The sequence below is a fragment of the Diadema setosum genome, chromosome 18 (assembly GCF_964275005.1).
Source record: "Diadema setosum chromosome 18, eeDiaSeto1, whole genome shotgun sequence".
Lineage (NCBI taxonomy): Eukaryota > Metazoa > Echinodermata > Echinoidea > Diadematoida > Diadematidae > Diadema > Diadema setosum.
Window position 1 is genome coordinate 8,496,101 of NC_092702.1, and position 72,089 is coordinate 8,568,189.

The 72,089-nt window shown below is 38.9% G+C and overlaps 3 protein-coding genes across 3 annotated transcripts; 2 read left to right on the top strand and 1 right to left on the bottom strand.

Moving 5' to 3' along the window:
* Positions 1 to 322: 322 nt before the first annotated feature.
* On the top strand, positions 323 to 10,976 carry LOC140241553 (DENN domain-containing protein 10-like). Its single transcript, XM_072321288.1, has 7 exons — positions 323 to 415; positions 6,180 to 6,376; positions 7,056 to 7,284; positions 8,384 to 8,495; positions 9,025 to 9,233; positions 9,438 to 9,532; positions 10,650 to 10,976. The coding sequence occupies exons 1-7, from the start codon at positions 376 to 378 to the stop codon at positions 10,815 to 10,817; spliced, it is 1,050 nt and encodes a 349-aa protein (XP_072177389.1). The 5' UTR covers positions 323 to 375; the 3' UTR covers positions 10,818 to 10,976.
* Positions 10,977 to 15,524: 4,548 nt separating this feature from the next.
* Positions 15,525 to 31,931, bottom strand: LOC140241879 (uncharacterized). Its single transcript, XM_072321633.1, has 8 exons — positions 31,771 to 31,931; positions 28,296 to 28,454; positions 25,257 to 26,758; positions 23,755 to 23,801; positions 22,744 to 22,987; positions 21,920 to 22,081; positions 20,525 to 20,670; positions 15,525 to 18,959 (listed from the first exon to the last, which is right to left on the bottom strand). The coding sequence occupies exons 2-8, from the start codon at positions 28,435 to 28,437 to the stop codon at positions 18,713 to 18,715; spliced, it is 2,490 nt and encodes an 829-aa protein (XP_072177734.1). The 5' UTR covers positions 28,438 to 28,454; positions 31,771 to 31,931; the 3' UTR covers positions 15,525 to 18,712.
* Positions 31,932 to 68,388: 36,457 nt separating this feature from the next.
* Positions 68,389 to 70,916, top strand: LOC140241967 (uncharacterized). The gene is made up of 2 exons (XM_072321711.1): positions 68,389 to 69,888; positions 70,896 to 70,916. Exons 1-2 carry the CDS (start codon positions 68,389 to 68,391, stop codon positions 70,914 to 70,916), a joined length of 1,521 nt encoding a protein of 506 aa, XP_072177812.1.
* The last annotated feature ends 1,173 nt before the right edge of the window (positions 70,917 to 72,089 follow it).

Here is a 72,089-nt window from a genome sequence, read left to right on the forward strand (position 1 = left end):
AATCAGTACAGATACAGAAGGTGATCCGAGAGGATACTCGGATCACCTAAAAATGAATCCTTTTCCCCTTATCTAGTGTAGACCTATTATAGTTGCGATGTGTTAGGTCTCTGTGCCTTGTTGAAACGTAGTCGACCCAAAGTAGCCGAGACGGGCGGATCGGAGCTCAAACGCTGGATGGGGCTAGGGGGCGGGTGCAACGCATCATCAGTCATGTGAATGTGATACATGGCCGTACGTACTGGGTACGTGCATAGCATGCATCCGTGGTCCAGGTGCAGTGCACGTCCACGCATGCATGCAGTGTGCGGTATGAAACGGTACCGTGTAGATGTATCTGCGGAGCTGTTGAGGCAAGCCACTGGAAGTTTGAAAATGGCAGCGCTCATCTCTCTTTCTGCTGCTGGGCTAATAGGTACACTTTGATGAGTATTCCTCTCTTCTTGTCTCCTCTCATTTTAGTTTAAGACATGATTGTGATGTACTACTAAAAAGGCATTCTGACTTGCTTCACTTCGGGAACTAAGAGCAAATCATGTGTCCCACATATTGATTTATATGTTAGTGTGCGAATGATAGCAAATTAGAGCGAATTAAATACTAAACAACAGTAGGCCTAATGAATGTGTCCCACGTGACATTACTAGAAGTACTTGTATTAAGGCGTAAATTATATGCATTAACTGTTGGTGTGGCAGGGCCCAAGTAAGTGATATGACAAAAAAGAAAAAGATTATTGTCTCTTCCTTGCACCTGGCCTGGTGCCGGGTTGCACATGCATTTGGCCATTTTTACAATCAGTGGTGTAAAACACGGTTTTGACACTAATTGGTGTATAACTTTCTTATACACTGACAGATATGCATTATTTTTTCTCATAAACTTACCACCCACAGTGTCTACCTTGGGTACCTTAATGAACTTTCCTCTCTTTTTCTTTCAGATGTGGCATGCACTTACATGCTTGAAATCCAACACTTTTGGTGTATGCACTCTGACATGGTTTTTTTGTCAGACCTAGCATATTAAATTGTTTATTCCTTTTCATTATTTTTGTTGTTGTGGTGATAGACAGGTATCCAAACTTAAGAACTATTATGTTTACCAGGTTCTGCTTTGTCTTCTTTAAAGACTGAAATTGTCCAAACTTTATGTTTCGGAGGTGACATTTTCCGTTAACAATTAACCCCTCTTTTGAGTTAGCTCTTGCTCACAATTATAAAATTCAACTTTGCTAATTTCCATCAAAACAGAATAGTAATCAATCTGACTTAACTTCGATCCAAAGATTATTTGATTCAAATAGCTTATCATTTTTTGGTGAGTGTTTATAAATTTATGCAACTTTTCCGTTAACTTTTCTGTCACCTCCGAGACAACAGATTTATGTATTTGATTTTTTTATTCTTGACATCAGTTATACATTACATTTACAAAAATGTAACATATCCCCTCACATTATCTCTGAAGGAAGGTAGTAGAAATATAGCCTGTTGTTTTCATTTCGGAGCAATTTACAATTTTCCGTTAACACTTGTCACCTCCGAAACAATCGTCACCTCCGAAACAACAAGCATATTATATTTGATAATTTCTCGAAGACAAAGCAATTTTGTTTGATTTTGTCCAATTGACAGGAATCTCTTTTGGATGAAAATAGTAATATGGCAACAGGAAGTGAGAATTTTCTAGAGATTAATAAAAGATCTAATAAAAACTAAGAATTACTGTTTCGGAGGTGACAAAACACTGTTAACAAGAGTTTTTGCTCATTTCTATTGAAGAGAAACCATATCATGTACACTAATGGTTTCATTTATTTTAGTAACATAAGTCTCAAAGTGGAGAAATCAACTAACACACTCTCACTCTTATTTTTATTACTATACTGTACGTTTTAGGGCAAATTTACATTTTTTTTCACTTTTTTAACAAAGAGAATGCACAAAATACACCCATCTGTTGTATATATGATATTGTAATCAAGATCAATTCTCCTGCTTTAATTACGTAGTGTCAGTAAACATATAGATGCTTTCATCTTAGAAGCTTGATTTCCAATTTAAGCAATTTAGTTGTGAAGATTTACCACTCACAGCTTTCCATGTAGGTTGCTTTTTCTTGTGTTTCGGAGGTGACATTGTTTGTTAACACCATATTGTTAATATGTGATAGTGAAAGGCAAGACTTCAGTTCCTTTTCACTATCTATTAACATTTTCAAATACATTTAATATCTACAAAATCATCACAATAGAAGTAACTTTTGTATACCTAGCTCACCAGAATTCCCTTGATACCAAAGTGATACATGTGGCAGTTCATGCATGCCCTAGTCCACAATCTTAAAAAAATCATAAAATAATCAAACTCCACAAAAAGTCCACATGCCTATAGCTGGTGCACAACTTGTTCTTGAATTCTTAGTTGTTGTTTTTCCATGTACAACGTGGTAATCATAAACAAAATTATGTGATTTTTTTTTTTTTAATATGACAATAATTATTACATTTTCCAAGTTGAACCAACTGTTTATGACATTGTATTTTTTAAGATTATTGAAGTTATCTGACAACTAAAGTGAACAGAGGAACAAGTCCCCAGGACTGGAAAGGGAAAGATCCAAAAACAAGATTTGTAGTTCTATCTCAATATAATTTTGATGACGTGTTTACCTTGTTTTGTTATTATGTTTTATCTTAGAATTTGGCTTTAAGTACTGGAATTTCAAGGAAAAGAAAATGGTTTCTTGAAGGACAAGTCCACCTTCATATATACATGTGGATTGAGTGAATGCAACAACATTAGTAAAACACATCATTGAAAGTTTGGGGAAATTGGACAATCCATTCAAAAGTTATGTTTTTTTTTTGTAAATATCTATGCAATCACTGCTGGATGAGACGACTACGACAATGTATGATGTCACATGCATACAACGATATAAAGAAAATATAAGTGAATTTCACAAAACTTTACTTTTTGAAAAAAGTGCACATTTCTTCAGCTTGCTACTGGTGTATGTTAGGGCAATATTATTCACCCTGCCTTCCAAAAGAGAGAAGTCAAGTGCTCTTTTGTTATGCAAGAAAAGTGAAAATATGTTGAATTTTCTTGATACTTTCTCTATATCCTTGTACATGTGTGACACCACAAGCTATAGAAGTCTTCTCATTCAGCTTTGACTGAGCAGAAACTTCAAAAATTCATAACTCTGGAACGGATTGCCTTATTTTTCCTTAAACTCTCACTGATGTGTTTTACTAATATTGCTGTATTTACTCAACCCTTGTGTCTATTGAGGTGAAATTGTCCTTTTTTGGTCCCTTATAGGGTTATTTGAGACCAGTTTGTGTCCGGGACCTTCTGTGAAGTTGATGGGTAAAATTACTGAACTAAAAAAAATTTTCCCCATAAGTTCACACGAAAGCATTATGCTGCTCTCTTCAGCTCCGAAACACAAACTGTTGTCTTAACCAAACTGTAAAAACTTGCTAAAAATTAGTATGAATTACAATCCAAAACAAAATATGAGCTGGTATCCACTATCATGAAAGAGAATAACTAAACAAAATAACAAGTAAGAACTGAAAGAAAGAGCTTATATTTGAAAATTAAAGCCATGAGGAAAGACATGAATGTTCACAATTGTATTAGTTAACACCTGAGAAGTTGGGTTGTCTCTGTGTTGTGTCACCTCCAAAACAATAAAATGATTTTTTCTTATCTTATACTTTTTACTCTCAAAAGTGACTATGATTTGCTGGTAATTTTCAAGCAATTCAGAAAGATACATAAAATATATTTTAGTAATGTCAACAGTTTAAATGAATCTGGTATATAGAAAATTTATCCCAGATGAACCAAACACCTTTCACCAGTATTATAACATTTGTATGGTGGCTATCAAGAATGATGAAGAATTCATGAACATCCTTGAATTAATCTATTTATAATACTATGGGCAAACAAAAACATAATACAAGTCAAATAAGAATTTTTGCTTTTGGCATTCATAACCTATGTCCCCACCAAAAAATTACAATGGTACCCTCCGCAATGATAACTTTAAAGATAGTGAATCAATCTAAAATACAATTTGAGGGATTGAAACTATAACTCATTGCCCACACCTTACAGAAAACCCCATTCAATTTGTTTCAGAGGTCAAAGACAAATGAGGATTTTTGTAGAGCATGTCAGGAATCCCTTCCCTCCAAGTTCTGTATATTGTGTTTACACATTAATATGCAGTTCCAAGAGCATCCAAGTGCTAAACTTGGAAGAATCAGACTCCTGACATCCTTTATAACAATCCACATTTCTTTGAGACCACTTAACCAAATTGACTGGGGCTTTCTGCAAAATAGAGCTAAGATGTTATAATTTAAGACCCCAAAGTAGATTTTAGCTGATTTAATCATATTGGGTGCTATCAATGCAAAAGTCCGATTGGTATTTGTAATTTTTTTTTTTTTTTTCTGGGGGGGGGGGGGGGACATACTATATGAATACTTGAACACAATATTAACATTGAATGTCACCTCCGAAACAAAGTTATTCTTCCCTGGTGTTGTGGAAAAAAATGTTCTGAGAGCAAAGAAACATTACTAAAATGATCTTACACACTCATTTCAATTTAAGGTAGAAAATGGAATGCCATGTTTCTTCAGATTACAATATCTAGCTTTAAATATGTTCATCATATTCTTACTGTAAATGAATATTTCAACACAATGTTAACATTGAATGTCACCTCCGAAACGAAGTGATTCTTCCCTGGTGTTGTGGAATAAAATGTTCTGAGAGCAAAGAAACATTACTAAAATGATCTCACACCCTCATCTCAATTTAAGGTAGAAAATGGAATGCCACGTTTCTTCAGATTACAATATTTAGCTTACAGGCTTCGTCCAAATGGAAAGCAAACTACCGGTGCCCATGCTAATTAATGAAGTGTAAAAAAAACACTTGTTCTGTGTAGTTTATCTGCTTGAAACAGGAGTTAATTTCTTGTTCTCGAGTTATAATTACTAAAAACATTGATAAAAAGAAGAAGTTTTGTGTTATTGTCACTTATTCTCAAAAAAACTGAGTGTCAATATTAATGTCACCTCCGAAACATTCTATTATGTTAACTGTCACCTCCGAAACATCCATGTGTGAAAAATCCAAGATTTAAAGAAATGATTGGAATTTCATTTAACCTACATAGGAAGGTAGCCCTTCTTAAAGACTTGTTATAATATAGAGTTTGACCTGGCTTGCCCTCCATTAAATAGTTAAAATCTTAAAAATTGCATGTCAATTGGTATTTTTACCAAAAATTTATAAATCTCATGTATTTTTTTTTAATTCACTTTATATTCAACCCCCAAATAGTTTTGATTCACAAACTATATACTGTTGTTAACCATATAAATTTTGCATGGTGAAGTTTGACTACAGAGTTTTGTCATTATGGTGCAATTCATGAAAACAAAATTTTGCTTAAATTTACTCCAGGTGCCAGGGTTTTCCTTAAATTACACCAATAACTCTTCAGCTTTAAGGTCTGAAATGTTATTTTTTCAAAAATTTGAATACTTTCCAACAGGAATCAAACAGAATAATGAAAAAATATTTTGTTTGAAATTTTGACCCTCTGAGTACAAAAGTTACACCACTGATCGTAAAAAAGGCCATTTACATTAACTTGAATAGTTGAATAGATTGATCTAGTACAAGTAGGCCTACAAGAAGTTAACGTAATTTGCAGTTTAAAAATGGAGTAAATTTACTGGAGTGTGGGGTGATTGGTGAGCTGCTGTGTTTTTAAGTCAGGATACATGTTATTCCACTTTCTATGCTACTGAGTGCTGTTGCTGATCTTTATTTACAGTAGTGAGAAGGCAGGAAAATGAAAAATACAAAGCTTCTTTCAATCAAATCTAGTCTACTCTAAGTCTAGTCTACACATATGATTATGAATGAATAGAACAATTTTCTCACATTGCATTTGTAAGCTGAAAATGATAAAGACATAATTTTATGTTATAAAGATTTAGATAGATTTGCAATATTTGTTATTCACTCTCAGTGGAGGGTACAACAAAAAGGAAGTCTTCCCAAGAACTGTTCTATTCATGCTTCAGCACAGAGTATAAACTACCTCCGTCGCTCTTTCCAAATGCATTTCAGAGAAAGACAGAAATGGAGATGTGCTGTGGACCTGGTCGTACCCAGCTGTGTCAAGTGCCCAAAGGAAGCTGCTGACAAGAAAGTGTTGTCTGTCCCAGGAAAATGGCATTGTTGTGCCATTCGTGTATGGCCAGTTCCGCAGAGAGTGGTTTTATATCGCCACCGTGCCGGTGGAAAATGGCACAGTTCTTAAAAAGGTAGAGTGTATTGAGGGACATATCCCTTTCCGGCAACAAATAACCATGTGTTGAAGTTAAAACATTTATGTAATATTGTTATCTTTAAGGTGTAGCTGAAAAAACAAAAACAAAAACAAACACACACAAACGGAGGGGGGGGGGGGGGCATTTCATGAAGCATTTTGATGTGTTATGATGAGTTAAAGTCTAACATGATGAACATTTTTGTCACAGGAGCAAGTAGAAACCTACTTCATCCTTCTAACACAGGATGAACACTTTTGATTTGTTATGATGTAATAAAGTTTCATTTTAAAAAAATTATGTCGATGTAGATGAAATCTAATCCGTGTACGTCCTCTATGGGATACAATTTTTCATCACAGATTGTGTGGCTGTACAAATTTAAGTACCGGTAAAAATATAAGAGTATAGCGAATATGTAACATGTTAGTAGTGTTATTATATTGTCTTAACCAATTTTTGACAGGTACTACTTGATATTAGCTGGAGAAGGCAACAAAAAGCAGCATAAAGTATTGAAATATATTGTGAAGACTGTGTCGGCTGGTGCAATTCCTGTAACCCTATCATCGTTTATCATCACTCTTTACCAGAACATTTGTGCCACACATTCTAAAAACATCAATTCAAGCTCTCTCTAAATCATTTTCATATTTTGTTCTTTATTTCACAGGTCAAGCACTTCTCTCTCATTCTTCTTGCCAAAGACTTCAACCCTGAGAAGTACCAGACCCTGGGCAAGATTTTGTGCCGGATCTACGCAAGCACAGGAAACGCCGCAGTCATCCTTCAAAGCTACCTTGCTGTCGTCACCAAGGGCATGTGTCCCAGTGAAGATAACGGGACCTTTGTTGTCCAAGACTTTGAGGCGAAGAAGGCATATGCAGCTGGTTCTGTTAAAGGTAATCATCATTTTAAGTTGTGGGCTCAATGTTTTGCACACCTTTGAGTATGATTACTGCATAACTTCAGATGTCGATGAGATACAGTCTTAAATGCACCTGGTCATCATAGTGCCTTGAGTTTGTTTAAATGTAAATCACAGGTGAGCTGAAGAAATTAAAGGGGGCAGATTAACAATACAATTTGAACTGCATCATGTGACTCTGTAGAAATGGAACTGGAGAATGTTTTAGGTCACCTTTATAAACTTGTAATAGCTAATTTCTCCAAAATTGAATTGTTGCTGGAATCATTTATTGCTTGAGGTCATCATGAACATACTTGATACTTACAACATGAGCAGACAAAGTAAGAAGCAAATAGTGTGTGTAATGGCTATATAAATGACAAAGTTTTTTGATAATACAATTAAAGATCTAGCTTGCACACATTAGAAAAAGAACCTAAGTACAGATTGTGGAACATAGACTTCAGGTAATCATTGCCAAAACTCTTCGGGAATGGAACAAAGGTAGGTGTTGTCAATTTCTGTTCATCATAAAAAGACATATCGTTGATGCGATGGCAAGACCTTGTATCTCAAATTTTTATGAAAACTTTTTTTTTTATTTGTTTGTCAGAAAATCAGTTAAAAGGATGGTAAGGTTTTGGTTGAGACCTGGCTTCAGGTTTCAAACATTTTTGGTGAGATAATGAAAATCTTTCCCCTTATAATGAAATATGAAAGAACATGTGATTCCAAGAGGAATTCAACGTTTAGGCGATAAAAATTGGTTTTGGAATGGTTGAGATACCAAAAAAAAAAAACAATACTGATAAAAGGTGAGACCCACCTTTTATTATGATCTCTTTATTTTACTTTGTTTTTGGATTTATGTCAGCCATTTCAAAACTGATTTTCATCAAAAAGACTTTGAATACCTATTTGAATGGTATGCTCTGTAACATTTCATAAGTGGTTTCTTAGTATCTTTTTTTTTTTTACACTCTTGAACATTTTGACATTTTTGAGAAACAAGGTTTTGTTGCCCCTACTTGGTTATATTTTCTTTGGAGAAACTCTTACTTTTAACTGTCCCGCTGTGTCCACACTTTCAGATGTCATCAATATGTTTGGGTTGCAAGCGATCCTCATCTACACAGCCTTGGTACTAAAGAAGAAAGTGGTGGTGTTTCATTCCAGAGTTGAAGAGGTCATAAAGTTCACAAGGTTTGTCATTCTTTTCTCTTAGATCATTTATATTGACTACTGTTTCACTCTAAAAGAACGCATGCTAAATACTTTCCTGTCAGAAGCGAGGAAGTGACTGGGATATTGTGAAATGAAATTACAGTTCCTCAAAATGAATGCCATCAAAGGAAAGTGTGCACAGTGCACTCCCATTACAACAAATGTGGTTACTTGGGTTTAACAAAATTTCATTACAATGAAGGTCCAAAAATTATCATCTATATATCTTTGTATACTTTGTTTGGTCGGCTATAGCTGAATTTTACTACAACAACAACAATAACAACAACAACAAAGCTATAAGTCCCGAGGGCTTTGTTATAATGGGAGTCACCTGTAGTCCCAAGGCGAGTGTAAAGTAATAGGTGTTTTTTGATATGTTGCAAATATAGACCGACACGTTGAAAGATTAGTGTGTGATAAAAAGTGCAAGAATGTATTACAACATCCCACGAGAAAAATATTCTTTTACAGTAAATTGACTGGCTCCTCCTTTTCTTCCCATCAGAGCTTTGCCAAGTTTTGTCTGGCATCGGCAGAACTGGTCAATTGTCCACCCCTTTGTCCACCTGGAGGAGGAGGAGCTGGAAGATCTGCGGTCTGGCCCCGCTTACGTGGCAGGATTCGTTGATGCTGCTGTCGAGAGCAAGACTGATCTGTACGATGTGTTTGTCAACTTGTCAACTGAAGAAATTACTGTTGGAACTCATGCAAAAGGTAAATGTATATGATACATTACTCACATAATATAATGTGCAGTGTAAAGGTGTTATATTTTTGTAGAATGCATAGTATGTGTGTGTGTGTGTGTTTGGGCATGTGATAGCGGGCAAGATGTAACATTCATTTACATTATGTAATATCATGAATTTCTTGTGTTTACATCTTCATTGTCAAAGTGATCTTTCCTTCATCCTACAGAAACATTCGCAATGAGCAGACTTCATAAAGACATAGCACAGCTGATGGTCAAGTGTGCTGCCGACGATGACCTCTCAAATCAGCAAGTCATCAAGGTGAGAACTGACCATTCTCCGCCTTTCCTTTCAACTTCACTTGTCACAAGTAGCTTTTCAACTGTATAAAAACACTTAGGAGTACACAACAATCATCACCATCAGTTCCCATGTTGACAGAGATGTCATGGTTTCATGGGTTTGTATATCTATTGGACTGGTGGTACATGTACATTTGTTCAGAGTTTTTGTGTCATATGCTCGACTGCCATCCCTACACTAGCATGTGCATGGATATTTGAGTGAAAATGGGATTCAATCTTCTGGGGAAGGATTCTCACCCAACCCATGCTAGCCGAGATGAATCAGTTGCCTTCACTTGGATGGGATCTGAGGCTCATGAGTACACTATGCAAGCTGGCAATGTACACTATCATATAATTTCTGATCCTTAGAGGTGTCTCTAAGGGGATGGGGGTGGAGGGGGACCCACAATAAACAAATCCCTCTTTTTCTTCTTTTGTGCTGCATGAATGACTTCTGACATCTGGAGTGGCTTTACTTCAAAAGAAATGGAGTTCTGTAAAGCAAGATATTTTTGCAGCATGAAAGTTTTCAGAGCTGCCAGTTACATTTAGTGCATATAGTTTAGACAAGAACTTTTGCATGAATTTTAATTTTGCAAATCTTGGCTCTCGTGAAATTAAAATGCATGCAAACTGTTCTGGTTTCACAGTATGGATGCAGTCTGAACTGTCTTACAGCAAAACTGGAAACACTCTCACAATTTCTTTTTGGCTTTTTTTTTTGGGGGGGGGGCACACTGGGCCAATGTCAGTGAAAAATGCAAGCATGTTTCACAGAATAGAGTACCTTTGTACAAAATGTGTTAATGATAAAAGAATAATCACTTGGCATCATTTTAGTACCAGCTTGGTCAAGAGTGGCATTCATGAAAATGTCCACACTGTTGAATATTCACAGTCATGAATATACAGCACATTGTAGTTTTTAAATAAGGTGTCATACATTGTCCATATTTTGCAAATGATAGTGTTCGTGTGTACAGTGCAACATCCATTCTTTGTAATGTATTCTATGATTAGAATGTAATGTATAAGTTCCGATATGGTGTCGTGCAAATATCCATCTTTTCTTTACTCTGTCTTCCATCTAGGAAATTTCCAAGAAAACTACTGAGCTGCTGAATAATCTGAAATCGCTGGCGGGAGACGAGGATGACCCCAAGATCACGCTGGAGATGCTGCAGGAACGGAAGATGCCTCCCGCCACCGAAAGATTCCTCTTCGGTGTCGCCACAGCAGAAGGACTGGTCCAAATGTAGTCCGAGGGGACTTTCCAACCACAAGAACTTCCAAAAATATCCATTGCCGCAAGATTATTACTTACATATTAGAATACTGCTATATTCATGTGTAACTGCACTGATGCAATTGCTTTTATTTTTGTTTTTACTTTGTACTGATGTTGTTGTTTTGTTTTGTTTTGTTTTGTTTTGTTTTTGTATGTGGTGATTACTTTTCTTTCCACAGCCAAAGATACACAATATGAAAAATTTTATTGTCTATAAAATCAGATACCTACCTGTAACCTTTGGTCTATAACAATTAATTACTCATCCCAGACCAGACATTTACTGGCAGACCATGAAGTATAATGCATGGATCATAATTTTTGTCTTACATTGTATACATTTAAAATTAACAACTAGCAGATTTTTTTTTTTTTCACATTACGCATTTTGTTCTTGTCTTGGCTCACACCACTGGCAGCAATGTAGATAGAATGCTCATCCCATATGTTGCCATGACAATGGTTCCACCTGCTTTGGGAATGTATTGCATTTGCAGCCATATTAGTGTGTGTTACTGTATTTTGACAATTGCATCTATGATGTGAGCTGTTGGCAGATAGGTATAAGAAACTACAATCTTTACAATATGGGCTGCACTTATCAAGTCTTTGTGTGGAAACAAAGGCAGTGTATCAGGACAATTACCCAGGCTAAATACCAGTTAGTGATAGGGTTAGAGTAAAGATTAGCACTAGAGTTGGGTTTAGGAGTAGATGTTTGGTCAGGGTTAGGATTAGGTTCAGGATTAGGAATAGGGTCAGGAGAAGGGTCTGGGGTAATTGTCCAAGAACCAATGGCAGCATTTTTCGTACATAAAGGCAGTGTTTTGAGACTCCTACGCAGCAAGCATGTTTATCTAAACATTCATAACCTTAAGTTCTCCGTTACCAGTAGTATGGATCTTCTTGTTTGTAGAAGTGTTCCAATTCAGCATTTTATTTTCTGCTGTGTCACTTGCTTCTTGTCTAAGTTACGTGATTGTGGAGAGATGCAAAGAATTGAAATACATTTTACTTGGTCACTTCATGTGGATGCCTCGGCTTGCATACAAAAGGATTAACAGTAAGTTGATCCTTTTGTGTATTGCAGTATAACAGAAGCCATTCTTTCAAAAGGATTTCAGACATTTCAGCAATTCATATGCTGTAAAAGTGGAAATTTCGTGCATTTCGCGCAACTAGAAACTATCGCGAAAATAAAAGCATGCAAATACTCCTGCTTGCCATATAATCCAATAGTTGATGTCGTGATTCTGCGGAATTAAAAACACACAAAACTCTTCTTACCCGGCCTGGCGTGAAAAATTAGTCACACGAAAATATCCACCTTTGCAGTACACAAATATTCTGTACATCATAATCTGCAGTGAACATACGGAATGGTGGATACTGATACACTTTGATTTGCAACTGACTGAAAAGTTACGATTTTACGTGACCCATAGCTGGGTTTAATACATAACTGTTACTTTCTCGGATTGTTGCTGGGTCTCTACCTCTATCTGTACATGTATGTCATGTCTGTGGGGTTTTTTTTTTCCTCTCTCTCTCTAACTCTTTCTCACTCACTCTCTCTCTCTCTCTCTCTCTCTATCTATCTTACACACACACACACACACACACACAGTCACAGTAGGTCATCAACATCCAATGTGTACTTGAAATACAACTTACAGTTGAACCTCTCGTATCCGGACAAGTCGGGACCGGGGCTCATCCGGATAAGGGATTTGGCCGGATACGGGAGACTCAATGCTTTATACATGTACATATACATACACATGTACTGATGTAGCCCATTGTAGTACCACATGTAGTAATGTGTATACTGCAACCTTTTCATTGTTACACTCAGTAACAGACCCCAAAATAGAGGTGTATGTTAATGTTGGAAGTAATGTGTAATTCATGTGTGTTTGTGTAGGAGTTCTCAAGGAGTTGGGAATCCCCCTTTCCTCCCGTAATTATTAAAAAAAAAAAAAAAAAAAAAAAAAAAAATCACTGCGAGATTGCGTCAGTATAATAGAGAGATCCGGATAAAGGGAGGCCGGATAAGAGAGGTTCAACTGTAGTTGAAAACAAAAGGTCTGCCAAGTAGTTCAGTGATGCTAGAGGATTTCTACCTAAATGTTTTGCATTTGTGTTACACACTCAATTGAAATGCAGTCAACTCTGTGAGAGTGAAAAGCAGGCTTGCACAAGTGCAATTATAGATTTTTAACATTTTATTTATCTATTTTTGTACTTTCAGCATCAGCTTGATCTAAGATCGCTAAATTATAGAGGTGACTGTATTGTGTGCCCAAAATCCAGTTCACTGTATTAGTACAATAAGAATGTAGAAATTAAGCATTCTCCATAATATAACGACTATACGATTACCGAGTACACCCTGACAAGGAAAGATGTGACAGATACACCTGCATAATATAAACTGTATTTTCAATATACAAATCAAAGGAGAGTATGATTGTTACCAGTATTTGGGACTTCTTCCAGATCTTGTGACAAGCAAAATAGCAATGTAAACACCCGTGAACTACAGTATCAGAATGAAAAAGTCTAAATTCAGCCAATTGAGTTGCAGATATAGAGCCAAAATGGACTTTTCCCTCCATTCACGGTAGCAGAATCAGGGAAAGATGTTTGATGCATAATCATTGTACACACAGTTGTCATAGTGATATAGAATTATACCTTGATATAAACACACACAACACACACACACACACACACACACAACAGAGGCATTGAAATATAAGGAAATGCAGCTTCTGGCCGTTTTTGGATGTGTATTGTACATTCCTTTTCGTTACTTATGAGACAGCACTATATGTACATGCTTTCTTCTCTTTGTGTGTGTGTGTGTGTGTGCTGTAACATGTACTTTTTATTATGAAGCTATCATTTATGTCCTTTTAATTCTATAATGGCAGCTAAAACATCAAATTGTAAGAAGTAATCCCAAGACTTCTATATCAGCACAGGATAAGTTTATGAGATAGGCAGATATATCAAGACCCAGTTAAGGATGTGGCAGTACAATTCTAATAACTTGTGCAATTTCTTCTTTCATAATAATTTCAAAGTGATTGACTTTGTGTCTGAGACCGATGTGTGAAGCAAGAGGTCAAAAGTCAGGCCTGTACCATAACTTTTATGAGATTATTTCAGGTGACAAACAACTGATCAGGCCAACACTTGAAGGACAAGTTCACCTTCATGAACATAAGGATTGAGAGAATGCAGCAATATTAGTAGAACACATCAGTGAAAGTTTGAGGGGACAATCGATGCAAAAGTGATGAATTTTGAAATTTTTGTGTTGGAACCGCTGGATGAGGAGACTACTAAGGCTCGTGATGTCATATGAGTACAAGAGTATAAGAAAATGTAAAGAAAATTCAACATATTTTCACTTTTTTCGCATAATAAAAGAGCACTTGACTTGCCTCTTTCTAAAGGCAATGGGAATAATATTACCCATGACATATGTCAGTAACGAGTCAAGGGAATGTGTACTTTTTTCAAAAGATGAAATTTTGTGAAATTCTCTTTATATTTTCCTTATATTGTTGTACGCATGTGACATCATACACTGCAGTAGTCTTCTCATCCAGTGGTGACTGCACAAAAACTTCAAAAATTCATAACTTTTGAACGGATTGTCAGATTTTCCTCAAACTTTCAATGATGTGTTCTACTAATATTGCTACATTCTCTCAATCCTTATGTTAATGAAGGTAAACTTGTCCTTTAAGGACAGAAGGTAGCATGAGAAGCAAGTAAGTACACTTTATGCCCCAGTCACATATAAACACGGATGCTCAAGGATCTACACGGTGATCCGGGGACGTCCGGGGAGATCCGGGGAGATCCGGGATTTTGGTATGACTGTACACACGGTATCAACACGGCAGCTACACGGATAAGGCCGGAAGAGCGCGGCGTCTACACGGACAAACACGGCATCTACAGTACACGGATCAACACGGCAGCTACACGGCAGCCACACGGACCACCCCGGATTGCTCTGCCAACACGGCAATCCCCGGATGACGCCGGATGTTTCTGACCTCTAAAAGTTGCCGTGTTGGCCTCCCGGCGTCAACACGGATCTCTCCCCGGATCAGATCCTGGGTGGTCCGGGGTGATCCGGGATGTCTATGTGACTGGGGCATTAGACTTTAGTGTCTACAAGGTCAGAATCAGGCAGTGGACAAGAATTTGCTCTGGCTATTATATGGCAAAAACTGCACATTATTTCAGACAGGTAAACTGTGTGAACTCAAAAGATGACTGTGGAGAGGTGTGTCTGACCATGCACAGATGTCAAATTTCCCTGTGATCATATTTGTTTTATACACAGTAGTGACCCCTGACCCAATGTCAAGCTCTCTCAGTATCAGTGGCAACCTATGTGCGAAGTCAATTGGACTGCTTGAGGTAATAGGCCAGGAAAGTTTATGTGTAGGAAAGGACACACCCTGCACACAAAGCTGTTAAGTGTAAGGGCAGCGATGCTACAGCGACAGATCAGTGAGACTGATAATCGCCGCACAAATAATCACAGAAAATAGTTATCACCATGTCTCAAACATTTTATGTGGAAATGATTACAGTCTACTTGTTGATCCATACACAATGTGAAAAGACCTCTCGTAAATTACAGGGGTGTGACAATATCAGCAATCAAAGATTTATTTCAGTTTGTTCATTGTGTGTATACAGATGTTGAAGAAAGTTTCATACATCATTGTATGTATTAATCAGTGTTTCTAACAAAGAGCAACTGTCTTAAATGAAAAATAAACAACTCATGAAATCACCATTTATACAGTCACATTATGCATACAGACATATAATTTCTATACTATGTAGCCCTAAAGAAGTACTCTTGTATGTATGACCAAACCACACTATTCACTTTTATAATGTTGGTATCTATATTTATTCCATTTCTATTATGGGGGGGGGGGGGGGAGGAGTTAGCAACATTTGTTTCATATGTTGACATATTCTTGGTATCGGATATTTCTATTCTTCATATGGTTGTAGAACTAGTACTTCAGCTGTTTCATGATGTACATTATTGTAACATAGTAAATAACCCAACAAAGTGGATGATTCAAAGACGTACCTGTTTTGCCGACATACTTTGTTCATTGCATACTTAATGTACACGAGCAAGGAATTCATTTAGTGCAAGGTGCATTCTCTAGAATTTTTCAAGTCATACAAATTTCATAAGTCTGTTGAAGTTATACCACAAGCTTCCAAATTGCCTCTTTTTTTTTGGGGGGGGGGGGATGGTGGTTTAGGAATTAAAAGACTGTTGTCATGGTGTCAAATAATACCCATTCATTTGACCACTTCTTGTCATTGAGTAGCAGTTACTTAGTCTGACTGAAAGAAAATTAGACATGTATATAATTTAGTGTTCTCTATGCCTTCCAACACAACCCAAATTAATTATGTCTATCCATTTAAGTCAATCTGTCCAAGCTCTTTCTTTCTCTCGTAATGTTAATTAGAACTGTACGTCTCACCATATTTATTCATTTACTCCAAGGGACAAGTTTGTTGTCACATCTCTGTAAGCAATGTAAAGTTTCTTCTGATGTACTGTACATATCAAATTTATACAACAGTATGTAAATAAAATAGATTTCATATGAAAACAGTAAAAACACTATGTAAATTATATTTGTCTCCAGCAGTTGCATTGCTTTCTTTTCAAACTGTATGTGTGTTGATGAAGTGAAGAGGAAACTTAGTGTGATCAGTTATTGTATATTTGTTTCCTTCAATGCATTGCAGTTATCAATTTCTTTTCAGAAATAGCATTTCTCCTCTCCAATTGTTCTTTGAAAGACCATTCAGCCACTAAAACATTCTTTTCCAAAAACACTCCCAATTCGTCAATTGAATTACTGGAGACACTGTATACCTACTGCCTACTTGGGCATACATGTATATCAAATTGCTTCACTGTACATTCAACCCGTCAAATTCCAATAGCTTTTACACACATATCAGACTATGAATTATTTTGATCAACCAATGTAAACATGTTATGATAGTTATCAGCAAAGGTTCTGTTACTGGTCAATTGAGGTACATGTAATGGCAATTCCTGAATACATCATTGGGAAAAACGAATGGACTCTTTCTTTTGGAGAAGGGGAAAAACCCTCCACAAAATTAGCCATGGAAAACTGACTGGTTGTGGACTTTCTGAAATACTTACATGTACTTGTACTGGCTATATACACTTGGGATTTAAAACAGACAGAATGTGTGATTGATCTGAAATGAATTTAATGGAATTTCCATCTGTGCGATTATCAGTGTTAATTTCCAAGGCCCATCTGATTTCTACACATGCAGCTAATTGCAATCTTTAGGTTTTGTTCTTGTTTTGTTTTGTTTCTTTGACATGATCCTACAGCAAAAAAAAAAAAAAAATGAAGTTCTCTTACTACAAGACACATACAGTGAAGTACATCAAGTTTGATGGGCATGTGATGACACTTTACACATGTTCATAAACAAGGGGAAAGTACACTTATCAAGAAGAAAAGAGGTCCACATTTGCTATCACTCGGGAAGACATTATACATGTACATGTACATGAATTACACCTGAGTACATGTATTGGTAAAATTCTTCAATGTACCAGCTCTTCTCTGTAAATAATGATAATGATCAGCTGTTTGGGATATCTGAACATTAAAAGTTTCTATGTGCCACATAAAGACATTCTTAAGTAATAGATTAAAAAGAATACATTGCATTGTGTGACCACATAAGAGGTTTTACATATGAAATATTTACATCAAACTATTGTTCTTGAATGAATGAATATCACAGTGACTGATAGAACATCTATTGCACTATTAGAAGTTGGCTAGTTTGCATATACACACAGACACAGATAAGCACACTGTCAGCACTAAAAAGTTAACATGCAGAAAGATCATTTCATATACAACTAGAGAAGCACTCTAAGAGCGCAGACCTCCGCCAAGTGTGCAGCTCATTTCCACCACTGATCTTGTTCTTCCATAGAGATATCAGTGATTTCCACCCATACTTACAGCATTGTGTGCTGAAAGTCGCCCGATTTCCCAATATAGAAGCCTTTGTTACATCATAAACCCTCAGCTGCACGGCGCGCCTCGCCCTAGCAGAAACTAGAGCACGCACTTTAGTGTGCGCATGCAAACCTCAAATACGCGCAGCCTGAACTCCCAAGTTCATTGACCCTACCTGCCAAAAAATAAAAAATCCTTCATAAATTCCCCCAAAATTCTCGGCTCACTACCAAAATTTAATCATCTGTTACTTGTATCATTCTGAACCTTTCCTGCAAGTTTCATCCAAAGCCACTGACTACTTTTTGAATTATTTTGCACACGGACAAACTAACAAACAAACAAACCAACGGTAACAAAAACATAACCTCCTCCCTTGGCGGAGGTAATTACACAAGAATACCCTGAATTTGCTTAAAGGAACAGTTTACAATGTATCTTTAATGCCATCATGGGATATAGAAGTCTACACAGGAAATCGAGTAGGTGAAATTGGAGATGAAGACTTTAGTCTTCTAATAACCAGCATGGCATATCGTCCTCTAGGCTGGTAAGTATCATATAGTATTTCCTTTTCTTGTCTTTTTTTCATTTCTCACACAAAACAAAGACTTACGGACAGAATTTCCCATATTTGCATTTCAACTCTACCGTAACAGGATGCTTTCATTGAAATGAAGCTGCTGCATTGTAGATTTAATTAGGACAGTCCATCTCTTTTCAAAAATCAAAGTTCTTAACTAAAGTGAGAGCTCTGATTCACTGTCCATCACCTACCAGCTGGTATGGTTCTACCACAAGGCTTGAAGGGCGTGGTCGAGATGGGCTGGGAGTTCCTCATCCTCCTCTTCTCCCTCTCTCTCCTCCTCTGCAGGTTTTCCTCCCAATTGTCGTACGCCGTCAGACTCTCCCGCTCCTTTTCTCTCTTCTCCCTCTGCTCGATCTCCTTCTGGAGTTTCTCATCTCTCCTCTTCCTTCTCACCTCGTCTTTCAACTTGTCATCTTTGACAGATTTCCTGTGATAGGAATAATCAGAATGCATCAAACTAGAGGTAAAACTATCCACTCCTCAGAGTGCTATATGATATGAGATAATGACCCTATGATTTGAGCAGAACAATCAACATCATACAAGTCAGAATGCACAAAGAAATCGATGAAAATGCAGCGACACCCATTTTTTCCTACAGACAGAATGATTATGCTTGCCAAGAAACTAGTTTCATATATAACACGAATCAGACAGATTTATGGTTGGGATGTATAAACATCGACAATGGTGACACACAAATTATCTATTGAACTAAGCAGACCAGATATTAATTCAGGCTTTCAAGTGGGATGATGTAAAAAAGTAGGAACTAGAAAAGCACTCTGAGAGCGCAGACCTCTGCCAGGCAGCTACTTCCACCGATGATCTTGCTCTTCCCAAAGAGATTTTTCTCCTTTCCACAACTGGAGAAACGTTCTTTGGGCTCTTCCATAGAGATCAGTGATTTCCACCCATAGGTATACATGCTGAAAAATCGCCCGATTTCCCAATATAGAAGCCTTTGTTACGTCATAAGCCCTCAGCTGCGCGACGCGCCTCGCCCTAGCAGAAAGTGGAGCATGTACTTTAGTGCGCGCATGCAAACCTCAAATACGCGCAGCCTGAACTCCTAAGTTCATTAACCCTGCCTGCCAAATATCAAAAATCCTTCATAAATTCCCCAAAAATTCTCGGATCACTACCAAAATTCAATCATCTGTTACTTGTATCATTCTAAACCTTTCCTGCAAGTTTCATCCAAATCCATTCACTACTTTTTGAGTTATTTTGCACACGGACAAACTAACTAGCGAACAAACCAACGGTAACAAAAACATAACCTCCTCCCTTGGCGGAGGTAAATAAAGTAGGAACAGAATCTCTAAAAGTAGGACATGAGAGGGAAAAAATATGACATGAGAGAAAAAAAGTAGGAATGAATTAGGATATGCCTCCTAATACGGAAAATGCAGAAAATCAAAGTTGGGCAAGTGTTTAGGAATAATGGGAAAAAGACGACTCTCTTTTTGGGCAAGTAAAATTCATATTCCACCAAGTGTTCTGGAACAATTTGAAAATCTGCTTGCCCGACCGGGCAAGTGGTGAAAAAAAAAAAGAAGTTATGTAGCACACTACAGTGACACAGAAGTCAAGAAAAACAGTGAATGAACGACAGAGCATTACATTGTACTTTGGCACTAACATACAGTGTAAGCCCCATATCATCATAGTACAAGTATCTCAGACCACTAGCAAATTAATCTCTTAGGTTTCCTGTAATTATAACTCTGCCCAGATATAAGCATGACAAGAGTGAGGAGAACAGAATAAGGATATTATTGACTTGTCACTTGTCTCTGTTCCAGTTTCAATACTGTTTAACACTGCATGTGTTTGTGAGGATATGTATGATAATATTCATGTCTGTATTTGTGTTTGAGTATCTATCAGTATGTGGGTGTGTGTGCGTTCATGTGTGTGCTTGTGTATGTCTGAGTTTTGATGTCTATACGTGTCTTTCTGTCCCATGTCTGTTTGTGTATGTCTTACCATTTCTTGTATGCACTGCTGGCTTCGTCCTGTTGCTGCTCCTTCTCGTAAACTGAGGTCTCCTCAAGTTTCTTCTTCTCCTTCCTCTCCTTTCGATATTTCTCCACCAGTTTCTCATCCTTATCAGCCTTCCATAACTCGAATGCCTGAGAGAAACCCCAACAAAAATTCAGAGGTAAAATCTGTCAAATGTGTTGAATGGTTTTAAGACAAATCTTGCTCAGTGTGCTAAAACAATGTTGAATATTAATCTTTATAGTTCAGTAAGTGATTTGAAATACACTTACATATGGCATTTGAATGAAATTTGTCAAGAAAGGCAAGAGCCCTCATAGACACACAAGAAATCAAATGGTTACTGCCCTTGACCCTATAAAAGGCGAAATATTGAGGGCAGCGTCACCGAAAGTTATAAAGGTTCAGATTTGTCTGTGATAAACTTCTGTACAAAAATGTTGCGAGAGCCAAGATGTGTGAAATTAAAATGCATGCAAAAGTTCTTGTCCATACTACATGCATTGAATGCCAGTGGCTTTTCATGAAAATTTCACATCGGGAAAGAGGCCACTGGTTGCTATAATGCAAAAATGTCAATTCTCGGTACATACAATGTAGGTGCCGTGGCAACAGCAGCGTTTTAGATGCATTATGGGATATCTCGGGACAAACGTGCCACGGTTTTGGCTGCATATGCACTCGGGTCATATTCCGCTTTTATTGAGGGGTATTTTTTGTTAAAGATTTCTTTGCTTTCCATCATGTGACCAGCACACTGAAGCCTACCAGTACTGAATCATGATTCTCGTGACCAAAAAATCAATAAAATTTTAAAACTATAAATTCTAAGCAAAGAAAATAGCAGCCATGAAAGAAAATGAGATGAAAATCGCATTGAATCGCAAGGGAACTAAGACATGCACAAGACAACCGGGAGCAACAGTAGCACCTAGGAATCCCACAGTGTATCAGTGACTGGGCTTTTTAGTGTGCGCAGAAGTTTTCTGCGCATTGGCGAAACCGAGAATTATTTTACAGTACACGATGACAGAGGTCCCTTTGTTGTAGTTTTGAGTTTGTGTTATTAAGTCTTCTGATCATACATGATCTCTCGTCCTGGAATGGGTATGTTGCTGGAAGAAATCTGGGATATGCAAATCGTCTAGACCATAAATGATCTTGAATCTAGTATCAACTATATTGAAAGTATTTGATCATGGACTCACACTAAAGGCTTGAAAATCTATAAAATGAGAGAAAGTTTTCACATTAATTTGTACAGGCAAGGCAACACATAATTGGAATATATACAACTTGCAGATATGAACAATTTGCTTTGAGATTCTTGAAAATGCACTCAGCATCCTGGTTTGAATTCTTCCATCAATTTGAACTCACCTTCTTGGCATCGTACTTCTTGGACTCCTCTTCCTCCTTCTTCTCTCGCTCCTTCTGCTGCTTCTGGAGTGCTTCCTTCCTCTGCTTTGTGAGATGTGGTTTCTTGGACTCCTCCCATGCCTTGAATGAAGCCATGTTATCCAGCTTCTTTTCCTCTAGCTCCTGGATAAGTGAAAAGAAAAGGGGGAAAAAAAACCACAACATCATTAAACACATACAAGTACTACTGCTTCACTAGGAGCAGGTTATACAGATTCAATGACTGAACTACACAATCTTTTATAGTCATTATACCATTTAGGTACCCCATGCAGCATTACTTAACAACAACAAAAAGACAATGTTATTTGTCAGCAATTTTGATGGTTGACAAATTTCCTGATTTCCATCAATACCCTAACTGCAAGATCACCCACACACCCAAATGCAGAGATATCTGAATGAATTTTGGCCAAAGAGTATTTTGTAGTTAGACAATTGCTGTTGGGAATTGAAAGAATACATGTCACTGAGCCTGTAAATGCTTCCCACGCTGTTTACCATGCATAACAAATTCATAACTTGATTAAGTATTGATGTAAAAAAGCTATCATACAAGGAACTGCTCTGAGAGCAAAATGGTGACACACATGTAAGGATGTACTGTATACTCCAGAATCTGGCACATGAAGAATGCCCTTGTGGTTTGCTTCATTTCTAAGATGGATAAGTCTAAAACTAATTTACTTGAAGACTGCATCCATATTTCAAAATCTGAATGACATAATGTCTACCTATCTGATGTACACTGGTAATCTATTTGATCTCAGCTGATGGTATCCTACCTTCGCCTTCTTTTCCTCCTCTTCCTTCTCCTTTCTCTTGGCCTCTCGCTTTTGTTTCTTCAGTCTCTCTGTTTTCTCCGCCCTCCACTGGGCATAGATTGCCTCCCGCATCGTGGAGGAGTCTTGCAGACCTCCAGGGGACTTGAGCGACGCCATCAGGTCTGCCGTGGAGCTCAGGCTTGAGTTGAGGGAGCCTGGTGTGGAAGACTTGGGTCTCGTTGGAGTTGGCTTGATGACATTTGACCTGAATGAATTAGAACACAGCAAAGGAGATTAACGGACATACCATAACGAGTGCTGATGGGTAAATTTACGGGAAATTGGATGAAAAGAAATTACAGTCATCGAAAGGAAATGAGCTCAATGTATCAGTAAAACCAAGCATAGAGTTGAACAGTTTGATGGCTGGAGAGTTACTGAAGCAAATATATCTAAGACAACAGTGACATACTTTTGAGAACTGCAAAAACTGGTCCTGGACATATCATGTAGTAACATTAGGTCTTAATACTGTATAGAATTTGAACATGCCTCACATACGTACAACCATAAATATTGCTAAAACCTGGAGTAAGAAAACTTCTAATTGTAAAGGATGTTAAAAATAACAAGAAACTATTGTTGCTTAGGCTGTTGGGTATAAACTCAAAGCATGTGACAATTAGACCCTCTTGAAAATTTCTTAAACAAAGATCTTGAATCAACCCTTCTTCAAACCTTAACAAGTGCTTTGATTTTTACATCAAGGCTCTGTGGGTGAAGCATTTCACTTAACGCCTCAATGAGATGGTATGTATTTGCTGCTAAAAAAGGGCATTATTTATGGGCTGGAAAATCAAAAATGTGTATTCTAAATCTCCAAATTAATGTAAGAATATGGCATTGCTGGCTGAAAAAAAAAAGTGACTTGACAAAAAAAAATTGTTGCCAAAAACTATTGACTAACTCAGAATACATTTAATAGGTTTGACTTCATACGCATGATTAATAGCGCAAATGATCATGATTTACTTTCTCTTCTTCTCTTCCTCATCTGATCCTTCACTATGGTAGCCCTCCTGAAATAAAGAGTGAGACAAATAAAAACAACCTAAAATAACAAACCACACACAGATCTTGGCAGAGATTCATCTGATTAGTAAATCTCTATTGGAATCGAATTTTCTTAGTTCACAATCAGAGTTTGATTTCATCTTCTCGACTTCTTAAGATCGGCATCAACTTACTGTTGATGGGGTGTTGGCAGTCTTGCAGTCCGATTGGGAAGTAAGATCTTGTCCGAAGACAGCAACAGATTTACAAGATAGATCAGGGACTCAGGGAGGCCATTCACAACCAGCTAGGGAGAGAGCGCTACATGAATCACTACATGGGGCAATACAAATGATCTCCCACATACATTCCCATTCTCTCGGAATGCAAGACTGCCAAAACCCCATCTATGATGAGTCAACGCTCCTGCTATACAATCATCTTTTTCTGCAAATAATACAATGTCCCATACAAACAAAGGCAAACATGCAAATTCTAAGTAAAATACCCAAGCATCCACTGCCTACGAGGTATTTCATTAAAATGTGTGCAATATTTGCAATGATGACCTCAACAACTCAAATGATCAAAGTTTATCAATTCTTGCAACTTGCAATAATTGAGTACCTTTTAAAAAAAACTAGATATATCGCTACGGCGACTGATATGCCTCTGCCATAATGCATGGTTCTCCTAATAGGTCTATAGTACAATGTCTTGACAATGTGTGATGACAGTTTCACACAATTGGCAAAATATTAAAATGACAGGTTTGCCACAAATGTGCTGAATGTTCACTTTCCTAGAACTAGGTTCAATTGGATGAATTATTCAAATGTCAGAGTGCAGGTATTTGGGGAACTGATGATTTTTACTTGACTTTTGACCCTTTTATAAGTTTATGCATTGAGTAATTTTCAAGGTACTGAGAAAAAGTATAATTTCAGTATCAAATGGGAAAATAGCATTATCTAAACCTGGTCTTTGAACTTTGACCTCACAGTTCCACAGAGAATCACTGTTAGGGAAAGTAGTGATATTTTGAGGAGTTGACCTTGACCTTTGACCCTCCTGACCTTTGACCCATGACCCCCAACTTCCCTAGATAATCACTGCCCATCGGTACAAGCATATATACTAAGTTCCATGAAGATACCTTGAACCATTTGCGAGACATGGAGAAAAACATGAAATTTCATTTTTTTTTTCACAAAATAACCTGTGACCTTTGACCTTTGACCCTGTGACCCTAAAATCCACACAAAGTATTATCCCCCAAGGATATACCCGCATACCAAGTTTGATGTAAAACCACCACATGGTTCTTGAGATATCGACAAAAACAAAACAAGACGGACGGACGGACGGACGGACGGACGACCCAAAAACATAATGCCTCCGACCACTTCGTTGCGGAGGCATAAAAATGCTAGTTCCAGCTTTCATCCACACCACACACTACAAATGAACTTAGCCCTTACCTTTGGTCTCCTGTTGGTAAGTTTTGGAGGCTTACTGACTTCATCACTGTCATCATCATCACTATCTCCCAGGAGTGTCCTGGACTTTTTCTTGTCTTTCTTCTTCTTCTGTGAGTCTGCTGGTTTGTCGTCCATGATATCGAGAAGTGACTGCTTTTGCTTGCCTTTGCTCTTGGCACCGGACCCAAGTAAGCCAACGACCCCATCATCGTCTGACTCGTCATCAGAGTCTGAATTGAGACCTGGCACCAAGTTTTTCCTCGACTTGGTCTTCTTCTCCTCTGTGCTCTGAGGAGCTGCCTTGCTGGCATCCTTGTCCTTAGATGTCTGTGGTGCCCTTGGTTTGGGCTTTGGCGGAAGTCCACTAGGTGAGGGAGACCTTCTTCTACTCTCGGCAGTTTCTTTCTTTACCTTACTTGTATTTTCTACATCATCATCAGGATCTGCCAAGGCATCAAGTAGACCTCTGGGCTTTGGAGACGGAGATTTCTGCTTACGTCCAACAGGACTCGCACTGTCTTTTTTATTCTGACTGAGCTTCATGGCACCAAGTCTCCTGTTGACCTTGGCTACTTCCTCGTCTTCGTCGTCAGATGAGGAAGAATCCAGCAAGCCTTTTTTCTTTTTTGACTTTGCCACGTCTTTCCCACCTTTCCCTTCAAGGAGGTCATCGAGTTCAGACCGACGCCCCCTCCCATTCCCTCTCTCTGGTGAAGGGCTGTGGTCCTTCCTGCTCTTGATTCCCAACAGGTCATCCACATCTGGTGACTTTCCTCGCTTCCCCTGTCCTTCCTGGGATCGACTGGCCTTCCTCTCTGGAGACGGGTTCCTACTGTTTGGCTTTGTTCTTGGCTGTGGTGCCTCTCTGACAGGCTTCTTCTTGGTGAGGCCCAACAAATCATCAAGGTCGGGAGACTTTCTCTCCGGTAAGTTGCTCCTAGGTTTCGGCTTCTTACCAGGCCCAGACAAGTCCATGAGTGGAGATTTGGATCTCTGCTTGGGCTCAGGTGATCTCTTGCCACCCTGTTTTTTCTCCTTTTCTGCATAATCATCTAAGAGTGATGACTTCTTTCTCCTCTCTGGCTCTGGTGATGAGGCAATCCCGAGGAGCTTGTCAATGTCTGACTGGCCACCTTTGTTCCGCGGCCTTGGCTGAGGCCTCGGCGAGTCGTCCTCAGATCTTGGAGACGAGTCGAGTGTTCCTGACCTTAGCCTTGGACTGGGCTTTGGTGGGGATTTCCCCTTGTCACTTTTCTGGTCATCACCACCCTTCAAGAGGGCCATGATAGGGTCTGGTGAACCCATAGATGTCCTTGATTTGGGGCTCTCTCTGCCAACTTGGGATCTTCCTCTAGGTGCTGGATTTGGAAAGCCGCCGCTGGTCTGGGACAAGGATTCTGGAGATGGAGAGGGTGATGATCTTGGCTTAGCAGAGGGTGGCTCCCATTGTTTAGATGAAGAAGGTTGACTCTTCTTATTCGATGAAAACTGTGCCAGGAAGTCTGTAAGATCACAAGATTAATGGATATAATGTCAAAACTTTTGTGCAGGAGCAAATAACGTATTATACCTTTACCAGTATACTGGTTTTATTGACAGTGCAATTTCTTCCCCAGGCAGGTAGTAACTATGTTACATTGATGGGGTGTTAAATATTCTGTCTGCAACTTAATAAACAACCAGTTTTAACTTGATTCCAAAACTGCCAGGTCCTGTTAACAAACTATAGGACTAAACTCAAAATTCTGACATTAAATATGAATCAAAATGGATGAATGGTTTTACATTAAACCGAGTGGTGTGAAGTACTGACAACTCTACAGATTTCCTATTTTACACACTACCAGCAGGGAATAATTTTCCTGGTATTGCATTGCAATTTGCTATGCATTTTTACACTGCTGCTACACAAACTAACCTTTGTGTAGCAGTTTTCTTCCATAGAAGTGTACAGGATACCATTTGAAATATTGTTCATCAGCCAAAACTGCTCATCAAATTTGAGTTGGAAAATTATTCCCTGACCAGTAATATCGTGCTTATAGCATCTTTGATGCAGTGTAAAATTTTCGTAGTTACCTCACCAAAGGGGCAGACTCTAATTGAGTGGAGGTGTCGTGGCCGAGTGGATAAAAGCACTCGTCTGTGAACGACATGAGCGTGGTATGGTTCATGGGTTCGAGCCCATGCCAAGCCCGACACGTTTGCCCTTCAGCAAGGCACTTTGTCCACATTGCTGCTCTCCACCCAGGAGTATAAATGGGTACCCGGTAGGATGAGAAAGCTTATGTTGGTTGATCAGCATGTGCGCGCCTGTAAAATGGCTGCGACTGGCTGGAATGCTCCTCAGGGAGTGGAGAGTGAGCACTGTTAGTGCTGGTTGGAAATAATGTATCCAGTGACCGGGGTAATAATAGTCTGTAAAGCGCATTGAGATATACTCAATAAGTATGAAATGCGCTATATAAAAACCAGCTATTATTATTATTATTATTATTAATCACTGCACTGTTTGACAATGTTTGACACCTGGGGCAAAATTGTACATTTCACATAAACTACTCTGGGTGTCTCATCAGCTTGCATGTGTAGGCTATCAGATATGAACATGCACCAGTCATTTTGTATAATCATTGCACAGAATCCATCTGACAACATATCCTAGTTCTGTTGCTCATGTCTTATTCTTTTCAAAAGAAGCAGAGAACATCTTTTCATCTAATTTCTTTCTCTAGAGGATTGTGGAAAGTTCTTTCTTCGTCTGATATGAAACTTGATCAAAATAAAAGCAAAGATATGACTTTGATAATACCATCATGCCCTAATCCTTCAAGATCATCATCAACTTTTACAATTTATACTTTTTGGAGTTTTTCATATTTGTTTTGTTTTGTTTTGTTTGTTTGTTGTTGTTGTTGTTGTTTTTTTTTTTTTTTTAGGAGAGACTACTTCTTCCAATCCCTTTTGTGGCAGCTGTCTTTTCTATCTAACTGTATCATTCTTGGATAATCACACAAATGTGAATTTGATATCGATTACCATCATCCCCCAGTCCTCCTAGATCATCATCATCGCTGTCTTCAGATGATGATGTGAATCCTGTACTCAGGCCACGCCTCTTCCTGTCCTTCAGTTTGGAGGTCAGCTCCTCTTGGAAGGATGGGTTGCGCTTCAGTGCCATTCTAGAGTGTCGTCAATCTGTCAAACAGAAAACTGTCAGTTTTTATAGGGTGATTGCTCATGGTCCGAGTATTGCAATGAATGTGGTATGCAAGGCAAAAGATAGACAAAACTGTCTGCCCAGAGGACTTTTTTTTATCATCTTTTAACTTTTACAGCTCTCCTCCATAAAGGGGATTCCGTGAAGCCAGACGCAGTTTCTGTGGAACATATCCCCGACAAGATTCCATCGATCTTTCGGTCAACAAGCAAGGCAGATGCATAATAAAATTCAAATTTTGTGTCTCATTATTTGCCATTGGTCCTACCTTCAGGTAAACTAATGAATGTACCCATACCGTACTGACAATGAAACAATACTTGGGCTGCAGAGCCAGGGTCAGAGGGGAAGGTAACTATACACAGCCCAGTCGCTGTATAAATAGTGACAGGGCTGTGCCGGAATGGCCCACAACACAAAGAGAACTCAGCGATCGCTTTACGATCACAAGTTTGAGTTTTGATACTTGACATCATTTTTTGTCACCTCAAACTCATTAAATGTAGTCTTCATTAATGACGCTATATAGCTATGTTATCGATATTGACACACACATTTCACAACTTACCGAAAATGAAGATTATATGCAGCATGTGCGAACGGTACATCTGATAATCGGGAGTTCACGCGATCGGACCGTGCATGCGTGCTGCAACCAAAGAGCACGCAGGCAGTAGATCGCTGCACTTCCAGCCACACACGCGCACGCATAATATGCATTTGCTGAGTGCATCGAGTGCTAGTGGTCTACGCGCCATTTTGAATTCTGCAATGATGAACCCTGACGGTCGGGGTTGCACTAAAAAGTGCCATTTTTTTGTTCAATGGGGGGGAAATTACAGTTTACCGGTTTTACGTCATATAAATTAGCATATTGGTGCGTACAAGAGCTGCCTCTGGCGGCTCTTCCTTAATGAAAATTTCAGCCCAAAGGGCTGAAATTCATCTTTCCCGTCATCTGGGGCCCCCAAAAAGACCAGAAACGGAACGGCTGTCAAAAAGTAGGTTGACCACACAATTTTTAGGAAAATTGAGTGGTTTCAGCGGAAAACTGCTCTAAATCAAGATAACTCGCGTAAATCGACGATAAAGAAAATCGAGCCAATTTTGACGGAACTATTTCAATCGTGATGACGTCATCACAGCCGACATCCTTCTTGCTTCATCTCTTTTCGACACAAGTCATTCACAAGCCATACCAGTCACACTAGCTTGGCAAGGCAGCGCGTATACGCGTATTGCCAAGCCACATTGCGCGCACATCTACTATGTACATATGTACTGTAACACTGTATACTAGTAAACATGCGCGCGTTCTGCAGACTCAATACGCACTACCATTGCCATATGTACACATTTATAAGCTGTTACGTTATGTGTGTGTGGGTTGACTAGACTGCATAGAGTCAACATGGTGGGCTGTCAAGCGCACCAACACAGTGCGTAAGCTAGCAGTAGCACCAGCAATTAGATAAGTGATCGTTTTCTGGTCTCACCTAAATTTCTTTTTTTTTTTTTTTCTAGTTGTCTACACGGATACGGACTATCCTCAACCCCTAAAAATGTGAGTATACGTCGTAAATTTGGGTAAATGTTAACGGCTAGTCTAGACTAGCATCGTCAGGATCTAGAACTACATTATTATCGCTACCGGGGGACACCCCCGAAACCCCCGAAAACCACGTATGAATAACCACACTCACCGCACAGACCAAAGAAAACACACGTAAACAAATGCAATCGTCGACAGCCGAATCAAGGACCGTATCGCAAACCGGATTAACATTTTTGATGGTTGCTATCGGCAAGGGTAATTACGCTCTTTTCAGAGCGATTTGCGCTCTCCGTGATTGGCTACCGGTAAACTGTAATTTACCCTTCAATGGACTTATCGTGAGGGCTCTCTATGGACTTATGACGATATGTACCTTCTGTAATATAAGCATGCACTTTAAGCGAGTAACATACAAATGTCTATAAGTAATGTATAAATTGTTATACATTTTGTAGTTGTGTTAACTTGTGGTTCCCCACCAAATGGATGGTGAGGCCCCGTCTGTCTGACACTGTGCACTGGTCGGGCTAAGGTAAGGGGAAGGGGATGGGGGGGGGGGACACCCTTTTGAATTTTGGCTCAAAACAAAGCAAACAATCAAAATAGTAAATACTAAATATCTATTGCCGAAAAAAAAAATGCATTCTGGTCACTACATAGAAAATCAATTCAGGGAGAGAATAAACCATGGGCATGGTGTTATGACTTTTTAACACCCTTTTGAATTTTGGCTCAAAACAAAGCAAACAATCAAAATAGTAAATACTAAATATCTATTGCCGAAAAAAAAAAATGCATTCTGGTCACTACATAGAAAATCAATTCAGGGAGAGAATAAACCATGGGCCTTAGTGTTATGACTTTTTAACTGTGGGGGTAAGGGAGCGCCCCGGGGTTACTGGCCACCTGACCGGACTGGGCCTCGGACGGACGGGGCCTCGCCATCCATTTAGTGGGGAACCACAAGTTAAAGGGACTGTACAGTACTTGTTGAGGTGGCGATTCATGTTTTGAACATTCCTAAGTGAGATAATGAAAAGCCTCTTATGAAATATGAAAGAGCATGTAATTTTAAGAAGGATTCAACGTTTATTTGATGAAAATTGGTTTTCAAATGGCTGAGATATCCCAAAAAGTGCTAATAATAAAAGGCGACATGCCACCACTTTGTTAGTATCTCTTTGTTTCACCTTGTTTTTGGATATCTCAGCCATTTCAGAACCGATTTTCATCGAATAAACTTTTGATACCCCTTAGAACGGCATGCTCATTGACATCTCATAGAGGGGTTTCTGAATATCTCGCAAAACGTTAAAAGCTAAATCCTCACCTCGACCAGAACTGTACACACCCTTTAACACAACTACACCATGCTCTAGAGAAGTTAAGTGCTGTAGAAAGGGACCAATATTTTTACTTGCACTGACACTCTCGCTTTTATTGTACATAATAAGAGAGACATGCACAATTCACAACCTTGTCACTTTGGCACCTCCATTGGCACACGACACGATTTGCATCCCGGTATAGCTTCCTTGGAGCTGCGAATGGGATTACTGCAACAAGTAAACAAGTAACAAGTAACTACATACCGCGCCGTTACCGTTCGGCGTTTGCATGCATTCGGACGTATTAAAACGTTAAGACTGAAGAGAGTTATTGCACACGTAGGCCTACAGTATTAATTGCTTTTTACGTGTGTAAACTGTATGCTTCCCTACGCTACGTACCACCCTCACCGCGGACGATTTATGACGAAAGTCTGGTAGGTATGGCTGATATTTTCCCGTCCGCACCTATTCCACCTCTAGCTGGGAGAAGCTGTTTTGACGAAAGTGTTCTCCGTTTCCAAATAAACGGGTAGATTATGCAAAAAGCACAGGCAGGAAAGGAATTTTCACCGTCGTCGTGGAACTCACCGTGCCGTGGTTTTCAAGTTGTATACACTGGCAACGCTCAATGAACCGACGTAGCGAGCTACGCGTTGTGCTATTGGTCCACTGCCTGTTGGTAGTCATCTATTTGTAAGATAATTGTCACCAATCATATTCCATGTCTTAAGCAGTAATTGTGGAAAGCTCACACGCTTGCTTGAGTCAACTGGCCGTTCCATTTAGTATATAAATTGAAAAATAACAGGGGTTGACTCATCCATTTATTCATTCATTCATTGAACCATATGTGCAGCGTTTATTGTTGTTTATTCATTCATATCAGCATCGGCTTCAAAAACAGATTACTAGTACAAGTTTGTGTAAATTGCAAGTCCTATGAAGAAGATCGTATCAGCCAAGGATTTACAGTCGTGTACTTAGAATGGCAAGTCCAAAGATATTGAAAAGATCGTCCTATCATATACACTGTAATATAACAGCCAAGGATAAAGGCAATTTTGCTACAAAATCTGGAGGGTGGTATAGGGGGCTAACATTCAACCTTCTTATTCTAATGTCGCTAAAAAGACGTGAAAAGGGGAAGAAAATTAACATAATTGAAGCTTGAATATGCGTACCGCCTTGGTTAGGTACACTACCTGGTAACTTCCATTATCTCTGCTAGATTGTGACAGTTTCATTTTTGTAAATATAAAACAGAATGCTGTTGAAAAAGCAGGGATGTCCTATCATTTCTTTTTTTCTTACCTTTTTATATTGTGCAAAAGCAAACAAAAGGAGACTTAGTTGTCCATGCACAGCAGAGTTCCAAATTAATTTAATCAAATGGTTTGCTGCTGCTCGGACAAATAAATTCCAGAAAAGTACATGCAGGGCATAGGCTACCCTTTGTTGGGATCGAGATTGCAATTGTTTCGTCGAAGATTTGGCTTGCGCCATAGTGAATTTAAGAAGAGTTTTATAATTTAATGGAAACTTCTTGTAATAAACTAAAGTGTAATGGCACGTGAGGTCTACGTGCATGGAAAGTATTTTTTCTTTGACATGGAGAGAGTACTGTAATTGATCTATAGCCCTCCAGAAAGCATGTATAATATAGGAAAATAACAAGTGGAGGGTATATGTTTAATGTGTTTATGTTTCTTATAAGAATAAACGGTTGCCAATCGTTTCTAACTTAAACAAAATGTTACAGTGTTATTCTGACAGAACAAATTAATTTAGACTTTCGGTATTTGGGAATGGTAGGATTCATTTACCAAAACTTTATGACATCTATAGCTTTTGAACAGCGCTAGTGGATTTTCCTCAAACTTTCACTGCGGAGTGTTTCACTAATCTTCCTGTCTCTACTGAATCCACATAATTATGATATTTAATTGCAGGTTTCTCTTATCGTTCTCATTTGAAATAGCCGGTTTTCATCAGAGATCAAGTGAAAATGAACACCCCATTAAAAGTTCGGACGAAAGATATAATCAGCGGGCATTTGAGAAATCAACAGATATCCTAGAGAAGCTTCATTCATTCATTCATTCATTCATCCATTTATTTATTTATTTATTTATTTATTTTCAATCTCCAAGAAAACATGTAAATGCGATTTTTTTTCAAAAGATAAGTGCATAATATATCAACATTACAAAATATAATAGGTGAAATTTCTGAATATGCCATTAATAAGGTGAAGAAAAAACATTGAAACTATTGAAATGGAGATGGGGAGGAATGCTAAAAAAAGAAAAAAAAAAATGCTCACGGTGCATGTAGAGTGCATTCCCCCGAACAGAGTAAAACAATTATACATAATTGACCTTCTATTTTTGTACATGAAAAGGATACATAATACATAAAGATACAATGATACATATTGTTATTCTGGCGTGAATCGGATATATCTGCAGTTTACATTGTGAATTTTCACTGCTAAAAGATAAAAAGGAGTCACAACTCACAGTCAGCCCATAGGCCTACATTTCACTTGAATGTTTTAAATTTACATGCAATACTTTTCCGACATAATACTGTGGGCAGGACGTAACATTACACCCAGCAAATATCGACTTAGGCATATTTTTGTGTGTGTGTGTGTGTGTGTGTGTGAAAAACCGAGTTATAGGATCAGAGCAACAACATGAAGTCAAGACTAGTATTGGTAAATCAGGTCTATTATCATAGTTCAACGCATTATGACAATATCACATTCGTAGGTCACTCACGAAGAAAAAAAAAATTAATGAGGATTAAATTGAAAGGTCATTGTTGTCACAATGTGACCAGTTTTACCCCCCCCCCCTCTTCCTCTCATTTGCATTAGGATCAGGTATGATCACATCTTAGTTTTATTTTGAACACATTAGCTAGGGACTATTATAAGGAACGGGATAAGTCACCAGTCTGTTTATCAATACAACAACACATAGCCCAAGATTTTAGCATAGTTCAGACAGGTGGGTTTAATTGGGTAGGATGCAAAATCTTTTGTGTTTGTGTATGCAAGTGAGGATGAGAGTGCCAAGGTATGAGAGAGAGTGTGTGAGAGTAGGTAGAAGATACCAAGAGCTCCTTGCAGAAGGATGAAAAGCTGAGGAGCTGCAACCCATGCTCCTATAATGTGTGTGTAGCTATAGGGAATTGGGAAGGCACTGAGGCTGAGGCGCGCCCTATAATTTGCAAGGTGGTTTTAGCATGGCTGGCAAAACCACAGATTTGCAGGCAGTGTGACTTCTGGCAGCACAGGCCAGGAGAAGCCCCCAACTTCCCCCCAGCTCGACTCACCCCTTTCAGGAACTGTAAGTAGTATATTACATTGTAATTGCATTTTGTTAAGTATTTTTGTATCTCCTACTCAAAGTAGAGGAAAATTTTAATTGCCTGCATTATTTGAGTAAAAGTAATTTTCTGCTTCTGGAAAGTCTGAAGAATTGTAATATCCAGAAAGCAGAAGCGTAATTAATTTTCACATAGATCTATATTTTACATAGAAATCGAATTCCAAGAAGGAAGATATTTATAATGTAAAGAAGATAACTGTTGTAATATGAGAAAGATGTGCGTTGCTTATTGCAGCCCAATTACTGATAAGGTTTTGTTTCAAGCTATAGTGAGGCAAAAGGAATGTACATTATGGTGAACGAATGCTACTGACTTTGTTTATAAGCAACTACTGTGACGTGTTGAGAAGCACAAGAATGATTGTTTTCAGTGATTTTGAGGTGCATTTCTGAGTAAGACTAATAAAAGTAAGAGGTGGTTTGAATGTGAGGATATTATTGTTTTAACCGAGTAATTATATGTTGGCTTATGAAGCTGCAATGTATAAAAGTTATGATATGACGGTGGTTTGAGATGAGAATGTATTTGAATAGAGAGGCACATACCTTTTGGTAATAAGATGAAGATGGTAGGCAAGTGGCAGACAAATGGCAGAGGGAATTTTAAAGGTATGAATGATAGGATTGCCCCTTATTTGCTTAACCCGATATTTTGATTATTTCAGGGATGAGCTGGGCTCATGACAACGCTCATGACAACGCTCACGACAAAGCTCACGACAAAGCTCACGACAAAGTTTCAGTCCGTCTCGCTATATAACGCAACATCCTGCAGGATCAACCCTCAGCTGCTATTCAGCACGCAACTCTATACTGCACTCAGCATTGCGCCACTCGTCAAACACTCGTCATTATTCGGCATCGTTCGCCGTCGGTCGGACTTCGGAGTCCCGCCATCAGAACTGCTCGCCGTCCTGTCTGCCCGTCGTTCATCCGCGCGTACGACCCGGGGACACATGCAGCAATGTTGTGGACGTCACGAGCGTGAACTGAAGGACTCGATAGAGCGATCTGCACCCCCCCCCCCCCTTTTCAAGGTGCTACTTATCCATTTAAAGTCCTTGCTTATATGGTTACGTCTGCCACAATGTAAAATTGGTAGGATAACATTTTTTGCAGCGACACTGTTTATGTAATTCCTTGAAGTGTCAATTTTTGTACCATTTGATTTTTATTTCATTTTGACGAGCCGGAAAGCACCGAGCTTCGTCAACAATTTATTTCACGGTATACATTTGTGCAACGCCGCCTTTCTTTGTAGTTCATAAGTTATACCATTATACCACTGTAACAGGACTTAATCTATCGTCAGCCAGACTACTCAGAGCCAAGAGCTGACAATTGTAAAGAGAAAGAAAGAGAGTGTGTCACCGCTCAACTTCACTGCTATAAGCAAGTCGAAGAGGGGGAGGTGGCTGCAGCCCCCCCCCCCCCCCCACACACACACACACAGTGACATGCAAAACACACACCTGATCTGGCTCTTTGAGGAAGAACGGAATATAAACGAAAAGAAAAGTTTAGAAAATAAAACTGGAAATATGCACAGAACACGAAAAGGCATGACTTTTATACCCCATGATTCTTACCATTGGAGATTAGGGGGGGGGGGGATCACATTGCCATGAATGGACCGTATGGGGTGGGAATCCACGAGATTGGAATCCACCTTGGACCCACCCCTTGTTGACAGTGACACACACATGATCTGGCTCTTAGAGGAAAAACGAAATAGCAACGAAAAGAAAAGTTTAGAAAATAAAAAAGGTAAAAGGGAAATATGCACAGAACACGAAAAGGCATGACTTCTATAACCCATGATTCTATTGGAGATGGGGGGGGGGGGGGGAATCACATTGCTATGAGTATGAACCGTGGGGGTGGGAATCCACCGCAAAGAGGTTGGAATCAAAGAGCGTAGGTTTGTACGCTCTTTGGTTGGAATCCACCCAGGACCCACCCCTTCTTGACTCAGGTTGTGTGCACACATTACAAGCGGCATGTGGCAGTCCTAGTAAAACCAAGGAGGTACGAGTACCTCCTTGGTAAAATCATGGAGCTACTAACTCTGTTAGTAGCTCCATGGTAAAACGTACTGTACGTACTAAACGGGCACAACCAAAGAGCGTACAACCAAAAACCGTTTCATGAAAAAGCTATCGCATAAAACTATCACATAAACTCAAGACTTAGGAGAGACTTTTTCTAGAAACCATTTCATGAACAAAGCTAGCACATAAAGTCTCTCCTAACTTGGCAAAGCTATGACATAAATCTAGGAGTAGTCAGCACTTTTAAGTTTATGTGATAGCTTTTTGAGAGTCATTGTATCAAACTTTTTTCTCATTTTTGGAGTAATTGACCCCAAATTTGGCATGTGTGACCACTGTCAAAGGTAGATGTGCAAGACATCTTTTTCGTTAATATCGCGTAATGCTTTGCCATGGCAACGACTTATTTTCATAAATATCATACAAATTATTGTGGATTAAACTACTACCCTCAGTTTTAAAGCAATGCAGTTGAAATTCAGCATAGAATCAGATCAATGTAATGTGTAGTTGTGCAAGACGCTTTTTTTCCGTGTGTGGGTGTGAAGAAATCTGTTGCCATGGCAACAACAGTTTTTTCTATACCAATCATACAAAGAAATATGTGGATTGACCTAACTTCCTTAGTTTTTTAGCATTTGACCTAACTTTTGGCACATGTGACTGCTACAGTATGTAGATGTGCAAAACTAATCTTTTGTTGATGTTGAACAATGCGTTGCCATGGCAACAGCATTTTTTCACTTAAAAGCATCTAAAAATATTGTGAATTCAGATAAATTCGTCAGTCTTTGAGCATATGGCTTGAAATTTGGCACATGTGACCGGTATAGTATGTAGATGCGCAAACTTCATTTTTCGTCATTGTTGAACAATGCGTTGCCATGGTAACAACAGACTTTGAATAAAAAGCATACAAAACTATTGTGGATTCAGCCATTTGTGGATTCAGTTAACTCCTTCAATATTTGAGCATTTTACTTGAAATTTGGCACACGAGACTGCTAAAGTACATTGAATGATGTGCGAATTTCTTCTTTGATCGTTGTCAATGTGTTGCCATGGTAACAGAGTATTTTGAATGAAAATCATATAAAAATACTGTGGATTCAGCTAACTTCCTCAGCTTTTGAGCATTTGACTTGATATTTGACACATGTGACAGTCATAATATGTATTTGTGCAAATTTTTCTTTCAAATTTTCTTTCGTTAATATTGAACAGTGTGTTGCCATGGTAACATCATTTTTTTTAAAATGAAAATCATAGGACTTACTAGTTTATTCATCCAACTCCCCCATTTTTTTTTTGAGCACTTGATTTGCGATACGTAATTATGACACATATGACGAACAGAATTTTTTAATAAACAAAACACAACTTTATTCAATGTTGAACAATGCGTTCCCATGGTAACAACTTAAAAAAAAATAAAACCGTATAAAGTTAATGCTGGTTGAATGAACTCCCTCAGTTGGAGGTGGGGGTAAAAATCACAATGAGTGATAGTTCTAGTTTCTGCAGGTATTCAAGGTTTCATACTTCATTTAAAGACGCAGAATGACAAGCGCCGATAATGATTCAATTATTTTCAATTCAATTCAGTTCGATTCAATTCAATTATTTATTTCATTCTTCTTCTTTTTTCTTTCAACAAAAACATAACACAAGATAAATCAGGTATTACATCATAAACAAAACAAAAAACATTTGCCTTTGCAATAAATGAATGATATCGATAAACATAAGAGCGCATACTGATAAAAAAATAATAATAATACAAAGTCATGCTTCAGTTGAAAAAAAAAAGAAGAAAGAATAGAGAGGTCCACTAAAAAGCAAAGCTTGTAGATTGTGAACCACTCATAAAACTTATGAATTACTTATTTACAAACACTTGTGACAAATATGATATACGACAGGACGGGACAAAATAGAAGAAACACAACATCATGACACAACTTGCCGGAATAGATGAAAAGTATGGAAGGAAAGAAAGAAAAAGAGAGAATGAGAGAATGCCTACACACTGAACAAGGGAAATGGAACAGGGGATGGTAGAGAATGTGCTTCATAGAGTTGGCGCTGGATGCAGCTTTGCAAGGATTGTGATGGTTACTTCTTTACGTAATAATGAATTCAGTGATTGAATGATTGGTGGGTGGATGATAAACCCTGAGGTTGACGAGACCTATAGCTAAGGAAAAAAAACACATCAGAGAGGATTTAATAGAAAAGATTTCAACTTGCGCTTAAAAGAATACAAAGATGGGGAATTTTTTATTTCACAGCTCAGTGAGTTCCAAAATCTAGGACCTGTGTATATAAATGTGTTTGGCTCAGAACTGAGCCAATAAAGTTCTCTTAATCAATTCACTACTATCAATTTCATACTCATTAATATTAGTTCTACACAATTTAACTACATGTCATGTGACAGATTATGTAACTGCAGAAAATATTGAAACAGTTGTCGCTGTCAAATTTTCATATTCTGGTTGCCTGATTCATTGGAAAATCTGATCTTGAAAACATGTATTTCATTATTCAATATCGTCATAATCACAGCACAATTATCATAACCACAATGATGATACTGGCAAGAGTCTTTGTGAAATTATTATCACTCACAGTATTTTCTGGTATTACGCTCTACTTCATTTCTACATTATAAGCTATTCTTAATTATATCTTTCTGATCAAATTATAATTGCCCGCATAGACATAATTTTCTAACTTGGTTACATAAAGTTTGCCGTCACACTCCTGGAAACAATAACAAAAATAATGCACTGCAACGTTCACTGATGTATTTATGTTTGGATCACTTATACCTCAACACATCTTTCATAATCATTTGAAATATTTTCATGGTTTATTAATCAAATTGTGAAAGCAGCTGAACTTCAAGCAATTCTATCATTGCAAATATTTTGTAAGCATACAATGATATGTGTTGCAATCCACTCTTTTTGCACTCTGAGGTTCCCTACATCAGAATACTAATTATGATAATAGTATTAATAATAATGACCTTGTCTACTACACAATAGCTTTTATTCATCAAAGCAATCTGAAATCAGACTGTTATGTGCTGACAGAGATTTGCATTTGTCCATTTTAAAATGGTTTCTTCCACTTTACTATAAATCTTCTTTTCGTTTTTTTTTCCTTTTTTTTTTTTTTAGTGTGCTTCGATTCACCCGTGTGCTTTTCACTTACTGTTTTTTTGCAAGCTTAGCTGTTCTGTTTTGTTTTGCAATGCATTTGCTTCTCTTTTTTTTCTTAGGGGGATTTGTCTCATTTCTGGTTTGGTTAATGCCTGGCAAAGCACTTATGCCATCACCTATGGACTCATCTATGACAAAACTCTGAGTGAAGTTCAGTAGTCAAACTGCAATTGTCTGATTGTAGCTTCATATCTAACACTGCAATTCTGACTCTGCATCACAAAACCCCCAAAAAGTCACAAAAAGTCACCAAACATGGATTTCTGGTTAAAAGGATGGTGTAGTTTTGGTTGAGACCTGGTTTCAGATTTTTTTTTTTTTTTTTTTTTTTTTGGTGATATGAGAAACCTCTTCGGAAATATGAAAGGGCACGTAATTCCAAGATGAATTCAATGTTTACTTGATGAAAATTGGTTTTGAAATGGCTGAAATATCCAAAATAAAGCGATTCCTGATAAAAGGTGGAACCAACCTTTCATTAGAATCGCTTTTACTTTTGTTTTACTTTGTTTTTGGATGTCTCAGCCATTTCAAAACCGATTTTCATCAAATGAACTTTGAATTCCTCTGAGAATGGTATGCTCTGTAGCACTTCATTAGTGGTTTCTTAGTATCTTGCAAAAAGTTAAAAGCTCAATCCTTTCTGAAAGAGCAGACTCTAAGATTTAAAATGATGTACAACTCAATTCAGATGGACTCTCCTAACCTATTTATATATTAGAAAAGCACAACCTCTGCAAAATCATAATCCTTTCCGTGTTAGTTCCGACTTCCAGTTGTTTTGCTGGTTGTGAAACATTGATGTGTACACTACGTAAAAGATTACAGCCGAAATAATTAATGAAATCATCGTGATGTTCATATTATTTCACGCTGTATTTTACAAATGAATAATTTCATTCTTTCAGAATGGTCCGTTATAATGAGGAAGAGATAGTCGTAAAAAGGATCACGAATTCAACCATGTCGTGTACCTTTCAAGGACGCATGTACAAAATGCGAAGAGATTTTGGGGAGAAAAATACAAAATGCATTTTCAACCCCTGCTGGTGCAAACATCATAGAATACAGCCTAATTAATTAATGTAATCATCGCGATCCCGCTGGGCACACACAGCGTATAGTTGAATAATGCTTGTTACTCTGCTTGCACCCATGTTCAGAAAAAAAGTAACAAATGTTTTTAATACAATGTGATTTTGTTTATTAAAATTTTATATTGTGTTTCACAAATGATATTTTCATTCTTTCAGAATGGTTCAATACACGAGGAAGAGATAGGTGTAGAAAGGATTACGAATTCAACCCTGCCGTGCACTTTTCGAGAAGGCATGCACAACACACGCGAAGAGATTTTTCAGAAGAAAAACAAAGAACGCGTTTTCAACCCCTTCTTTTTTTTTTATTCTTTTGGTATCAACTCACAAATGATTCCTTTTTATTCTTTCTCAATAACAATGATCCATTTACTTGTGTAATAACAACACAAAGACTGCTCATAAGTTTGATTGCTTGGTATATGTGACTCCATGCTTATGTTTTCTTTGTTTTTAGTGCGTACGGTTATAACGAGGAACTAGTTATAACGAGGCAATATTGGCGGTCCCACGGACCTCGTTATAACGGGGTTTCACTGTATATACATTGATTTTGAAAGATTAAATTCATATATATATATATATATATATATATTTACAGCGGTAAAAACTATCATATGTTGCATTCAACCTGTCTGCACTTCCCTCGGCAAGCTCCATGCCTTGAGAATCTATATGAAAGAAAAAAGAAAGAAAGGAAAAAAAGAAATACAAATATGGAAAAACAAATATTGGTTACATACTGAAATTTTATGACACGCCATTCATCCCCTCTGCCTGACATTATACAGAGTGTTAAAATATGTGGGCTTACAGTTGAATGAATACACACACGACTGGCACACATATCATTACACAGAACTACTTTTCAGCAATTTCTTATACAGTATGTTAGAAACAGTTTAACAGCATCTACGAAAAAAACTAAGAAAATCGTCTGGGATGTCATACACAAGAATTAGTGTAGCGGATTCTTACTGATAACAAAAAAGGTGTGACACAGACTCAAAATGAGAATGAGATTGTGACTTTAAACACTCATCTGAGAGAACGTTATACATTCATGACTTTTTAAAAAGGATTGTAACTTATGTCAGGCAAGCTGGGGGTTCCAAAATAAACAGAAAGATGATTCAATGGGTTATGCAACAAATCAGCTGCATTGCTATGTCAGTGCGTTAATCAACTAATGTAAGCCGTACTGAATTCCCAATTGTGGCTGATATAGACATGAACATTAAATCAACTCCCAACTGGGGTGTATAAATGCACTAATTTCTTCATTTCTCGTGTGGAACAGTTCACATATAGAGGTGACATAGTTTGTCCACCAAGTCTACAATAATTGCTAAAATAAGAAAGACCGAATTACCTGTAACTTATACGTCATCAACACAGGTTGCCTTTTTTCAACTGTTATTCAGGTTGTTTATTTTGTAAAATCTTTATACTTCCAGGTTTGATTTGAGAAAAGCATACCTGTGTTCTGTCGTAGATAGATGCTGCTATACAGTTCATAGTCCAATTGCAGTCTGACTCTGACCTGGGTGAAGTTCAGCTGCAGTTGTCTGTCCCAAGGCTTGGTCAGGTTCAGCTCTCTTCAGGCCTTTGGGTGTGCAAATATAAGAACAGTTAAATACCATACAAACAGAAACATCAGATGCACAAATGGGATAGTTGGAAAATATCTGAGATGGGTGTACATCTTTATTAGAACAAGCAATAGCAACAAAATGTTCATTAATGGTTATCAATTTTGTAAGATATATTATGTGAACGACAAGTTGTAATTGCCAGTTTTCAAAGTTTGAATCACTATGGAATGAGCCCCTGTTAGCAAATTGCAAGAGTATGGGGTAGTTTTAGTAATGAATGAGAGGGGAAATTAATAACAAGCATTCACTTTAGATGATCAAGATAACATGATTTCTCAACTTGCTTCAATAGCTAAAAATAATGATTTAACATACCAACTGAGGATGGTGGAATATCCATGAAAATGTCACTTGACTTTTCCATTTGCATCTTGCTCCCAGTCCTTAACTCTGAACTGGATGAAGTTCACATGTTGTCTGGTCCTTGGCTGTTTGGAGTTTATTCAATATACAAGAACAGTTAATATCTTACAAACAAAACACAGAATGCAGGACATGGGACATTAGAAAGTATATTTATGTTAGAGATGGGCGCTTAGCCTTTGCTATAACAAGCTATAGAAATCAAATTGAAAAGCCCTACCATTGATTTTGAAAGACTGAATTTACTAGTATCTACTGATAAGCTGTATATAGGACATTTCACAGTTTAAAATGATTAGCTATGTCAAATATTCTTGTTTCAAACATTGTGAGAGCATGAGGTTGTTTTCATACTAGAAAAGGGAGAGGGTAATAACAAACAATCATAGTACATTATTAAGATAACATGATTGCTAAAGTTTGTTTCAGGAGCTTGATACATGTAGACATGCAGGTTACCCCCCCCCCCTCCCGTTCCATGATTTATCTCTTTTCAATTGGATCAGTATGCCATATTCTACAGATATTGAAATAAAAAATTGCACACAACAGTTGTTTCTAAAAGGGTCACTATCAATTGGATAAGAATGTTTGTTTTCAATTACCAAGATGGACATTACAGCAAACATTGTTTTCAATATTTCCTAACACTATTCAACAATTTGATGAACAAATGCAAATAATGTTGCAATTGTAGTATTTGAAAATATATTCAATTCAATTCAATAGTTTATTCATTTCCATCATCAAAAAGAAAAAAAAAAGTTGAAATAATCCAAAGTAATACAATTTTTTCATTTTTCTTAGACTCGTCTGATAAAGGATTTTTTTTTTTCAAATACAATATAAAGTATATGCACGAATGATGTCATAAAAAAGAAACAATGCACTTTGCCATAGCAACAAAAATAGTAAATAATCACAATGACGGAAAACAGTGTTCCACTAAAAATATACATATACAGATATGTTGTCTGCTAAAATAGTATTAGCTGAAATACTTGCATTCTGTTGAAGGTGACCATGCCGGTAGCTAAGTCTCGACGAGGTTCAGTAGCAGTCTAGCTGTGGAGAAGATGGACGTTCAGCATTTTGGTTCTGTGTTCAGTGAAGTTCAGCAACTGACTCTGGGCTTTGTGAGATGCAGAAGTCTGATTGTAGCAGTCTGACTGATGTTTCATATCTAAAACTATAATTAATAATGTGAATACAAAATAGGATTAGAAAGTGTGTTTTCAAACTGTTGTTTGATTATGCAATATTTTACACACAATGTCTAGAATCAGTATGAAATTTGAAATCAGTTCACATGTTTTTGCAGCTTAAATATATAAAGGACCTTATATTTCTTCTTTTTTTTTTGGGGGGGGGGGTGATTAAAAGACACACTTAATTTTAGTATTTGAGTCGTCTCAATTCAACATATGTAAGCCTGTAGTTTGGGGTATTAAGACTTCTTGAGGTTCTAGATCTTGTCAATAGGCATCCATGTTGCAAGGTCTACATCTACCTAAGATCTGGTAGTACCAGCTGTACTGTGGCTTCACATTCGGGTTGGTCGCAGTTACAGCCTGAGATGCAGCCACAGTCGGACTCTGATCATCAACTGTTGTCATGTCATCATGAATTAAATTGCTAAAAGAAGTTGTGTAAGCGCTACTATAGCATCGGAGTATGGACCTATAGAATCTACTAACTGCCTAGATAGATAGCACTATTTAGACGACCTATTAACTTCCTTACTGATGAGTGATAGGCCTACTGATGTTAGTGATAATGTGTTTAATTAGATCTAGGAATACCAAGGCTAAGGGTCTGGTCTGGTTTACTTATACACCGGATAAGTAGTATCTAGGTCAGTAGGTGCTACTCGGGATCACTATACCACTGGATTCTAATGTTAGATCTATAGACATCTGGTAGTATAGCAGTAGAATTCTAGGTTCCATACCATGCCTATGATTCATTTAGGTAAACATCATTCTCTATCTAATTGCAACACATGCATTGCGATTATAGTGCTGTATGCACTTAGAATTGTTGAAGATACATGTAGCTACTACTACTAGTACTTTAGTACTAGATCTAGTCTAACCACTGTCGGACTCTCTAGATAAATCTTACATTGGTTACCTGTAGAAAAAAGGATTATTTTCAAGATTCTGTTATTAGTACATCATTCAGTTCATTCTTTTTCCCCAATATACATAAGTAATTCTGTTCAAAAATACAATCCGACACGAAGGCTACGTTCATCATCAGATGCATTCTTACTCCAAACACCCAGAGTAAAACATGGGTATGGTGATCGTGCTTTTTCCGTTATGGGACCAAAATTGTGGAATCAGTTACCTCTTCAGTTAAGGGAACTGTCATCTACAGAGTCATTCAAATCCAAACTTAAAACTTATCTGTTCCTTTCATACTGATGACTGTAATTGCTGTATGTCATTAATATTGGATTAATATTGTATTTTTAATTGATATATGTTGTATTCTTTATTTGGTATATATTTGCTTTTGTTTACCATTATCTTCTTTGTTGAAATGTTTGAATATGTATATGCATGTAAATATATGACATTTTTTCATTTTTGAAGCGCCATGAGCACTGAAAAGTGGACCTGTGCGCTATACAAGTAGCCACTATTATTATTATTATTATTATTATTATTATTATACTACCGGCTCTAACCCCGGGGTACTCCCTGCAATATACATAGTGCTTCGCGTTCGGGCTGGTCGCAGTTTAGCTACACGCAGCCGCTGTCGCGCGGCTGCACCTCTATTCCTTCGCAGACGTTGTCATTTTTCAACGTGGTTGTGCGACTCCTTCATGAATATCTTTATTAATCGTGGAAAACTAAAATACAAGGAATTATCGTAATCTATGATAATCATTCAATATTCGGTATGCGATTTTTTGTTTAATTACGTCAAAAACTCACCGAAATCTGTGGCTGAAATCAGGTCTGTAAACGTCCTTATTGCTTCACTCCTCATCTGCGTGTTATTTGAATGACATTCACTCTCGTATACTACAAAGTACAACGTAGGTAGTCGGAGAGCTAGAGGTACTTCGTGAAATGGTTTTTACTTCTCCGTGAAAGTCTCTCCTTAGCTATGAGCGACTTTGGCCATTCTAAGATTTATGTGATAGCTTTTATATGATAGCTTCATGAAACGGACCCCTGGTGTAGTACGCCATGGAGCCCAACGGCGGCCATTTTAGGAAGCAAACCGCTGGATTATCGCGAGCGTCTAATACGTGACCTATAGGAGTGAATTCTGCCTCCCCTTCATTTTCTCAGCGGTATAGCTTTGTTTAAGACCTCAAATTCCCATTTAGAAGCATCATTTACACCTAAAGATAAAAAAAATGAAGAAATGTTCATTATTTTCGAATCTGTAGTCCCTCAAAATTCGAGCTACTGAAACGCCTCTCTCTCTCTCTCTCTTTCTCTCTCTCAGGCTCCACTCTCTCGCCGCAGCTTATTCATGATTCTTAAAAGCATTTGGCTTGATTGGTTCATTAATATTCATCTATCAAATTTATGTATCCATTTGTTTTCTCTATATCATCCTGCTGGGTTTGCCTTACATTCGGTTGTACAAAATTGTTATCCAAAGGCGCCCTGCAGTTTCACATTGGTTTATACATATACATGATTATTATGTATATCCATGAGTAACATATTGGAGAGTGAGTCAAAAAATACAGTAGGAGTCCTACATATTATCATGTAGATACAAACTCATATTATCAAATATTGAACTAAGAAGGGGAAAGAAACCCACATAACTTGCATACTCGACAAAGGCAGAAGAAGAAAAGTATAAAAAGATGAACCCATCTGCATTAATACTGTAAACAAAAATTAATGTGGGCATTTCCTTGCGCTAAATTAAAGTCCATTATATAGCTTTACGATATTTTGAAAATCTGGAGGGGCGTAAAATTCTTTGCATGACAATTAAGGGAGTGCGATGTACAAGATAGTAGAGTGACATCATTATGTCTTATATATAGTTGGTTGAAAAAGATTAAATTTCTGATTGTTAAGATTTTGTCTCGCGTGAACAGAGGATGAAGGATAACATGGAAGCTCTACTTGACACCCCACGTAGCGATGCATCCACTACAACATCGCATCTCCCCCATTCATCTCAAGGCAGATCGAACACGCGCCAAACATCATCATCCTCACTGCACCCGCCACCTATAAGAACTCGGCCTCAGCATTCTCATCCAATGTCCGGACATCATCCACAATTACACAACAACAACAACTACTATCTCAACCAGCAACAACCAGCTCCATCTCATCAATACCAACCACCGAATCTTCCCAGTCATCAGACACACCCACTTGCTCTACAAAGAGGTGCCAGTGATCAACACCAATTCGGCCGACCTCACAACCAACCAACGAGAATGGCGACACCACTAATTCCACCACACATGATCTTCAATGCACCACATCGACATCTGCGATACATGCCAAGCTGTGCTTCCGTATTGCAAACCCCACCCCCGATTCGCGATGAGTCCCCATTGATGCCAAACTTTGGTTCGCCATTAAGTCACGGGAGCCCATACTACCTCATAGGGCGTGAAAAGTGCTGTGAACCAAATCATCGTGCCTTGTCATGCAGACACACCTATCAGCTGCAATGTCGGAAATGTGCAAACTACGGCCATAAGGAAAAGTTCTGCCAATTCTAGGTCCTTGGCCAAGAAGAGAGAGCCAATGAAGATTACGCTGACTCTGGACGCATCCCCACTCAGGTATTAGAACGGAAAACAATTTATCTCAAAGATAGTAATGACGATTTCACTGATGAGTATAGTAAATGTTGTGCTAATTTATCAAAATGTAAGGGGTTAAAACTTGGTCACATAAATGTACGAAGTTTGTTTGATAAACTGGATGAAGTCCGATTTATGTTATCAAAAATTAAGCTCGATATCTTATGTATATCTGAAACATGGCTGCATGACAGAATACAAGATAATCTAATTCAAATCCCCGATTATACGGTAATAAGACAAGATAGACGAAATAATCGGCGCGGAGGAGGTGTATGTATATTCATACTTCGCTAACTCTTATGAAACGTGATGAGCTCTGTAATGATGTTCTTGAGGCTGTTTGGATTGAGTTACCACGGACAAAGTTTAACAAGTTGATTGTTGGTTGTCTTTATAGACCCCCACATGCTGATAGTTTGTATATGGATATTATATTTGATACATTAGAAAGGATTATGACGGAAGAAAAAGAACTTCTAATTCTAGGGGATATGAATTATGATTATAAAAGAAATGATGTAATAAGTGATACCAGTAATCCAATTAATGATATTGAGAATTTGTTTATGATGACCCAACATTGTGAGTGAACCAACTAGGGTTACTGAAACCAGTTGTAAATGCCTTGATCATAATTATTTGACTTCTATCCCTGAATATCATGATGTTTGTGGAGTGGCAAAGATCTCCTTAAGTGACCATTATTTGATTTATACATGTGTGGTATTCCATAAGAAAGAGTGTGGACATAATTTGATACATTTTCGTGATTATAGTAAGTTCGATTCTACTCATTTTATTGATGATTTAGAAAAGTGTAATATATTTCATTCAGAAAATGATATGGACGATACCATGGAAACGAAATGGAACAGATGGAAATCTGCATTCGTGGACATATGTAATAAGCATGCTCCGATTAAACAATGTAGATTGAAACGTAGACATAATCCATGGATGACACCAGATATTATGAAGTTGATTTATAGAAAAGATTTTTTGAAAAAAAAAGTCTGTTTCTGTCAAATCTCCAGAAGTTTTGTCAGAATATCGGCAAGTCAGAAGTAAGTTATCTGAAGAAATTAGATTGAGTAAGAAATTATACATTGATAATGTCACTCGAAAGTATTGTAAAAATAGTAAAGTATTATGGAAGGAATTGAATAGAATTCGAGGTGACAATAAGCATTTATGTCTATTAATGGTGAACTTGATGGTGATAAATCAAACAGGTTTTTTGTTAATGTTGGTGAAACAATATCCCGATCTTTTCAAGACGATGCTTTTAAATGGTATCACCCGCAGTGCATTCATTCTTTTCAATTCGATAGTATCGACTCAAATAGAATCTTTACATTAGTATCGAATCTACCAACAGATAGTAGTATGGATGTGTTAGAAATGGATGCAAAACTTTTGCAGATTGCTGCACCAGTGATTTATACGTCTCTTTGTAGTTTGTTTAATGAAAGCCTAACAACTGGTCAAGTATTCTATATAGATTGGAAGAAAGCAAGAACTACACCTGTTTACAAAAGGCAAGGGTTCAAAAAATGACCCTACCAATTATCGGCCAATCTCTGTAGTTTGCCACATCTAAACTCTTGGAGAAAGAAGTCCAAAAACAGTTTCTGAAATATCTCCAGAGTAATGATTTAATCAATATTGATCAATTCGCTTTTCTTCCCGAACATACAACGCAAACTTGTTTGCATCGTGTTGTGGATGACTGGTACGAAGCGTTTAACAACAATGAATGTGTATGGCCTGTTTTCTTGATATATCTAAATGTTTTGATAGTATTGATATGAATATTTTGTTGACCAAGCTTAAATGGTACGGAGTTCAGGAATATGAGTATAAATGGTTCTCCAGTTATCTACATGATCGAAGTCAAGCTGTCCGAGCGCATGGATCTTTATCAAAGTTCCGTGATATTCGAGTGGGTGTGCCCCTTGCAGGGTAGTATACCAGGACCCCTTCTGTTTTTGTTATTCGTGAATGATATAACTCAGTGTCTTAGATTTTCACAATGCAATGTATATGCGGATGATGTGGTTATTTATACCACTAGTAGGCATGTTGATGAAGCATCCCCACGTCTGCAGTCAGACCTGAATGATTTATATCTTTGATATACTAGGAATAAGTTAAAGATCAATGTTGATAAAACCAAAGCAATGGTTTTGAGTACTTCCAAAAAATATGATCTGAATATTTGTATCAATGCTGAACGTATAGAGCAAGTTCACAGTATTAGGTACTTAGGTATCGAAATTGATGATAAGTTATCATGGAATAATCATGTACGACAGTTAACGAAGCAGCTAGGTTGTAAAATTTATTTACTACAGAAAATGCGTAAGTTTGTCAATCAAAATGTGTTGAATTTTCTGTATCTCACGCTAATACAACCTTGCATAGATTATGCTTCCTCTGTGTGGGGCCATTGTACTTCTAAATCATTGGATAATTTGTTACGTCTGCAAAAGAGAGCAGCAAGAGTGGTAAAAAGCAATTATGATTATGTTAATAGTCATGGTGCTGATCTTATTAAAGAACTTAAATGGAAATCATTTGAGCAACGGCGAGATTAATTTTTGGCAACATTAATGTACAAAATGGATATATGGTTTAGCCCCACTCGTATGGTTAATGAAATAGAAATGGTCTGTGATAGGCATTCACATAACACTCGTTCAGCCGACTCACTCAAGGTGGTCATTCCAAAACCAAATCTTGCATGTTTCAAGAAGTGTTTTCGTTTCTCAGGAGCACAAGTATGGAATTCACTACCAGACACTTTACAAAATGCCCGGACTGTTCAGAATTTTAAGCGTGTATATAAGCAGTTATATTTTTTGTAATGTGTACTTGTTGTTGTAACCACCTCAACTGCAGATAATCTTTCCTGTCGTACTTATCTTAGTACTGAAAATTGTTTATCTTTTGATTTTTTGTAACCTCTTTCTGCGAGAGACTGCGAGGAAATATTATCATGCTTCTTATGCTTGTTAATCTTATGATTATTCTTTGGTGTGTGTGTGTGTGTGTGTGCGTGTGTGTGTGTGTGAGTGTGTGAGAGTGTGTGTGTGTGAGTGTGTGTGTGAGTGTGTGAGTTTGTGTGTGTGTGAGCGAGAGAGTAGGTGGATATGTGTACTCTACTGTGTGTGCTGAATTGCGTATTACTCCCTTTGAAAAGAATGACATGTATGCCGGCATTTATGCCAATATGTTCTCCGATACTAGGTTCAGATTTTTTCTTTGTCTTTCTCTGCAGTCTTCTCGCCAAAGGAGTTGCAAAAATGAATTTGAAAATATGAATTTTATTTTGTTGATAATTAACTATTTATCTGATATGATATTTCAATTACTGCAGCTGATTTGGATTTTATACTGATGACAATTCATTGTAATGATTTAATTTTTGTTTGTATTTTTATGTTTTATCTCAGGACCTTGATGAAAAACAGCTCATGGTGATCGAGCAATCCTGAATAAATATGTTTCAATAAATAAATAAAAAAAAAATGTTTTACTTTTGAAGATCTTTCTCTACAACATCATGTAAAATAATATTTAGAATAAAACAAGGTAAAATATCCCTTGCTCAACATCTTGTTTGTTTGTTTGTTTGACTATAATCCCTATGACATCCGTCGTTTCATTCCATTTCTGCCTAAATCGATATATAGAAGAACTGACGAGATGTTATTCTTGCTACTTAATCTTACAGACACACACACGCACAAAAAAAGTAGCCACTAGAAAAAAAATAACTGAACTCAAACAGATATTACTAAACACGAACGATTCTTCTGTTAGGAAAGGAAACTTCAAACAAGTGGGAAAGATATGGGTCAATTTCCATGATAGCTATGGAGACAAAATAGAATGTGAAGATTGGTCTTTTCTTTTTCTTTTTTTTTTTTGTCGTATCATATTCATGCATTTACAATCTCTACCCAGGGTGCTGTGAAGGTCACGACAAATTAATCATGCACGAGTTTTCTTCTATTCTTCGCTGTGACATATTTTATCCTGGCATGATGTGAAATGACCCATTTCTTCCCAACCACATTATTAGCGCCATCCTTTCCCCGCAGAACAAATTTCAGCGTCATATCTGATTAACCATGTCGCTTCGTGTGACATAAGATATACAGACATCTATTGATAACATTATTGAAGAATTCAGGGACAAAGCACGCTCAATATTTCAGCTCCAGATTTAGTTTTAGGTCTGCGGTCTTTGCTCTCAATAAAAGGATATAGGATGATGTTGATAATTATGTTGTTAGTTACTAATCTTTTGTATCGAGGAGAACGATCGGCTTATCATCGACGTAACATTATTGTCTTATAAACCAGTGCAATTTTGCATGAAAATTTTACATGGGAAATACAGCAATAATTGCGATAAATCCTTCAAGCAACCTATCTGAAAGTAATGTGACAGTGACTTGGAGCACCCCTCCCCCTTATGCACAGTTTTGAATTCAAGAGACACAACGGTGATTTAGTTGCATCAAGGAGGTTCCAGAGATGGAGTAACAACAGTGTTATTCCCTTTGATCCCATGTTTGATGCCGCCACTAAGAACTAAGGAAGACAATTGATTCATGTGGCATTGCATCATGACTCGTCACTCTCAATGGGAGATATGTCTTTATGATGGTAATCACTTTTTGCTGTCCCTTCTTATGAAACATTAGCGGTACATAAAGGTACAAACACAGGGATGTGCGAATAAAAATTCCACAAAAATTGATGAAATAAGAATTAAAATTACCCGACTTTACATGTTTTTACACTAATCTAACATATAAATGAATAAAGAACTACACTTGAAGATTATACCATATCAGTTTTATTTGTCGGAAGTGATCGGAAAGATGATAAAATCGAGTTTCCAGTAAGGGTGCAGTTCAAATGTCGTGGATAGGTGGTTAGGGGGCTGTGATGATGTGGTGATAGACCCCAGGACTCGAATGAATGAGTGGACGCAGGATTATAGTTCACTTGACTTTATTGGTGTCGGTAAATCAACACAAAAAAAAAAAAAAAAAAAAAAAAAACCTGCAAGAAACAGGAAAACAGTCATAAGTTTGTATTCAACATTTCATTTCTTAATAAACTGATCCCCCCTTTTTTTTTTGCAGTGCAAGAGCACTTCCCAAAATGTGAAAACTGTATGTATATATATTTTGCTAAATCTACAAATGTAATTACTTTCAATGCAGATCAAGATAGAAGCTATGATGCAATATACAATAAATTGTCTTCAAAACTCGTGGACTCACTATCCACACAATTATCTCGAATATCCAAACTTCCCAGGATATCCACAAAACTCAGTGACTCATTAATTGCCCGATACATGAACTAGTATTGTATCAATGAAACTCTAATCGACCACCATCTAAGCTCGCATGTACCATCTAAACATGCACTCGAATAAACAATTTAATCATTACCCCATAGCGACTATCATAAATCATGTACATACCAATAAATACTTCCATGTATATCTGTTTAAATTTCTGCATACCAACCTTTCCCCCTTTTTAGCAATAGACCTAAATAAAACACCAAAAATATTCATAGTTGTATCATAAACAGCTGTACATTAAACAAAAATGATGAACAATATATTGCTCATAAATGATTCATGCCTACCCTAAGTCAGGTAGCAACTCGCTTTTTGGAATTATGAACCCTAATCCTCAGACATGAGAACACCACTGTCACCAGTACCGGAGGGCTGAACATCTCACCCATGAACACTAAAAATAAATAGATTCTTCAGTATACCACTGCACTGTACTATCATAATGTTCATTTAGGAACACAAAATTCAATTCTCTTCTATCAAACTTTACATAAATTTCTCAATCAAAATTATAATCATTCAACTCAGAAAATAAATCAATTATAAATTTACTTGGCCTAGCCCGACCAGACGCTGTTAATACGCTACTTATCGTATGTACAGCGGCGACTGGGCTGTGTATAGTTATACTTGACCATGCTTTGAATACAGTACTCATCAAAATTATGATCATTCTATACATTAAAGCATGAAATTACTATAAAAACCACTGATTAATTTATAAACTGGCGCCATGTAACATCATTAAGTCATGGGCGCCGCCATCTTGAATAATCTAAACGTAAACCATGGGTGCCGCCATTTTGAATAATCTAAATCATGGGCGCCGCCATTTTGAATAATCTAAATCATGGGCGCCGCCATTTTGAATTGACTCAAATTAAAACACCCTCCACCTAAATTCATACTTTAACATACAATAATTACCATAATTGATTTCTCAATTCATATTATTTCTGTGAATAGAACAAAAATCACATCAAATCAAATTTCTCCCATCTACTTTCCAACAACCCAATTTATACTGTCATTAGTTTGACTCAAAACAAATTACACCCGACATCTGTCAGTTTTATAACAATGTATACAATTAACTAATAACAGATTTTTTTACTGTCACAAATACATCTTTCTCTTGATATCTATAACAATATAAAGGACTTACAGTTTGTCTTGTCCAAAAGAAACTGCCAAAAACCAAAAGACATCATAACACTAGCAGGCAGAAAACAGCCAGACTCAACCCATTGCTGCAGGTTGCTTGTCCTACGGTGCGAGAGTGCGAAGTGATGTGTGTGTCGTGCAAATTGCAGTGCAAGTGTCCAAATTTCCCGCGGTACATACGACCAGCACAAAGGGCGCATTCACGTGCAACGCAGATCCCTGGAAAATGACTAATATTCATCCGCCTACTCTCTATTTCTGTTTACAACAAAAAATTTCCCAAAATTATAAAAATTATTCTTCTCACTCCTATTTCTAAACACACCAATCCAACCTTCCATTTTCCAACTACATATACCAAATTACGTATCACAAATAAGGACTTCATTAATTCCAGACACTAACATGACTAATTTCTGATACATCGGTGACATGGTCATCTTGAATACCTAAAACATTCCGAATTCCTGACTGTGATTACCAAGCACGTTCAACAAAGAGCGCTTTGTAAACAACTCCTGTTTCACAACATCTGTCTAATGAGCTGTAATAGAATCACAATAGGCTAGTAGTCTTCAATAAAGTATTTTCATCACTGTGTCTTTCTCAATTTCCATTTCCCGTCACAAATACTTTTACAACGTATACGGCTCAGATTTAGACTTTTTGACATAATTCCTGGACAGGAGTTACTTTCTTTTCCATATGCCTTATCATTAACTGAAATGTAATTTCCTTTCATACAAAAGCAAACAAGATATAACCAACATTATATTAACGTTCCAAATGAATCATCTCTTTGCTCGGAAAGACGGCGGCATCGAAGCCCGATCGTCAAAGTCACAAATGCACCTGTGGAATTCTTTTGTACGTCAAAAGAAAACTGAGAGCTGTTTGAATGTTTGCAGCCAGTTGGAACTCCATTTCTCAAACCTTCTTGGTTGCATGAGAAACCCGAATCGCTTATGCATTAATAAAGCTTTTTAATTCTATTCTACAAATGAGTCAGACCTTGCTTTGATAGTCGCACATGAAACTTTCTACATAATACTTTCCAATATCCAGTGCTTTTTCTAAGAATTTAGAAATGATTAGCTTCCTATTATCGTGCTTCCGTGTTTCCGTGTTTGCGATTATACATCGTGACTTGCGGTCATAATGCTTGTCTCTGCAGTCTGTGTATACGGACGTGTGAAGTGCTCGTGAAAAATCGATTTCCATTATCTTCAACACCATCATAACCGCCATTCTCACGCCCATTTTGGCAACGGTTGCTACGCACGATCCTTAGATTTGGTCACGTAGCAAAGTTATTTCTGCGAGAGAGAGGGGGAGAGGAAGAGAAAGAGAAAATGGAGGGATAGAGAGAGAGAAGGTGAGGGAGGAAGCATAAATTATAGGGAGGGAGAGATGCATCTCTTCATGCCAACAAAATAGCGTCTTACCGGTACTACAGATGTAATTTATTATTCATAGACTATTATACATGATTTTTTTTTCAGTATTATTTCCTTAAGTGTTTGTCAGTCAATATGTTCACCGCATTTTTATCTTATTCAGGTAATCATTGAAATCTTTATTCATTATTTCGTCTAGCTAAGTAACTGGCTATAGATAACAAGTTCTCTATCATTACGCACTCTTACGCACGCTTGCAAAAGTCATGAATAGTCACGAAGTCGTGGTAGTAGGCTAGTGATAATATGTGTGACATAGTTCTTACATACTGTACTGTATCTACATCTGTATACATACGATATATGCTGTTATCTCGTGTTTATTATTTTATTCCATTTGACAATGATATTGAAGCAAGGTACGTATTTAATACTCTGAATAGTTGTCGATCAGATTCCACAAAATGGTAATTACTTGTTTTGTCTTTCGTTTGCATCTCACTGAGCCTGAACGACACCTTCTACTTTTTGTTGTTAAGTTGATACACTGTAAACCCTTTGACCATTATGATTACCATAATGTACTGAGAAGCAGTGCGTGCTGCCCTAAAGAGATAAAAGTCAATCTTGTCCATAAAGTGAAAGAAGCATGGACGTAGGGGACGCCATACCCCCACTGGTGACGTAGAGTATTTACGGTATGGAGGGAATGCATAATGTATCACCTTTTCTTATACATGTGGCTAATGATGTGTTATATGAATCTACAATCGGAATCATTGCAGAGAAACAATTAAATTAAAAATTGCATTTGCATGAACTTCAAGAAAATTCAGGGGACTCTCGGATTGGTTGCGAATTATGAAAACATAGGTGTAATTAATAAAGTAAAGTTTTGTTTCCTGTTAAAAAGTTGCAAATGTTATATTCAACGTTAATTTTACCTTATTTAACGTATGGAATTATAGTATGGGGAAATACACATTCAACTTATTTGGATAGATTATTTTTGTTACAAAAAAAAAAGCACTTCGAGTAATATGTAATACCTCCAAATATTCCCATACTGACGGATTATTTGTAGAGAATAAGGTTTTGAAAGTAAGGGATTTGTATTATTATTACCTTGTTCGATTTATGTACAGTTTGTATAATAATTCACTTCCTTTAGTTTTTGAAAATATGTTTAATAAGAATAAAAATATTCATAAATACCCCACTCGTCAAACAGATGAGTATCATTTGCCCCTTACCCGAACTCCATTTACAAAATCCACGTTTATTTACAGTGGCCCAAAATTTTGGAATTCCCTTGTGAAAAATATAAAAGATTCCATTAGTTTGAAATCATTCTCTAGTAATTTAAAGAAATATTTGATTAGCTCATATGTACCCCATGATTAGTTTGACTGTTTGGAATTGTTGTTCTTTTTTCTTCACCCTGCATCGAGAATGCTGACCTGCCCTTCGCTCTCTCTCTACTCTCCCTCTCTCCCTCCCTCTCTCTCTTTCCCTACTCTCTTCTGTGTGTGCACAATGTATGTGGATGCAAACATGTGTGTGTACGTGCGTGTGTGTGCGTAGGTGTATGTGTGTATGTGTGTGTGCTTGTGTGTATGTGTGTGTGTATGTGTGTTATGTGTATGTGTATGTGTATGTGTATGTGTATGTGTGTGTGTATGTGTATACATGTGAAAGCGTATACTTCATGTAACCATCGGATCCGATTCGATTGAATAAAAACTGTATACTTTCAATGATTAGCTTGTACGGTACATGTATCGTTGTATTGTGTTATAAAGTCATATATAATTAATTTATTGTATATAGTAATGTAACGTAAGTGAGGGGACTGCAATCTACAAGTTCGCTTTTTAGCAGCCCCTCAATTTTCATTTCCATGAAGTTCTTTTAAGAACCAATATGTGTTATTATGTTCCAATATATGTAATCATGTCAAAGTGTATTACCTGTGTTTGATTGGAAATGAAAATAAAAAAAACATGCAAGTGAACATGCATGTGTGAAATGAATTAAATGAAATGAAATAATGTTGAGGGATCACCATTGCTAACTTGTCAAGTTATATTCTGATTCGGTCATCGTCATGGCTTCCTCATGATTACTCTTACCTGCTTAAAACACATGCAGAGAAGAATGGGGATATTCCTTACTCTATTGCCATAAATTAGAGAAATAGTGTACTAGACGTGAGTGTGACCGCATGCTAGGACATCTGACATGCGTGGAGAAAATGAGATGTTTTCTATATTTCATTTAAGTGGGTAATTTCGCACCGTCATGAAGAGAATAGATTGTACAGAGACTGCCGAAGCTGTTTAATAAGAGAATTAGACGCGTTGCCACAGCAACGAATTTTGTGTATGTACACTGCTCCGATCAAGGTTATACGGAGAGGACGTCGCTCGTTACAAATACTGGATGCGGCAGTGAGCGTTTCTGATAAGCTGTGATGCCGATTAGTTTTTAGACAGCACGATTCCTGTCGTGTCGCAGAAAGCTATTTTCTTGGATTACCTATATGCTCTTTCGACGCAGGACAAGCTTATCGCGGATCAATTTAATGGAATGGATCAGACAAAGAGCTTAACGAGTAGAACAAAAAGAAACAAAAATTACTAGTGACAACCTGCAGTCGGTGGCCAACTTTGATGGTATTTTTTAAGATATAGGCCTAACCTACAGCTGAAAATGACCGAACTTTGTTGAAATTGGCTTAATTGCCACGAAGATATTTCATCTTCTGTGTCTGTATCATACATACATCGTGGTACTTCAGCAGCGTATAAGGTACAATAGAATGTTGCTCGTTACCATGCAGTGCAAAGTGTTGGCTGTACGTGGTATAGTGCTGACCAGCATATAAAGAAGAAATCAGACAAACGCCACGTGTTACGGTAATCACCTCGATGACACCAAGCTCTATGACTACTGGTTCCAGACGACCAGACCCCAAGAAGCACTATAATGACACAAAAGATGCTTTCTACGCTACTCCAAACTGGTAAGTCAGTTCACAAATTCTTCGTTCCTATTCAATTCCGTTCGATTCAATTCAACTCAATTCACTTCAATTCATTTCAATTCATTTCAATTCAATTTAATTCAGTTCAATTCAATTCATTTCATTTTCTTCTTCCACAAATCATAATGTAATATACGGAAAAAATCACAAATGATCCGAGTATATACGACTTGACTGTATCATGAAAATCAGAGGTAATTACAAATTAAAAAGCATATGGTTACAAATCGACCTTGTAACATGTTATTTTATCCATACTCTACAAAAAAAAAAGAAGAAAATTAAAAGAAATGAGGAGTTCACTAAAAACAGCTTGGACATTTCGGACAACTCATTCAATCATACCCAATAATATATCATGTAAAACATTGCAAATCTATTCAGTGTCTCTATAATATGCATTTAATTAAAAAAAAAAAAAAAAAAACCTCCCAGTTTGCGTTTGAAGGAATAATACAGTGCGTATTAAAAAAAAAAAAAAAAAAACGTAATCCAACTTTGGAGGTCAATAATTAATTGTCAGCTATGAAGAGCACAATGTTGATTGTGAGGAAAGGGGAACTCTTTCTCTTTCCATTGATACCTAATTATATTGACAAAATGTCATGCATGACTGAGCACATGAACTTTGAAGACAACAATGACAGCTTGTCATTTTGGGGGAGAGGTAATTCCATAATCTATAGGCTCCCTACAAAGAAAGGGTATGAATGGTAAATGAATAAAGATCATTAAAAAGTGTGTGTGTGTGTGTGTGTGTGTGTGTGATTTGAATTCCTTTAGTTGAAATGTCAAGATGTTGGCTTGGCAGAATCTACTGGAACATGAATGTGAAACCGTCAAGAATTAAATTTTACAAAGTTTAACGTCATGCAGGAGGCGCTGTCAGAAAATGGCTTGTATAATAAAAGACAAGGTTATTTATTTAACCACCGTAAAAAGCTTGCTATCAGTAACTGTAGGTTGCTTTTCAGCTGCCATTTTCCCATTGAAAAGTGAGCATATACTCAAGTACCGCATTCGCTTCATTAGCCTGATACAGTCATCTATTCAACTGTGCATTTACGCCCGGCAACACGTCCTTCGCGCACTACTCTGCCCTGTAGTGAGTACATGTCGTTGAGGTTCACGTCGCGAGTTTACAGGAAATTAATTGTATGTTTTTTAATTATCAGCGCGAAATATTAGGGATGGACACAATATTGAGAGTGATATTCAAGTTCAATTTTCTGTGACAATTTACATCAGACGTTTTACCTCCCATCACGCAACCGTTATCTCTGACAATTTTCCCTTTTACCTTTGGCCTTTCATCTCATGCCGTTAATTCATTTTCATCTCATTTATTAAGTTTCTACACAAATCATACAGTTTTGAGTTTACAACATTATCCATGACAATGTTAAAGTGACACATACATCATTATAAGTTATAAGTGCAGTATATACAAATAGCATTTACATGGCACAAAATCCTCTGTCATGCCTCTGTCTTCGTGAAAAATTAATGGAGAAAGCATGTTGTAAACTTAATAAATTTAATAAGAAAGTCACAAATGTCTATCAAATACCTATCCTTTGGTGATCACTGTATTGCTAGTGAGCGCCTAACAGGCTGCCACACGAGTTTGTGAGCTCCTGAGATTGTGTGATATACCTCATCTTTTTGGAAAGCTGTCTTCATGTTTTTGGCATCAGGAGTTGTGTTATCACTCATAGATCATCCTGGACGATTGCTGAGATGAATCTTGCTGCAATTTGATTCATATTCGCGATTTTCTTAATGTCTCCCAAATGGCTACTCATGTACATTGGGCTGTAGGCATTACCATCCTGTCTACACTACTTCATGGTCTGTTGCTTCTTCAGTCTGTTGTACTGGGACATGGCTTGCCTGACCATGGACTAGACAATACACTCCCAGGCATTGATGGTTGCACTGGTACCCTGCCATTCTTTTCAGCCATGAGAGGATTAAGTGGGTCAAACAATGCGGACCAAATTCTTGAGCTTCAACCGCATGGAAAGACTCGATTACCAGAGCATCTATGGAAAACTGTTAGAGAACTTGGTATTTGCTCATGCCTGCCAACACACAGAGGCAAGCGTGCTGGCAGCCGAAAGCAGAGGAAGATTCCAATTCTCTCCTCTCCTCGTGGAACTCCTGTCAATGGTCAGCATGGTGCAAACAGGGACAATCTCAGGTATATTACCAAATCGACAGCCACACACACACCGGACATGTCATTTTGTCTGTGGAATGCCCACTCTATGCGAAACAAGACTCTCGAAATTTACGACCTTGTCCTCGAAAATGACATCGACATGCTGGTGGTTACAGAGACTTGGCTCACGAAGGAAGATACAGCTGTCATTAACGAGTTTTCTCCTCCTGGCTACTCTTTCATGAACTTTCCTCGAGAAAGCGACCGCCATGGTGGTATCGGCATCCTGTTTAAGTCACAGTTACATCTCAAAATCAAGGAGCTAGATCAGCAAACGACTACATTTGAATATGTATGTGTCAGCGATGATTCAAACAACTTGCGTAAATGAGAAGCAGACACAAATCGAGTTTCCGAGTAAACAGTCACCTTGAAGGCATTTAATGGAACCCAGCTTCAGACCAGATACCCAGCAGTGTGTAGCAGACAGTGACCCTACAGTCACCGAGAGGTGGCGCTATATAACAAGCTTGACTTGTAACATTGATAATCATTAACAACACTGGCGTGATTGCCTTTCTTTTTTACTCTTTCATTTTTCACCTGAATGATAAAGAAAATATAAAAGCTCTACTTGAGCTTAACAAACCATTACCTTTAAAATGAATAAGGGTGTAAACTATTATAACATACAAGTAGTTGCACTGTTCATGACCTATGATACTTTCAAGAGTAAACTGCCATGAACTATAATAGGCTAGCTGGCTTATAAAAACACTAAGCTAACACCTGAAAATAACAATTACACTAACACCTGACTTAGACACCAAGAGTGTAATCATAAAAACTTATTGGGTACCGTACGTTTAACAATAACACCAGATACGCATTCTACCATCAATTCTTCTCGTCAACGTTAAAGAAAACAAAAACAATCATGAATTGTTACAAATATATAACCATCACATCATACCAATACCTCTCTCAGACGTGCTGACACTGAGTCATACAGTCCTGATTGACATGAAACATACCGTTCAGCAAAAACAACAAATTTGACAATCATGTACGACCTGATGGGGCAAGCTAGGATGGCATGAAATAAGTAGCTCCTATAAAGGCATAGACTTACACAGTATAAACAAAAATATGAAATGATGTACAAAATGTTCATGTGGGGACACAGGAAATACACATATCTATATGAAAATAGAATTACATATGCACGTAGCAGAAAACATTGATATGTACGAGTAAAGGTGCAATTAGGGACAGGCACCAAACAGACACCAGAGAAGTAAATATATAAAGGTAACTGGGAAATATTAAGAAGATAAGGGTATGTGATAATAAACCTGGTATTACATACACTCAGAAACAAGAAGGCGTATGCACCCACTAAGGATATAAGCATCATATGTTATACACAGCACAAAGGGGCAAATCACTGAGACATAAGCGGGGTGACTGAAAAAAAATACACCTATAGAACATATCCACAACTAAATTATACGCAGAACATACCAAGACAGCTAGGTGAGAGACAATAAAGATAAACAAGGATGTCATACAAAGACGGATTGGTAGAAATGAAGAATAAACATGATACAAGTACAGCTTAAAGGAAAAACAAAAAACGCCCGTTTGGGGCACCTCAGAAAAAAGGTTATGTTAAGGGACATAATGTAATAAACCAGATGGGGGAAATGAAATAACATATGTGGCACCAGGATAACATGGCTATAAGAGAGGTACATTGTAAGGATACACAGTGAGTGAGGGGGGGGGGCATTAATCTGAGGTAGCCAACAGTTCGCACAGAAAACAAAATACATGTACATTGTATATCATTGATTAATACATCAAATAATCATCAAACCTAGGTGGGAGGCGTCGGGAGCGCTGGGGGCGCCCAGTGGGGGTCACATGGGTGGGGGGACAACCTGGACCGTTAATAGTCGGAACAGTGGGGGCAGGTTCCTGGGGCAGAGGGGGAAGGGGGGCTTCAGGAGGGGGCTCCTGCAGGGGGACACACGGGACATCTGGCCCAGGAGGCAATGAGAGTTCCTGTGGAATGTCTCTGCAGGTGTCCGGGGGGAGCAAATCTCGCTCGTCATCTGGGGAAAGCAAGTCTGTCTCATCTTCGTCGGACATCTGGTGCTGGGGAGGAGCCACAAGGGGAACAGGGACCCTCATGCATTGCGATGTCTTTACACGATATGACGATTTTCTGAGCTGAGAGCCAATGAATTTGCGAATGTTACACCACTTGCCATCTATTGATGTTACAAGGTATCGAGGGCGTGCGGAGGACTTGCTGCGATCTGACCGGAGATAAACAAGGTCCCCAACTGCGAGAGGGTCATCATTGGGGAGGATGCGGGAGGGAGCCTTGGAACGCTCGCTGTGGGGATGGTTCGAAAGGCGCTGTTCATGTTGTGAAGAGATGAGGTCTGCATCCGACAGTGGAATTTGGCTGTGCGTGAATTGGTCGCGCTGAGTCCACATTTCACGTGCAGAAAGGCCACGCGAGCGAAGACGGCTATTGAGTCGGGCAGTGGCGAGGGACAGGGACAAGGATGTCAGTGGTCCTCCGGAGGGCTCATGCCGCAGGATTTCATCTTCCAGTTCACGAATGGCCTTCTCAGCAACCGGGTTCTTATTGGGATTTTTGGCATGACCTACTTCAATGGAAAGGTGAAACTGGGCGAGCAGGGCATCATCTTGTAAGGAGGCGAAACCAGGGGCGGGGTCGGTGCGGATGACAGCAGGGGGCCCATCGAGCGGGCGAAGTTCCACACAGAGACGGATCAAGGTATCGCGAAGAGTATCTCTGCGCTCATCTGGAAGGAAACAAGTGGCGGTGTAGGAAGTGACACATTCGCGAAGAAGTAAAATCAGTTGTTTCGAGCGCTTGATGACATCAGCGGCGAACGATGTACCCACGGCTGCGGGGGGATCGCCAGTGGTCTGAGGGACAACCGTGTGTGGAGCATTCCGCAGGGATGCACACTGATGGCAAGTGTCGGTGACACGTGTGATGGCAGAGTCCATGTCCAAGGCAAAAAAATGCCGGTTGACAACGGTCTTGAGTTGGTGGTGGGTGGGATGATCAAGTTGGAGATGGAGTGAAGTAAGCAGGCCATCAAGAACGCTACGGGGGATGATGATGCACTCGCGAGGTGACAGGAGAGCCTGTTCACGGCGGACAACCAACAGCCCATCTCTAGCTATGGTAGCAACACGGAGATAGCGTTTGACGTCTTTGATATTGGTCAGTTTCTTAGAAGGTCGGGTGCCCTGGAGAAGGTGAGCATGAGTGCGTCGCAAGTCTGGGCACTCAGATTGTATGCTGACCCACGCTGGACGGGAAGTGAAGGGTAACTTCTGCTTCCCTGTGAGCACGTCCGTAGGGGACACTCTGTGAACAACAGAATCCTCTGTCTGACGAATGAAGAGGCATACCTGACAAGAGGAATCAGTGCACTCTGGGGCATTCCTGCTAGCAAAATCTGACGGAACATTGGCGGATCCAGCCAGATGGAGCACGGCACATTGGAACCGGCTAACTGTGGACAGGAAGGTTGACACACGTGGGCTGGCAGAGAACTCACCACGACAGAGTTTTTCAAAAGCCTGTACACAGGGCTTGCTATCTGTGAGAATGCATGGCCGGTGCTTGGACTGCACAATGTACGGGCTGAAATACTTGCAGGATGCTGCAATAGAAAGGGCCTCTATCTCACATGGGAGCCAAGTAACCTGCCGATCACGAAGTTTGGAGCTAAAGAAACCAGCTACCTGTGGCTTTCCTTGTCGTGTTATGTACAATGTGGCACCAATACCATGATCTTTGACAGCACCATCAGTAACAATCCAAAGCTGGTCGGATGGTCGGGGAAGGGTAATGGCACGGGGGGAGGCTAAGGCTTCCTGAGCGGTCTTGAAAAATGAACGCAGGTCATCGGACCAATCAATGCGATCACTCGACTGACCACCAGCAATTGCGGCGTCCAGTGGTGTGAGGAAGATAGCGCAATGTGGGAGAACACGGGCGAGCATCTTATATGCCCCAATGAAGGAACGCATTCCTTTCACAGTAGTAGGAGGGGGGCATGAGGCAAGCGCCGCAATGCGATGAGGGCTCGCTTGTAGGGTCCCTTGGGACCAGATCCAGCCCAGGACCGTGGTAGACTTTGGGCAAATCACAGTCTTACGGGCTGAAAGATGAAGGCCTGACTTTCGGAGGGCATGCAGGACACGTGACCAATTCTGGAGGAGCTCCTCGGGGGTATCACCACCAATGAACAAGTCGTCTGCAAGTTTCACAACAATACCTTCCACAAGTAGATCCCCAAGCACGCGACACATCAGCTCTTCAAGAGCAGTTTCTGAGCCTGGCATGCCCATGGCACAGCGTGTATACACACGGACTCCACGATAGGGGGTTGCAACACCACAATACTTCATCGAGGCCTTGGACAGGGGAATTTGATAAAAAGCATTGGTGAGATCTGTGGCAATGAGATGTTTCCATTGACCAATTTTTCTGAGGGTGGAATCCACATCAGGCATAAGGGAGGGCTGAGGCTTGGCATAACGGCCTACATCGGCAAAAGCTGTAACAAGGCGGAAGCCGCCGTTGGCCTTCTTCACAAGGAAGGATGGATTCAGGTACTCAACAGAGATGCCCACATCTTCTGGGCGAGCAAAGACACCCTGTTGTTCTAGTTCATCGAATTTCTCTTGGAGATCAACCAAAGAGTTACGGGAGTAAAGTGGCAAGCGACCCTTGCGTTGGGGAGGCTGAACCGGGCCCATGTTGACAACGGCCTCAAACGGGCCAACAGCACCATTATACCCAGTGAAGGCAGGGTCAAAAACATCATCGAACTCCGCATGGAGAGACTGAAAGTCATGTTTCGTACCAATGGGGATAATGCAATCAGGATCGAGCAATATTGGGTCAGAAAAAAGATGCTCAGTATCACGTGAGACACCACTGGGCACGGGCCTATCGGGTACACGGGGGAGGTCATCAGACTGAGGCTCTGAAGGAACGTAGACCGGACGGACCTGGCAGAAATGTTCATGTTTACGGATCAGGCGGGGTTGAGGCGTAAGATTAGGGATACGCACTTTGCCTGCTACACTGGAGACCACGCACGGTTCAGGCCAAGATGGATCAGTTGGGGGAACACCTTTCTGAGGGACAATCCTGGGCTCAAGGGCAAGTGTGTCATGAGACAGTAGCTCATCAGGAACTGACAGCTCTACGAATTCACCAGGCAAAAGCACAGTAGACTGAGATGGGGCACGAAGGACATGAGCACGGCGAACTGCATGTGTCACATTGTCCGAAGGCCTGCGAGAACCATATGAAATGATCAAGTCATCACCCACACACACCTGGCGTTTAGCAGGACGAACCGACACATCATTGTGCTCCATGAATGGGGTACCTGCGAGTACTTCTACATCAAGATTATCAATGACCAAACCCTCAAACACGAATGACTTGCCGTCACGAGTGAAGGACAGAGTGGTCTCCCCAACAACATCAAGGGGGGAAGACCCATCGGCTTGATGAGCAGACTGCGAGCTGGGTTTTATGACACCCTGGAGGGACTGGACAGTAGAAGCTCTGATCATGTTACCAGTAGCACCACTGTCGACAGTGATGCGAACGACCTGGTGCCCGCAAAACGCATCAAAATATGGAGACTGACGGACCTGGACTCTGAGGGCCGATGAAGAGTCGCTGGTAGCCGTATCATCCTTCAGAGGGACAGGCTCAGACAGGTGGACCTGTTCAACTTGGCACAAATCATCAATCTCATCATCAGACTCTAAAATATGTGCAACCTGGCGGGCCTTAGCAATGAATCGCCTGTCTGCTTCGGGTAAGTACGTACACTCACTTAAATAATGAGTGTCTGGCCGGCGCGCTTCACGACAGAGAGGACAGTATTTACTGTTGCGCTGGGGGGTGCGAGTCTGCAGATTGCGGCGACTGCGGGGCATTGGAGCACGCTGGGGGCGTAGGCCTACAGGGCGCGGGGAAGGGGAGGTCAGTGTGCGCATAGCACGAGAACTCTCTGTGGTGTGGATTTCATCCAAAAGACTATCTAATGCCTGAGAGATTTCGGGTTTCAGTGAAGCTAGGGTACGAGAGCGCAATTCTGTCCCGTAGCGCTGCTTGACCAGGCGAGGAAGATCTGAATGAATGAGTTGGAGCCAAGTGAGGACGATAAGGTTTTCCAACGTGGGAGTAAGCTCCTCATCTTCGCTAACACGCTTACCATGGTGAGTTATGCCACCTGCGGATGTGAGCAGGTTGTCTTCGATAAAGGCCACCACCCTTTGGTAGAGGTCCTCAGGACGCTCATCCGGCTCTAGTTTGATGTCACTGAAATCAAGAAAGTGAGCGCCGGTACTTTGAAACCCATAATGAAGCCTGATCTTCCCCCAAATATCGTTGAGGGAGGTGGAAGTCTTGACTATGGAATTGCGTGAGATAATGTGGGACAATAATTAGCAATCTGTCCGAGCATAAGCTCAAGCATACTGGCTTTCTGGTGTGCTGATTTTCGAGACCCAGTCGGGACGCTTTCTGGGTCATCAACAAAGCCACGGAGTGGGCAAGATTTAGATTTTTGAGCCCATGAGCAATCATCATCTAGGAACGGCGCAAAATTTGAGTCTAGGGTGAGAGTGTACACTAAGTTTTGTCGCCAATTTTCGAATGAATTGACTGTTTCACGTTTGGTGAGACACCATTGCTTGGGTGCTCTTGGAGCTGAGGCCATCACTAAAGCCTATAGGTGGGACCGTAATGTAAGAGAAAAACAAGGAACTTACACCAACTCTGGATCGTTGGCCGATTTGGAGCTCAGCAAGCTTAACGTCTGCTTGTGCAGGTGAAAACAAATCCTCAGGAGTAGGTAACGTTTCCAGAGCTGCCACCACGTAAATGAGAAGCAGACACAAATCGAGTTTCCGAGTAAACAGTCACCTTGAAGGCATTTAATGGAACCCAGCTTCAGACCAGATACCCAGCAGTGTGTAGCAGACAGTGACCCTACAGTCACCGAGAGGTGGCGCTATATAACAAGCTTGACTTGTAACATTGATAATCATTAACAACACTGGCGTTGAACATTGTTGCTGTCTACAGGCCACCTCCTTCAGCAGCCAATGGGTACACAGTGACGGCTTTCCTAGAAGAAATTGATGATTTCCTCGGCAGCTTAGCGATGTTAACTGGAGATCTACTGGTTGTAGGTGACTTCAATGTCCACATTGATGTTCTACGAAATCGAGAAACTAGGCAGTTTCTGAGTTCTGTAAAAGCAGCAGGACTGCAACAGCATGTTACTGGACCTACCCACAATATGGGCCACACATTAGATCTGATCATGTCTCGAAAAGAAAGTTGTCTTGTGTCCAAATGTTCAGTGAGTGACAAAGCACTTTCTGATCATTTCAATGTGGGCTGCATCCTGAAGAGAGAGAAACCAGATCCACAGAAGAAAACGACAACTTCTCGTAACTTCCGCCAACTTGACAGGAAGTCATTTGGACAAGATCTTCTGACGACTCTCAGTGATTTGACTACAGATGACAGCAGTTCTGCCATAGACTCATATAATCAAACTATCAGACGCGTCCTCGATGTTCACTGTCCAGCATCAACACGCACAAGGAAGCAACGACCCTGCGTTCCCTGGTATGATTCGACGGTGCATGAAGCTCGACAGAAGCGTCGGAAGCTTGAACGAAAGTGGCGGAAGACACGAGCACCATGCGATCGCGAGCTCTTCGTCAAACAGAAAAACCATGCCACTCAAGTTATCCAGACAGCCAAGAGAAGTTTCTACACTGATGTATTTCTTTCGTCAAATCCTAAGAGTCTGTACACAACACTCCATTCTCTGCTCGGAACTGCAGATAAGCAACAGCTACATGCCTCAGACGATGATCTTCAGCTGAGCAATGAATTTGCAGACTATTTTGATGATAAGATATCCAGCATGAGACAATCCCTTGAATCCAGTACCTCTGGAAGTGTCTCATCGTCCACTGGTCCCATCATGTCTACCCTACAAGATAGTCCTGAGGATATGCCATCACTGACTGAGTTTAGCTATGTTAGTGACAGTGAAATAAGGAAGATCATTTTGAGAGCTCCCAGTAAATCTTGTGATCTTGACCCATTACCCACCTGGCTTTTAAAGGAATATGTCGATGTTTTCGTACCAGTCATAAGTCAGATTGTAAACACATCCATGAATTCCGGTGTATTCCCAGATAAACTGAAGGAGGCTATTGTCTTTCCTCGGTTGAAAAAGCCGTCACTGGACCAGAAAGTTATGGAAAACTACCGGCCAGTATCAAACATCGCTTTCATGTCAAAAGTAACTGAGCATGTGGTATCTTCTAGATTGACATCTTATTTACGTGACTGCCACTTGCATGAGGACTTTCAGTCAGCTTACAAGGCCTTCCACAGCACTGAGACGGCATTACTTCGCGTGAAGCAAGATATTCTGCAAGAGATTGATCACAAGAAGGCAGTCATACTTGTGCTGCTAGATCTAAGTGCCGCATTCGACACCCTAGATCATTCGATCTTGTTGGCAAGACTTCAGTCTGATTATGGGATCAGAGACACAGCTCTACAATGGTTTACATCGTACCTTACCGGACGCTCTCTACGTGTCGTCACTAGGGGAAAGTTCTCTGAGCCTCATACTGTAAGACACGGAGTCCCTCAGGGCTCGGTGCTTGGGCCTCAACTCTTCACAATGTACATCAGACCTGTCGCTAATATCATCAGACGACATGGCCTACGATATCATCTGTACGCTGACGATACACAAATTTACTGCACTTTCGATCCACGCAATCCTGCCAGTCTGAACGAAGCCCGGATTAAACTAGAGGAATGCATACATGAGTTAAGGCACTGGATGGCGAGTAATATGTTGAAGTTAAATGAGGACAAAACTCAAAGCATTGTTTTCTCATCTAGTAGACTACGCCCTACGGGAGATACAAGCATTCGGCTTGGAAACACTACTGTCAATGTATCACACACTGTAAAAAATCTAGGTGTTCATTTTGACCAGATACTGTCGATGACAGATCATGTCAGTAGAGTGTGCCAGACAGCAAACCTCCATCTGAGAAACATATCTCATGTTCGAAAGTATCTTACAGAAGATGCATGTAACCATGCAGTGCGCTCTCTAGTTCTGAGCAGGCTTGACTATGGAAATTCTCTGCTGGCAAATATGAATGTCAGTGATGTGAAAAGACTCCAAAAAGTCCAAAATCGAGCGGCTCGCCTGGTGCTTGGTGTAAAGAGAAGATCCCCGAGTGCTCCTTTACTGAAGCAGTTACACTGGCTCCCCATCAAAGAGCGTATCGATTTCAAACTAGCCCTTCTTGTCTATAAATGCATGATGAATACCGCTCCTCAATACCTATCCAACCTACTAACCACCCCTACAGCCACCAGATATCAACTCCGGTCACAAAATGATAAGACAGTCCTACAAATCCCACAAGCAAAAACCAAAGCTTTCGAACGTACATTTTCATATGCTGGATCTGTTGTCTGGAACACTCTACCAAAACAACTCCGTCTATGTGATTCAGAGGAAATGTTTAGAAGGAAACTCAAGACTGAACTATTTCAATTGTAACTACTAAGTATGTTCCTATGCTTTGTGAATGTTGTTTGTTGATGTATGTACAGCGCTTTGATCAGGTCCTGTAAAAGCGCTCAATAAGAAATAGTTATTATTATTATTATTTCCAGAAGATTAACTTTTCTAAATTCCCTGCCTGATAACAGATATGTTAAATGGTTAAGATTTCTGAATTCAACCTGATTTTTTTTTTCCATAGGCTAAAATCCGGCGCTTTTATGTTCTGCTCTGTCCAACGATATTACAGCGTACCAAGATGATCAACCACCATCACTCGTTATAATGAAATACATAATGCAAGGGATTCGACATTCGAGACAGAGAAAGATAGATTTATCGAAAAATGGCTCATTATCACCCCATAAAACATTAAAATATGCTGAAGGAACGCCTGCCATCAGACATTATCATTAAGTGATGCGGGCATTTGAGCCCTTCGTGCGAGCGCCAGATCTTTGTCCATGATGAATGTATGAATTCTTTAGAAAGAAACAGTAATGGGATCACAAGAGGACCTGAGATGTAAATTCTGTCACCAGCTACCCACGAGTACAGCATCCCTGAAGCCAGAAGCAATAAAATTATTTTTAAGTGGTCATTTATTGATGCAGATCATGCATTTTTCATGAGAGGCCTAGTAACGGGCAATTTTCTTATTCTCAACTCACGGTCAATTACAACTGACATTATAGATACTATTGTGACTTATTCATTTTTGGTTCCTGTTTGGAATTCTACTTGCTGCAACGCAACTGAATGATGTACATGAGCTTTCGAACCTTCGATGGTGTAAAGTAATTTTATTTAATCTCTTCCCCTTCCAATCACCAGCTGTCGACGCAATACTATGTACTGTGGGAGCAAATCAATTTCTAAGAATAATACGATCTTATACATCCGACTTTATAACAAGTGCATTTCCACCGTATAAGCCAGTTCGGGGTTCCAGTTTGAGCATGAGCAGAAAAAGGTCATTTGTACCGAGAGATAAGTTGCTTTTGAAATTCACTGAGATAAGCATCTGTAATATTATGATTATTCATGTAATCCTTATAAATCGTGCCTGTCAGTACATCCACCTGACAACAAGCCTGGTATTTGGCAATGTTAATAGAAAATGTTTGTTAATGTATTCAAAACAGCACAATAAAATGGATGCTTCCCAAAGTGTTGATTGACGAACCATTCTGGTCACTTCATCTACACAGGTTCATTCTTTGTTAGAATACGAGTTCCATAAA

Coding starts and splice junctions, on each gene's coding strand:
- LOC140241967 (XM_072321711.1), top strand. CDS start 68,389: ATGTTAACTGGAGATCTACTGGTTGTAGGTGACTTCAATGTCCACATT. Junction 69,889..70,895: donor AGTTCTCTGAGCCTCATACT/GTAAGACACGGA, acceptor ATGTATGTACAG/CGCTTTGATCAGGTCCTGTA.
- LOC140241879 (XM_072321633.1), bottom strand. CDS start 28,437: ATGGCACTGAAGCGCAACCCATCCTTCCAAGAGGAGCTGACCTCCAAA. Junction 26,759..28,295: donor AGGAGGACTGGGGGATGATG/GTAATCGATATC, acceptor GTGATCTTACAG/ACTTCCTGGCACAGTTTTCA. Junction 22,082..22,743: donor AGGAGGAAAAGAAGGCGAAG/GTAGGATACCAT, acceptor TCACTTATCCAG/GAGCTAGAGGAAAAGAAGCT.
- LOC140241553 (XM_072321288.1), top strand. CDS start 376: ATGGCAGCGCTCATCTCTCTTTCTGCTGCTGGGCTAATAG. Junction 416..6,179: donor TTCTGCTGCTGGGCTAATAG/GTACACTTTGAT, acceptor AATGCATTTCAG/AGAAAGACAGAAATGGAGAT. Junction 6,377..7,055: donor ATGGCACAGTTCTTAAAAAG/GTAGAGTGTATT, acceptor TTTATTTCACAG/GTCAAGCACTTCTCTCTCAT.